The sequence below is a fragment of the Thalia democratica genome, chromosome 1, assembly GCF_965202585.1.
Source record: "Thalia democratica chromosome 1, ktThaDemo2.hap1.1, whole genome shotgun sequence".
Classification (NCBI taxonomy): domain Eukaryota; kingdom Metazoa; phylum Chordata; class Thaliacea; order Salpida; family Salpidae; genus Thalia; species Thalia democratica.
In genome coordinates, this window is record NC_139165.1 from 71,237,203 (window position 1) to 71,309,291 (window position 72,089).

General features: G+C 25.8%; 2 protein-coding genes and 1 pseudogene across 2 annotated transcripts; all 3 read right to left on the bottom strand.

The window, feature by feature from the left end:
- Nucleotides 1-6,876: 6,876 nt before the first annotated feature.
- Nucleotides 6,877-31,839, bottom strand: LOC145838689 (uncharacterized). The gene is made up of 52 exons (XM_082946320.1): nt 31,673-31,839; nt 31,298-31,369; nt 30,575-30,789; nt 29,744-29,866; nt 29,181-29,295; nt 28,807-28,933; nt 28,253-28,488; nt 27,841-27,980; nt 27,332-27,408; nt 26,914-27,065; nt 26,278-26,391; nt 25,909-26,017; nt 25,209-25,255; nt 25,004-25,136; nt 24,460-24,578; nt 24,093-24,284; nt 23,676-23,939; nt 22,882-23,047; nt 22,515-22,721; nt 21,901-22,005; nt 21,651-21,784; nt 21,291-21,420; nt 20,931-21,115; nt 20,241-20,458; nt 19,556-19,665; nt 19,211-19,383; nt 18,758-18,989; nt 18,094-18,248; nt 17,911-17,989; nt 17,055-17,148; nt 16,886-16,944; nt 16,729-16,770; nt 16,321-16,487; nt 15,834-16,009; nt 15,572-15,639; nt 15,023-15,226; nt 14,472-14,678; nt 14,019-14,232; nt 13,409-13,575; nt 12,687-12,813; nt 12,452-12,603; nt 11,892-12,145; nt 11,534-11,734; nt 11,332-11,472; nt 10,868-11,002; nt 10,587-10,789; nt 9,893-10,037; nt 9,486-9,689; nt 9,115-9,181; nt 8,221-8,351; nt 7,502-7,677; nt 6,877-7,269 (listed from the first exon to the last, which is right to left on the bottom strand). The coding sequence occupies exons 1-52, from the start codon at nt 31,778-31,780 to the stop codon at nt 6,960-6,962; spliced, it is 7,881 nt and encodes a 2,626-aa protein (XP_082802446.1). The 5' UTR covers nt 31,781-31,839; the 3' UTR covers nt 6,877-6,959.
- A 7,262-nt stretch (nt 31,840-39,101) lies between these two features.
- On the bottom strand, nt 39,102-52,573 carry LOC145846036 (choline-phosphate cytidylyltransferase A-like). The gene is made up of 10 exons (XM_082952984.1): nt 52,434-52,573; nt 48,727-48,823; nt 48,343-48,459; nt 45,290-45,441; nt 43,791-43,869; nt 42,246-42,388; nt 40,986-41,165; nt 40,313-40,407; nt 39,972-40,058; nt 39,102-39,789 (listed from the first exon to the last, which is right to left on the bottom strand). Exons 1-10 carry the CDS (start codon nt 52,548-52,550, stop codon nt 39,780-39,782), a joined length of 1,077 nt encoding a protein of 358 aa, XP_082809110.1. The 5' UTR covers nt 52,551-52,573; the 3' UTR covers nt 39,102-39,779.
- Nucleotides 52,574-60,960: 8,387 nt separating this feature from the next.
- LOC145838699 (oxysterol-binding protein-related protein 9 pseudogene) lies at nt 60,961-62,220 on the bottom strand (annotated as a pseudogene).
- Nucleotides 62,221-72,089: the final 9,869 nt, after the last annotated feature.

The following is a 72,089-nucleotide window of genomic DNA, read 5'->3' on the forward strand; positions in this document are numbered from 1 at the left end:
TTTAAGCGTAGTTTAGTAACTAATAAAATTTATTTTAATTTCTGTAGAAACCGCATGTATTTTATATAAACTTTACACAAAGGCTTAAATAATTTGAGAGAAAGCTAAAATATTGTTTTGAAAAATGTGTATAAATTTTAATAGCTTTAACATACCTCCTGACATAAATTACTAGCTTAATGTATAATATCTAAATGATTTTACAACAACCTATGTGCAGGTTACAGCATTTTTATATAAATCTGTACTACTTACAAAACAAACAATCTAACATTAAATTGTTTATCTTATAAATTCAGTGCCTGTAATTCAAAGGTAAAGTTGTTAATTAATCATAAAACTAAATGGTTCTGTTTCTATTTCAGAACAGACAAATTGACATATTTTGAAAAAAAAAGTAATTCATCAAAACTGTACTAAATTTAAAATTATTATTTTGAATAAATATATTATTTAGTGTTTTCAATTTATAGAGAAACAAAATTTTTGTTTATATCAACATTTAGAAATTGATTATGTTTATGAATAATAAAAGCTTAAAAATGGAGTTTGAGTTTTTGTATATGAAATGAACTTTTTGAAAACAGATAAAGACCAAGTATATTTAGTAAAAAATAAAGAAAAATTTTTATAAGAAAACAAATTTGATGATGACAAAATATTTTACCTGTATGATAAATTTTTGGAGTTAAATTGAAATTTTACTAATGAACATATTGATGCTGAAAATTCCATGTTTTTTTAGTTTTTTTGATCTAAATTCCAGGTTTTTTCAAAATTTCTCACATTCCAGATTTTCCAGGTAAAGTAGCAGCCTGTTAATAGGCTGTAAAAAACAGAAGGAGGCGTGCACCAGAACGAAAAAAGTAAATTATTTAGTGATGTGCATAATTAAAAAAAACTGTCCTGTTTTTTAAAAAGTTTTATAATTTATCTAAAACAGATTTCTCTAATTTTGTAAGAAAAACTTTTTATATACATGACATGGACCCTTAAAATATTAGTTTTTAGCACCTGGTGCAGAAAGAACCTTTTAGTTGAGTCCCAAACCTTTTAACGTCTCGTAATTATAATTTTATCTTATACTTAAAATGCTAAATATTGCATATAAGTATTAGTTATTAATATTTTTGCTATAATATAGTACTAAACTAACTTGACAAGAACTACCCTCATAATTTGGCTACTAAGTTAGCTTAACGTTTTAAAACCTTCATGCTTTGTGAATGGATCATGAATTTTCACATAAAAAGTTCAAAACAGTTTGGCTTTTAAAATGCATGCTATTATAAGTTTCAAAAAATATCTAAATAAAAAAAGTTTTTGAAAAATATTTGAAATAACAATCTTATAAGCAGTTCTAACAACTACATTAGAGAAATTTACTAAAACAATTTAAAGCTAAAAAATAACAATATTAAACTTACTCAATTTTTTTTTTGTTTAGGTTTAGTTCTTGATAAATACCCTCATTTAATTTTAACAGTAGCACTAACAACTACAAATAAATAGGTAATTTTCTTAGAATTATAGCCACTTTGACTATGCCACAACGTAATTTGTTTTTACAGCAGGACCTTTGTAAGTAAGACTATCATAAATTAGGAAATATTAACGTTTTTTAGTATTTTTTAGAATAAGGTTGTTTTAGTTATTAAATTCCAGATTTTTTGGCTAAATTGTAAAATCCCAGGTTTACAGGTTTTTTAGCAAAATTAAGGTCTCTAGCTAAAAAAAGAAAGAAAAGGTAAATTTTAGCCAACTTTTGAGATTTCTGATTAAGTTACCATGATAAATTTTTCATTCCATACACTTGTTTCAGAATTACATTATTCTATCATTAGAAAGTTACAATATCTCAAAAGCTAAATGTTCACTTCTAGAACAAACACTTATAGCTCGTTTTTATTTGTCTTCTTAATTAATAGAAGGAGGTTGCATGTGTATTATTTTGTATTAGATATTCACTTAACTGATGAGAATATTTTGAATATTGTTTACAAAGATTAGACAACACTAGTCTATGCTTATTTCTTAGTCTTTTTTACTGAAAATAAGTATATATAAACTAAATGTAAAGAAAGATGTTTACATGATTTAATCTACAACTTTATTGCTAATAACCATACTTTTTCGTTAATATTTTATTTTTTAGGAAAGTAACAAAACTAACCTGATTTTGCAAAAACCTTTAAACAAGCTTGAGGTATCAACCTCAAACTATTTCAAACTAGCCTGAGCTGAGTAAAGCATTTATAAAATTTTTAACTACTTCTGTAGCATAAGTGCACAGCAAGCCTGCAATTGAACTAATCTATTTTTATTTCTTGTATATCAAGAGTCAAATTAAGCAAAAAGCAAAGTCATATAAACTTGTAAAAGACACGAGAATCAACTATTGTCTTAAAATTAACACAAAAAGAACTTTAAAAATAAGCAATAATTACTATCTTTAGAATGAATAAGTAATATTTTTCCAGGTTAGCTGAGGTTTTATTTAAGTTGTTACTTAATAGTATACTTTATAAGATTTATACTTGTAACAATTTTGAGATATTATTTATGTAATTTTTAATCTTATTTACAATACAGATAGGTTCATTGCAAACAGCATGTTGTAAAAGTTTTCATTCTGTAAAAAAATTTCTGGATCAATAAAAAAAGGTTTATAATTTGTGACCTGAAAACAATTTTGATAAAATTTATTTGATTTTTAATTGTTAACATATATTTATTTATCAATTATTGCAACACTAATCTTTATAGTCCAAGTTTTAGTTAAAAATTCTGAATAATAGTTATTATTATTGTTTAGGATAAAAAAGTTAAGACAAATATAGCAGGTTTTTAATTTTTCTAACAAAAATGCTTAGTAAACTTTTCAATATTACTAACAATATAGATTTTGAGCAAAATTGGTTACTAAGTATATAACAAATTCAACTACAACAAATAAATCTAATCCAAGATTTAGCAAAAATTGGACTGAGATATAAAATATCTTGAAATTTTCTCAACTTTTTGATAAAATAAACAAAATAGACTGAGTCATCCTGATGGTTTTAAATGTTACAAATGGTACAACTTAAACTAAGTATACTGACCATCCTAAGTGTGAAGCATCTCTGTAACAAGTTTTCCTGACTAGTAGCATACTACATACCTTTAAAGGGTTTACTTGACTTATGCCCTTGATTTTCTAATTCAAAAAGTTAATATAGACCTGTAAAGTATCATACTTGTAAAACAATTAAGTTTAATGATTCAAAGTTATGGTATAGAATAAACATTTAATATGCTGTTAACAACCATTGTATGTTTGTAAGAATTTAATATTTTTATAATCATAACTTGATTAATTAATTGATGCTAGCTTGAAGCATATATATACAATTCATGACTTCAATTAGCAACTACTTGTATAGTGCTTATTAATTAATTAAAACTCTAACTAAATTTCAACTTGATTAATACTTTACTCTTTAAACAAAACGGACTTTTTATAACCTACCACAGAATTAAACACTTAGCATTAGTTTATTGAAAGATAAAAAATACACTTGACATATTTGGTCCTAGGACCTGGCTGGTGCACGAACAACCTATCGGTTATTGAGTCGTACACCACGAATACCTTTTAACGTCTTATCCAAGATTAGCAACAGTATAAGTATTTTAGTAAATATACGTAAGGAACCGCAAACACCCATATATAAATAAATTCATTGTTAATTTTTTTTTAATATTTATTAATATTATAGAATATTAAGTTAGTTTCCTTTATAGGTAAATACTCTGAAATTTAGTTAATTTTAAAACTAAATGCTGTAATATTAGAAAGTTTTTGAATTTAATAGCTGCTAATTATATACTTTTTTAAATAACCTATCATTTAATAAGATTCTAAATTTAATTTTAAGTGTTTTTCGTACTACAAAAATTCAAAAAAAATCTGTAGTTTAAACTGAAGTAAATAAATAAAAATGCACATAATAAAATGTTTACATTACAGCATCTTACTATATCCAATCCGAACTTTGGAAGATAGCAAGTTACAGCTTGTCGAATAACAGTTTAAATTTTAACAGGTTTAATTTATATAAAAAATATTTATTGGTTTATTTTACAATATAATTTTTAAAAATAAAAAAAGCGCACGTTTGTCTAACTAATAAGATTATGATGATAAAACATAACTACCAAAAATAAAGAAACTTCTATAATTAAAGTTGTCATAAAACCGCATCACACTTTTTAATCTTAAGATAATTAAGTCGACTCGAATAAAATATTAAATTGCATTATAAACAAAGCAATATTCTAAAGCATAATTCAAAGTTATTTTCTATATCCTCAGAAAAAAGCTTTGTTATTCTATACATTTTTTTTAAAATTTTAATTAGTGTACAATATTTTATATTAAGTTTTTTAAACAAACTCACTTGTTTAGTAAATCAGTAGTAATGATAAAAAACGGTTTGTAGCAGTTTTAAAAAGGTTTACAAAACTTGGAACACATACATACTGTCTAAGATGCACGAATTAGGTGTATAAGAATAAAAGTGAATAGAGTACGGAATAGGGATTACTTTTGTAAGCTTTACAGTGCACAATGTTCTTACTTTGTAATAATAGATAGCTTCTAAAATTACTAAAAATGTTAACTGTAGGTATTTTGTAGATTTAATCACATATACTTTTTTTTTTATTTTGCACAAGTAAAAATTGACGTATAAAGTTATGTGTCACTATTTTTTGAACTCAAAAACACCCAGCCAAACAAAAGCGTAAGGAAACAAAATATATTAAGCTAAATATTGTATATTACCCACAGATTTTGACTGTAATTTTATCCCTAAGTTTGTTTTACTATAATTTATCGATCTTTATTTTGCTTTTTTAACTAAAACAAACCATTTCCTAGCCAAATGTAATTACATTTTCTAAATCTTACGCTTTTAACAAAATGCTGTTTATTTTTTTTATTTATCTGGTCGCATAAAATTCCAATAGCAGGCAACCACAGCGTAACAATAACTGTTTAGAAAATTGAATCTCACTACCCGATTACATCGACGAGCAAACCCTTATAATAAATAACAGTTGTCCGAATTACAACTCCAAAAGGTCTACCACCTTCTACTAGTATTCACTGTAGTTTCGGCCGGACCTAATTCTTCTTAATAATTTTGAAAAGGAGTTAGAAACGACGTGGTAAAAAATATTTCAGGTAAACTTCTCATTATACTATTTAGTTTTATCTAAAATTTTAAAGTTGGTATTCATGATAGTATACGAGCTAATTGTTTTAATTGAATATGGTTTTATTGGATTGTTGGCTAATGACAAATCACAGACAATTGAAAAATTGATTTTTTTGTGAACAAAGTTTTGTTTCGGATATTTTCCAATTAACTGCTTTTGCTTGCAATACCATTTTTACTGGTACTAAGACTAGTTAGCTTATGCTTAATTAATTTTTTTGATCGATGACTGTTTTCTAAAAAAAGACTTTAAAAAATTTTTAATTCATATATTTTAGTTTAAAGAAGCTTAGTTTCTAAAAAAGAATATTATTTTTTTAATGAAAATACGAGTTGGTTGTATTATTTTGTATTTTAAATATAAATTAATTTAACATATAAATAAATATATATTTTTTTTTGTATAATATAAGTTACTTTTTAATAAGTTGATTAATGAAAGCACTTTAAAATTTTCAAAATGAAACGAGAGCTAGTTTAACATTATTATTGTTTTAGATGGCAAAGTAACATAAAAATTAAAATATTACACGTGATAGCAAAAAAAAAGGAAACAAAAATAATGTATTGATTCTAGCATAAACCAAAAATAAATGTATTGACCAAGGTAAGCAAGCATAGGTAAATAAGAAACAATAATCTACGTTCTTAATTTTTAATAATTTTTAATCTGTATTTACAGACTATGTATTCCTTTTTTCAAACTTAAGTAATTTTTTTTCTGTCTTTCATTTAAAATGCATTTTAAGAGCTATTATTATCAGTTTCTTGGCTTTTAATGTTCTAGTTCGATAAAAGAAGTTTGTTATTTAAGATTTTTAGAACACTTAAGGTTGAGTTTAATTAAATACATCTTTTGTTTATGATTCACAAGTAAAATCGGTTTTCTAAATTAAGTTATTATTATAAGTTCAGTTGCCGGTTAGAATTGCTATATTACGAGCTACAGTTTTTTCTAAGAATTTCGTACTTCGTAAAGCGTTTTACATTCCTATAGTTTGTTGAACAACTAAAAACGCGCACATAATATTTTATCCTAGGACTTTGAGTACAAAAAAAACCTTTCGGTTGTCGAAGGAATATCGAATATTATAGAAGAAAAAGTACTAGAAGCTAACAAGTTGAAAATTGTTTACACTTAAACGTTTGTAATATAAACTTAGGAATTATTTAGATAATTAGAAACATTATGTTATTATTTTTTTATTAAAAATGAATACTTATAAGATACATATTAAAACAAATGTTTTAAATCAGTGTTATTTGAATATATTTTTTTTTATATACAGTTTTGATAATTTAATTTAAAAACAAAAAAAAATGTTTGAAATCTATGTAACTGTTGTTAAAAAGTTGTCTCAACATAACAAAATTGTTAAAGTCAAAAGGTTAAATTTTGCATCAAAAATAATGTAAACAAAATTGGTCTAAAATTAATAAACGTTCTTAAAACTATTTTTCCAAATTAGCTAAGTAATACTTTAAAAATAAAACCAAAAAAATATTTAAAATAAACTTACGAAAACTGAATTTGTTTAAACTGAACTGTATTAAAAAAAAAAAAAAACATTTTAACTGATATATCATAAAACTTTGTCCTACAGAAAACATTCTGTGAATCGTTTCAGCTTAATTACCATAGTAATTAGTTGAAAAGATATTTTAAACAAATTTGTCTCTGATTACATTGAATTATTAAGGCTTTTTCTTTTTAGATTTTTTCATAAAAGATGACCATTTTCTATTAGACCTAGAACTTTTACTGATTAAACTATTGTTTTTTGTGTTGTCAGAATAATCCAACTTTTTATCTTCTGCTTTAACTTTTGTCTGCTGGGTATCTGTAACAGCAGGTGAGTTCTTTAACTGTTTTACACCTGAACTCGCCACTTCGCTATTATTTGGTGTGTTTTTTACTTTTTTATTTGAAGTTTCAACTTCTGAATTTTTCAAAAGGTTAAGGATAACTTGAACCTCATCTTCATTCGGAGGTACATTTACACTTCTGTATGAAATTAGATTACTAAATTGATAATAAAAAGTCAAAGGTCTTTTTTTAGTGTTTGCTTTATTATCAAAAACCAAATAAAAACAAATATAATTTAAGGTGTATATTTTAAGTTATTTAAATTAAAACTTTTTTTATTTATGTTTCTATCTAAATAAATTTAAATATCGTAGAAATGTTTTAGGATAAAACTAGAAGGCCTTAGCATAATTATTTCACTGTAACATACTTATGACAAAAAACGTAGCTGTTGTTTTTTTCAGTAGACACAACTTTAATAGAATTAAAAGAGACTATAAGTAACTCATTAATGTCGGTATTGTTAGATCTTTTTACAGTCATCTCAATTAATTCAAGAACATTCAAATCAACAGCTTCGATAATCCATTTGTCAAAACCTTTGTCCTTTATACAAATAGTTAGTTTCTTAAACATCTTATGAAAAATGATTGTTGTGAATAATGTACTAAGTTAGTTTTTTTTTTTTTTAATAAAAGATTGAAAAATTAGTTTAGTTGTAAGTGTCTAGCTTTTGAGATAAGTACTTGTAAAAAAGTTTTGAAATATGTTGTTAAAAACTAAACAGCGGTCTGTGAAAGACTTATAATTTTAAAATCAGGCCTAATACATATAACAAATTTTTGACTCTTACTTTTACATATGTTTTTATCAAAACAACTTTAAGATAAAACGAAAACATAAACACTTTCTTAGATGTAGAAACAAAGTGTTTGCACTAATTTTGAAAACTTAAAGTTTATCCATAAATTTTATAAATGAAAAAGATAAAAACAAATAGTTTAAAAAAGTAATAATTTGTCATATAATAGTTGATTTTTAATTTTAAGAACACATAATTACACTCAAAAAAAAAAAGAAGACTGTTCAACTTATGTTAAATAAGTAACTATGTTTACTCTATTTATCTAGATATTGTTTGCAGCTTACTTCAAAGTAACACCTTGGTAGTAATCTACGTCCAGTAGAACGTCCTGATTTATTGAAAATATCTATAAACACTAAAAATTGTTCAAAATTTTGTTCTGTTGATGCATTGATACAAACTTCGTAGCTTATCACTGATAACAATTCATTTGTTAATAATTTAATAGTGGTTAATTTAAAAACTTAATTTTTTTAATTGTTTATTATAATAGTTCTACAGCTTATCAAAATTTGTATACTTGGTTGCTTTAAAGTAAATGCATAGTCTTCTATAATGTACAACATGGGAAAACTTAAAATAATAAAATACTGTTCAGATTTTTTTCTAATGTAAAATACTTTTAGTTACTGTTGTACTTTGCAAAAAAACACCTCTATTATATTTTTTATGTTACGTGATAAAACCGTAATGAAAATAAATATCTAGAAAATAAAGTAGAAGTTTTTTTGATAATCAATTACAAAAAAGTAAAAAAAATGCTTCCATAAAACACTAGCTACATTTTTATAAATAAATAAAAAAGAATTTGTAAATAAGAAATACTTAATAAAACAACTGATATATAAAACATTTTTATGAAAAAGAGCTAACGTTTGAAAATTGTTCGTGGAAAAAATAAATTCTAGAAAATATTTAAAAATAAAAACAAACAACTAATTTGAAAAAAAACGATTTTGTTTTTAAGCGTTTTTGTAATGAAACACCTTTTTACTTTTTTTCAAAAACTGTTTTGTTTTATACCAGTTAGCGTGTGTGAAACGGCAAAAATTCTTGAAACTAAAAACAGATATTGCTAAAATTTTTTTTTACAAAAACTTTATCTTATATTAATTTAAAAAACACTTTAAAGCGCACAAATATTTAGCAACATAACTTTAAAATCTTTTTAAGTTAACCTTGTGAAGGTGGTCCAGCTAAATTGTACAACGGAAATTCTCTAATGTAATCAAATTTTTCGTACCACTGTATGTCGAAATTTTTTGTTTTCATATAATACTTGTTTTTCGTTTTTTTATCAGTGATGTTTAACTATAAAACTTTAAAGGTTTAGTTTATAATTTTTATTAGAACTATTCTGCTTTAAAAATAACTTTTCATTAAAAATTTAAAGTTTTTAGGTTTTATTTGTGCTTGTAATTTATTAAGTGTTATGTTAACAAAAGTATTATATTTATGTAATAAACAAGTAAATGAATAAACATGATAATTTAAACAGTTATAGTAAATGTAGACTTTATCAAAATTGTTTAAAATAATTACAGCTGACCTTTTCAAAAGGCCACATTTTTTCTGTGTAGTTAATTAAACGAATTTTAACTTTGTAAAATTTAGAAAAGTCAATGCTTCTTAGTTTATCTTTCATCAAAACAAAGTAGTTTTTTGTTTTAGTTAGCTCCAAATTTTCTACAATGTTCTTTTCTTCGCTTTCTATTGAGCATAAGGCAAACTCAACATTTGTCAACCTAGAGGACTGAAAAGTATACTTTTTTTAATATTTTAATTTATTTATTGTAATAATTTACTTTTAAAGTTAAAAACTTAATATAGTTTGTTAACTTGTTTTCATAGTAAGTTATTTTATTATACAACTTCATTAACTTTGCGTTTTATCCACAAAGTTAATTAAGATTTTAAAACAAAACTTAATTACACAAGAAAAATATACCGACTAACTTTTAGAACTAGCTTTATAAGTATGTTTTGACACGTGTTCTTAACATTTTCTTCATTATCTTTGTGAAAATTAAATGCTAATGTGTTTCTTCTTCGCATTGATAAAAAGTTTAATACTTTTTTGCCATCAACGTTTTCATTGCAGCTTGTTTTAAAAAGTTATACAAATTAAAAATCAATAGTAACACTTTTACATGTAGTACAGTTATAGAGCTTTAAACTAAAGAAAAGTATAATAAAGTAAAATTAATGATTAACGAACTATATCGTTGCTACTTAAAGTTAAATTTTTTGACCCTTAAATTCATCTTTAGTTTTTCTCAATTTTGTTAGTCAAGTGACGAATTAAGACTTTTTCCTATATGACACGTTGATGATATATAGGATATCGAGTTTATGCGTTTTTTAGATTAATTTTACTAAAATCTACAACATAAGCATGCAAAATTTATATTTAAAAAAAATGTACTCGGTCAATTTGATCTGGTAATATTTTTGATGTTTTTAAATGCTTAAAATTCGCGGAAAAGTATTGTATAACAATTACTAAAAGCTTTCTATTTAAAAAACCTATAACAAGTGTTCTTTGGTATAAACATTCGAAAACAAAAAATATCTTTTATAAATAAAAGTTCATATACAATATATATTTTCTAAATATCAACAAGAAAAAGAATTTAAAGTAAACATTTACTTTTGCAAAGTGTAGGCGATATCAAAAATTTCATTGTTTTTGCGGAAAGTAAGCACAAAATTCATTAAAGATCGTTCATAACAAGAATCAGAAACTTTTATAACTGTTAATTTTGACAACAACTCGTCAGTTTTAGCTTTTGAAACATTTACCAGCTTGTTGTTTATTTTCGAATTCAACAGGTCATAAGTTTGAGTTTTAAACTGTTAAAAGCATAATCTATGTAAAAAGTACAAAGTTTATTTACATTAAAAATTCATAAAAACCAAATGCAAACCAACATTGTTTTCTTGAAGCTTGTTGAAAATAGTTTTTTTATTCAAAATAATATTATATTTGCTATTTGTGTCACCAAATTGAAAAGTAAATTCAGTATCTTCATAAGTGGCATCATCATTCGTAAAATACATTTTTGCCTAAAAGTTAAGCTTTAAAAATTTTTTTAAAGGATTGTAAAATTGAAACTAAAAGTAGTGCTAAAGTACAAAATGGTTTATTTCGGGCTTCAATGTTACTGTTGGTAAAAAAAACAAAAAAAAAACATTTAAGCCCTCCTAAATATACTATTCAGACTAAAAGAACTATTTATTATATTAAATATTTAAAAAGTGTAGGCATAAGTTTGAATACTGTTTTTAGTAAAAATTAAATTAAAAAATAAGTACATTCTTTTAATAAATATTGAGTTTTCACAAATAACTTCCACAAATAAATTCCTAAATATATTAAACATAAGATTAATAACCTCAATAAGGTAAACAAAAGAACCAAACTGATCTGGCTTGTTTAAAATTAAATCAAGTGTTTCGTCTTGTAATTTATAACTATGAGTATCGTCTGCTTTGATATAAAAATGCTGTTTAGTATCTAAGTTACTAATCTGTACCTGAATAAAAATGTTATTTATGTAGAAATTCTCAAGTTGTGTTTTTGATTAAAATTCTAACTTTAGTAAAAGTTTTTATGGGTACTTTAAAGACTGTTTTTAGTCTTGAATATGTATATTTCATTCCTTCCTCGATATTAAAGAATAAACTTTTGTCAGATATATCATCTAATTGCGATGTCGAGTGTTCATTTGATTGGACTAGATTTAAACCTTCACATCCAATAAATTCGATTGTTGCTTCTGAAACTTCTGAAATCTGCTTGAATTTGTGAAAACATTTTATAGACAACATATTCTATAAGCACAAAATTACAACCTATAAGCACAAGATTACCAACTTTTTTATTATCGGAAAAAGTAAACATATTAAATATTAAATAGTAATCGTCTACTTAAAAAATAGCATGCTTATTAACTTCTTTATTCTTGGAAAATATCGTGAGCTTTAATTTTCCATTAGTCTTGGGTTCAGCCAATAGGGGGCGAGCAAATTTTTCTAAACAGTCTGGGGTGTCGGTTGTAAACACTAGAGGCGCTGACGAGTAATCAGAAACTGAGACGTCGTCGGGTGTGAAATAGCATGAAGATGCCAGGTACTTGTTTGCAGTTGAGTTTGAAACGCAACGAGTGAGGACTTTCAAGTTTTTTATGACTAAATTAGTTTTTGTTTCTGAAATAAAAATTTTTATGTACTTTGATACTTTTCGAAAGTTTATTAAAAAAGTATATATTAATTATTTTGTGTTATTAAAAATATAAGCATGTTAATTTTTAATTTTTGTCGGAACTTTTTACTCATAGTTATTGTCGATTGTAAACTACGAAAAACTACTTATTTTAAATCATTTTACACACTTAAGAAATTTTTAAATTGTTATAACGATTCTCATCATCAAGTATTTTTAAGTGTCCCGAAAATTAATATCAAGTATTCAGTTTTGTTTTTGTTATTTTTTATAATTAGCACGAAACTAACTTTTTTGATCAATAGAATACTTGTATCGAGGTATAATAAATTTAATTTCCTCTAATATACCAAAGTCAACCGATTCTAATTTGAAAACAAGTTTTTTTAAATTACATTGTTTCTCGTTTTCAATTTCAGTTGCAACATTGACAATGTCCGTCCTAAAAGAGCATTTTTATATTTATCATAATGCATTCAGTCATTTTAAACAATAAAAAATTTTATAAAAAAGTTAAATAAATACCTTTGGATAATTGCGTTCCAGCCAGAGTCGCCTTCGGTGCCGATAATATTTAGCAAAAGTATGTCATTGTTACGTAGTTTCATTACATCTTTGACGTCGATTTCTAAATAGACGAAAATTTCGACTCCTGTAAAAAGTTCTAGAATTTAACAACTGAGCTTAAATTATAAAAAATAGGAAGACGATTAGAATTTTGAATTCAGTTTTAACTTTATGTTGTTGTACATCAGGTACAGTGTATTTCAAAAATTTGGTGTATTTATGAACAAAATTGGTTTGATGAGTTTTAATACAGTAACTAATAGTAAAACATCACGTAAGAAGTATTAAAACAAATCTTGTATTAAAGTATTTCAAATGATTTACAATCCTAAGTTTTTATAAAATATGAAAAAATTGTCAAAATCGTTTTCTTTAAAATGGTACGGAAAATTTTAACCAAATATTTCAGTTGCTTAGAGAAATAAAAATTACAATGAAACTTTTATTTAAAAAAATTTAAATCGAATATTAATTCAAACATTGTATTTGAACAATTTTTGCTGCCAGATGAGTTTAACCTAGGTTTTATAACTTTTTTCAGAATAAAGGGCAGCTAAATAAAAGTATGTTGTCTTATTAAAACGATATTAGATTGGTTTAAAAAAGTTTCAAACTTTAAATAAAAACTGAAAAGAAAAATTAAATTCTTAATATGTGTCACTACATAAAAAAGAACAAACTTTTGTGGTAGTTGTAAATATTCGGCACTTCTTTTATATAGTTTCCAGAATTCGAGTTAAATGCATACCGAAAGTTGAAGTCGTATTTTTTGTTAGAAGTTTGATTGACTAAATGTATGTTATTCAAAACTAAATTTACGTCGTACAAAACTGGGTCTATCCATACTCTGTTTAAGTAATTAAAATGACTGAATTTGAATTTTGAAAAAGTTTTATTTTAAACTAGTTAAAACTTAAAAATGATGTTTTGTGTTTATATTTTGAAAAAAAAAGCCAAACGTTGTGTCAGTAAATACTCCAAATTAAGTTCAAGTTGGAATTAGAACTTTTTTCAGGTATATTTTTATAATTTTAATCCTTGTTAAACATTTTTGCAAGGAAAAACCAAAAAATTCATGTAAGCATATTAAATACATGCAAGTCTTTCAGAGAACTACACTAAATTCAAACTTTAATATCATACTGCTTATGTTAAGTAAAGTGTCATACTTATTTATTAATTAATAAAACACAGCCGCTACACCTTACAAAAACAGTGTTTAATAAAATTTAAGAGTAATACTAATATCAAAACAAAACACAGTTTTCAATGAATACATCCTGTAGAAACCTTATTTTCATCACATCGTCTCTCCGAACGCCTTGCACGCTGATAGGAAACCAAAAGTGCTTGGTCCTTCCAGGCTGCCACTCTCCCAGGTAGACCACGCTGCTCGACTCGCCCTTCGGAAAGAACAGCTTGCCGTACAGCTGCACCGAAGCGTTGCACTCCGCGGTCAGCTCTTCTATGCGAACGCACGCCTGGTAGACGAGAGTTGAGTAATCTGTTGAAGGCGTTTTATTTAATTTGTTTTGAGGGTTTAGTGGAAAAATATTTTTTTCTTAGAAAATAACGTCTTTGATGACGATGAAACTAAAATTAAAATACTTTTTACAAAATGTAACAATACTGAAAGTATGATATTTCGTTAGTTGGTCTTTTTTCGTAGTATTACTAACATAAAAGAATTGAATTTTATATATCATTTTGTTTAACAAAACAATTAGTTTATTGTTAAGTCACCTTTCGAAATTGCTTCTCTTTCCTCGTCGATGTTACAAACTTCGATAAAGTCGCTGAACCCTAGAGACTTGAAACGGCGATCAACTTTACCGTCACCAATGTTCGAATCAAGCCACAAGTGCGACTCGAAAACTTGTTGTTTTGTGTCAGCTTCGATGTCACTACCTATTGTTCTGATTGTCAGCTCTTTCACAAAGAATCCACAGCCTTAAGCAAAATTTGTTTTACCATTTTAACACTGGAAAAACTACATTATATATAGTTAGTAATACTTTGTTACTCTTAGATAGCACTAACTTACTAAAAAAAATTAAAATTAGTAATAGTAATAATTAGTAATAATAACTGTTAAGCCAAAACTAGGTTTTAAAACATACAATAAAAAAGATCTATAATTAGACATAAAAAAAATATCTAAAGGTTATACTTAAAAAATTAGACTTAAATTCTTAAAAGTATTTCAGTAATTGTTAATTTTTTTTGTAGCTTTACATTTTATATTTTTCAACCGGTTAAGAACATTACAATGCAAGTTTTCAGAAACTACTCACCGTATCCATAGTTTTCATGGCGCAAACCAACTTCATTAATACATTCCAAGTCTACGCAGTCGATGAGAGTATCTAAACAGATTTGATCTTCTCTCAACAAACACTCACGTTCCCCACTGTCTTCAGTACTTCCGAACAATGTCACGTACAGCTTTGTTGATTTGTTGACGTTTTCTAGCTTAATGCTCACAGCATAGGTAAGAACTGCATATTAATTGTTATTGTGTAAATTATCTACATAGCATTATGTTGTTATTTAAGCTTATGTGTATAAGTATATATATATATGTAGAAAATAATGTGTTTAATTAAACTTAAAAACTTTCCACAGTGCTCAATTGAAGGGCTTTTAAATAATTTATTAAGAAAAGTAGATTAAAAAAAAAACAGAACAAACGTTTCATAAAGCTAAATGCTTTATGAAACGTTTGTTCTGTTTTTTTTTAATCTACTTTTCTTAATAAATTATATATATATATATATGTATGTTTAGATGTCAAGTTAGGCATTTGAGCAGATTTCTTAAAAAATATTTTTTTAAATTTTAACCTGATACTGATGAGTTTTCTTTTACCACCGGCAACTCTACTACTTTGTCATTTTCAGGTGAAATCCAGCTGTTAAAAAGCTTTTTAATTATACATTTCACAGTTTTTAAAGTTAAAATTATACAAAAAAAAGCATGTTTGTTGTAAAAAAATTTAATAATAATCTTTTTTAGATTTATTTAACTCTCGTTTAGTTAAGTCAGACAACTCTTTATTTTTTATACTAAAAAAAAGCTGTAAGTTAGACAATAGAAATTCTTCACTGATTGCAAGAGAATTTTATTCCGGAAGCTAACTGATGACTCTTAGTTTCGGTAAAAACTCTCTTTAATAAAACGCAATCTAAAAAGACTCTATCCATATCATTCATATCGTCTTTTTCTTCTTTGAAAAAACTCAATCTGATCTTAGTTGCGTGCCTAACTTCTGGCATGTATATCTAATTATAAAGTTATTAAAACCAATAAATCAGATAAGTAACACAAGGGCTTTAAAATGAAAACTTTTAAATGAATGATTATAATTTGTAAACTTAAAACTAAAGGTTGCTCTAATTTTTTTGAGCTTATACAGTTTTATATACAAAATCTTGTTCAAAAATTAACAAATACAATTGAAAACTTTTCTAATTTTTTAAAAATCTTTATAATTTTTTTGTGTTTTAAACTTTTAAACATTAGTACTGATAACTTTAATAACTATCAAAACTAGTAAAGTATGTTCCCTATATTTTACAAAGAAGTTACTTGCCTTAGGACAAATTACGTTTTCAAAGTCTAAGTAGCAACTTGTAGAACGTCCCTCACTTCCGTATAAAACAAAATAAGTTTTGATATTATTTTTCAACAGTTGATTTTGAAAACTTCCATTGCCTTGTTGCTGTTTTGTTGCGAAAAAGTGAACTTCGTAAAACCCTCCTAAAAAGTTGTGAATTAGCTTGTGGCGTTTTTGATGGTTACTAAGTTTAAAGCTAAAACCTTTCTCCTTACAAAACTTTTGATAACTTTTTTAAATTTATAATTGTTTGAGCAATTACAACATAATTGAAGTAAGTAATTTATTTTATAAACAAGAAACAGTACTACCATAAATTAACTAGTCTCTCATTGTTTAGTGTTAGTAATTGAGCTAAAAAATAAATAGATAATTTCAACAAACCCAGAATTTCAATTTCTTTGGCTATTGCTGGTGTGTTTTGATCTAGAAAAAAAACACTATATGTTATACTTTTAATTAAAAGCAAAAATTAAGTTTAACAATTATATATACAAAATTTATCAAACTTTAATTTAAAAAATAAAAGAAGTTAACAAACATTTGTCAATGGGAATCGTTCTCACAATCAAACCGTCACCTTGTCCGTCGTCTAACCACCTTAAACACAAAATAATTAATAAAAAAGGTGTCTAAATCAGCTTATTTTTGTAATAACAAAATATTAAAGAAAAAACTTTTATTAAAGTGAAAACATCGCATATACAAACTTGTTGCAGAAGAAAACTTGCGTGTTGCTGATAACTGTCATTAGTTTTGGATCTAGTGCAGTGATGTCTACTTTGTGTAAGAACCACCCGTTACCTGTAGTAGACTATATTGTGTACGTGACTCATATAGTAGATTATATTGTGTATATACTTTGAGTAAAAAATAAATTAAACTTAAGGTTTTTTGTTGTATTAGTCAGGTCTTCTCAAACATTAGATGTTCAATATAACTTTTAGTTTATGATAATATGAATTTTATAAATGCAAAATAAAGTTACTAAGAAGTAAGTTTTCTTTTTGTTTAAAGATTCAAACTTTTATCCATTGAAACTTTTACAAAAAAAAAAATAAGTGTTTTAAAAGTATAATTTATTTCAAAATAAACTTAATCTTCTAACATTTAAGTTTTTAAATTAACTAAGTATATACTTTAATGAAAAATTAAATATACCATCTAAAGACTCATTTTTGTAAAAATATGTAGATGAAAAAAAAAAAAGTGTTAAACAACTTAAATGTGAAAAAATTAAGAAGTTGGTTTATATTCATAAATTTATGAAAATGTTTTACTTATTTTTTATAACAAATACTTTATTTTTTGTGTTTTTTTAACTAAAATAAATTATAGTTGAAATAGACATATCTTTTTGTCGTAGAATTTTAGCCAAAAAACAATTTTATAAATTCTATATTGAGCAGCAGCTATAAACAACTGTCGTTGAAAAATATAAAGCTGATAATTAAAAACAGTTATCCAATTTTAGTAGAATAAATATAAAATTGTAAAATTTCTGCTAAGTTTTTTAATACTTTAATTAACTTTTAAGAGATTTTAAAGCACTTTGCTAACTCATACCTGGTCCAAAACCATCGTGTCCGATCTCAATTTCTACAAGCTCTCCTACGTCAGCTGCTTCCACAATGAATATATCCATCTGTTAAAACAAAAATTATGTTTAAATAAAAACAGCAGTAGAATAGAGAACAGAAACTTTTAATATTCGATTGAAAAAACGTTGAAAAAGCTGCTTTAAAAAACCTGGCCCTCAAGAAATTTTTCTTCGTTGTTTAAAGATTTGTACAAAATTCTTCGACCGCAGTCTCCCGAAGTGCCGAAGATGTTTATAAAAACATTTGCTTCCGTGTCTGATCCTAACAAGTCGCCAGTGTAAACTGCCACTTGATATTGCACAACTACAGCATAAATTAATAATAATTGTTGATAGATTATCCATAACAATCACTTATGTACAACTATGACTGTAGTCTACTTTATTTCGTTAGGAGTACAAAAAATGAACTTTAGCGCTAAAAATATTTAGTCTTTATCTTATTTAGTCTATGTACATAATTTATCAATTTCAGTTTTAAAAAAGAATTAAGTTTTACAAATCACTACTTAAAATGTTCAATTTCTATGTATATTCTATTTTATGGTTAAATGTAGTTTAAATGAAAATTATAGACCCATTAAAAGCAGAATTTTTTTAAAGTTATTAATTTTTAAAGGTCCAGCGTTTAATAAAACAATTAATCATTTCAAGATAAAAAAGCAGCTTTACAAATAAAATTTTCCTCAGAACTTTTTTTGCTGATTTAGTACTATTTTCAGAAAAATTTAATTATTTAGTATTATATAATTAGTTTAAATAGTATCTAGTTATCCCTGATTATGAAAAATCGCCTTACTCAACTAAACTAACTCTTTATACTGTCATCAATGCAAATATCTACAGCAGTCTGGTAAGGAGCTTTGCTGATTGGCGACACCCATTTTTCAACTTCAAGCTCCTTTTCACAACCCACAACAAACCCCGAAGATTTACCTTCTAAAAGTTTCAAACTGAATGATTGCACGAACCACTGCGGAAAGTCGCCCGAACAGCCGTGCCACAGTCTCACTTTTTGAATTTTTTCCAAATTGCTTATTTGAACCTGTACGCAACTTTTGTATGAGCAGGTTGATACCGCTTTTTGCATTAAAATTTGTTATAATTATTGTTTTTCAAAAGTCAAGTATCCATTAATAAGCACAAATTTAATAATTTTTGGTAGTAATAGTAAACTGTTGCTTAAAAGTAGTTAAAATTCAAATCGTTTTAGGTTTTTAATACTAAGTCACTTATAAACAATAAAGCTAATTATTAGTGTCAAACCCTAAATATCTCCGTCGCAAATCTTTGAAATAAGCCTTCTGATCCATTGCCAAGTGTCAACGGGCCAAACATGCTGTTGTTTACGTCATAGAAGCACACTATAACTTTAGATGACGTACCTGCATCAACTTGGTCTCCCGTGGTAATAGTAATACACCAATCGCATACATTTTCTGGTAAAAATTTGGATTAAAATAAAATTAACAAACTTAATGGTATTTTGAAAGTTAGTTGACTAAAATTATGACCTTGACATCTCATAGCTCTGTATAAGTTAACTAATGTAGAACACCATACATTTAAAGTTTTAGATCTCGTAAATGAAATACAAAATTTGCTTTAAACCTTCGACTGGTGAACTTTTGTTGTGACTGTCTAAGACTTTTGACACTTTTGGGTTTACAAAAAAGAGTCTGTTTTCAGAGGGTTTAGTATCAGAATTTATGCCAATCCATCTTGGAAAAAATAATATTATATAGTTTTTTTTTTAGTTTTTAATATTTAAAGTTTTTGTAGTTGCTTGTGATTAACAACTAATCAGACATTTAACCTAAATTAGTTTTTGTTTTACTTGATATAACTAAATTTCAATACGACTATTTAGTTTAATTTTGCATAAATTTTTAAGGTTTAAAAGTGTAAAACTTTGCTCAAAGAATTCTAAACTTTTTTGAGTTTTTTTATGAAAAAAATGACATCTATAAATAAACAGTAAACTTTTCTTAACTTAAAAAGATTTTGATCAGAAACTAAGTTTTAAAAATAGTATAAATTATGAAAATTTTTTATAGTTGTAGAAAATACTTTTATTCGAAAATGTTCTCCATAAAACATTTGTAGAACTTATGTACCAAATTAAGTTATCTGTGGTAAAAGAATTAAGGTAAACATCATATCTAAACTGTTAATAACCGTGAAAGGTTACACTTTATTAATTCCTTACTAGTTACAGTATTTTTTTTAAGTTTAATAAGTACTAAATGAAATTTATTCATAAAAAGTTGTACTATTTGTTACCAAAAGAAAGTACTTGTTACAACTGAAGCGATACTCTTTTAGAACTTTTTGACTATTATCTAATTCTTTTTTGTAACTTTCTAGAACTAGTTTCTTTTCAACCAAAACTATTTCTTTTATCAGAACATCACAAGAAAACTGTTTTGCGTTAATTATCTTTTTTAAACTAGAAGAAACTTCTATTTTTTGCATCTTTTTGAAGCCGAGTAAATCAATTGAAAAACTAGTTGTCTGTCGATGTTTAATTGTTTAGATATAAACTTAGTTAAGCCACAGTTTATTTAAAGTTTTTATTTTGAAAAGGTTAAAAAAAATATTTTCTACATCAATATGTCGAACCTATAAGCAATAAATTGAAAGTTTTGTTTAAACTAAAAAGTATGAAAACTGTTATGTGTAAGCTGTAGTTACTACTTTGCTTCGTTCAAAACAATTGAAATAATAGATATTTTGGTAAACTATTAAATAAAAAGAACTAAAAAATCGATATTTAACAGATTAGAGTTATTTAGTTATTAAAAACCCTACTTAGTTTTAATATAATTAAAAAATCTTTGTTAACTAGCAAGTAGCTTTTATTAATTGATCTCAAAGAAAACAGTAACACTTTTCCGGCTTTTTTTTTTTAAGTAGTACGTTTAAAAAACTGTAAATTGACAAATTAAAAAAAGTATTAATAGTATAAGTAAATATCAAATGTTACTTTTCCAGGAAGATATGGAAACTTATTGCCCTGATCTATAGGAACTAGCACTAGTCTACCAGATTCTTTTTTATCAGAGTCGAAAACACGAATAAACAGTTTGTCATCGACAAAATTTTTTGTTAGTCGTTTTCGAGGATTCTTTGATTCATTGCTTATACTTATTAATACTTCAAACGTCTGAGCTGTTTTTTATTAAGAAGTTTTAATAGATTTTTATCGAAATGATAATATCGAAGGTGTAAACAATAACAGTTTTAAGTATGTTGAGTATTAAAATGAGTCTTTTAAGTAGTGCTTAAAACTTAATTTTTCAGAAGTAAGTTATATATTGTACAGTACATTACAGTGCACACTTGCCTTCAAACAAAAAACTTCCGTCGTTTTTTCTAGCTGAAAATTCTCTTAAAGTTTTCCCTTCTTTAGAAGACAGAATGCACTTACAATCGAACATAACGATTTCATTAGTTTTCATGTTTTTAATTTTTATCTAGAATAATAAATTACTTTAGTTTTTATAAAGTATTTATTAACTAAACTTATTCAATTATAAAAAAGTTTTGTAAAAACAAAGTTTTCCATATGTATATAATAATTTATAACTTGTATGTTAATAAACTTAAGACTTAAAAAGAAAACTTATAAATACTTTTAATACTTGATAAATGGAACTAGCACTCAATTGCTCTAAAATCGAATGATGTATAGTAAACTACTCACTTTTTCAATAGACCACTCAAAATTGTCCTCAGCTTCTTCAATACCGATCCTTATCTTTTCAATTTTACCGATCGAATTTAAAATGACTATAAACTCTTCACAGCTTCCACTATCAAAAGTCATGTTTCCCCTACCTTTACACATTACTTGATTTACTTACCATCTTATCATTTTAGTTAAAGTTTTTCAAAGCGATAAAGCTTTTCTTTATCAAAATTTCAGCTGCAATTTTATTCTGTAAAACAATTACCAAGAATAATCGGACCACAAGCTCCATCAGCTCCGAAAACGTGCAGAACAACCTCGTAGCTGGTTGGTGTCTTTCCAGTTGTTATAAAAACCCGGTGTTCCCCGTCTAAAACGTTGTAACTTTTATAAGCTTTTTAAATTTTTCTGTTTAATCAGTGACAAATAAGACACGTGATAGAATGCATCAAAAAAGTGAACACTAAAGTATATTGTTTTTTAATTATTCAACATTCTATTTTAAAAGATTATTAAAAGTTTTTAGTCATATGCATTGTTAAAACGAATTTTTTAGTTTATCAAAAATATTTTGATTCAAAGTAAAACTTAAAAAAATACTATTTAACTTTTTTATGATGAAATTCTCGATAATGTATATATTTTTATTTAAAACAAACCAATGTAGTTACCGTTAGTGACTTTAGAATTATTCTATACCAAAAAATAAATATCAACATAACTAATATTTTTTATTTACACTTTACTTTACACCTAATTAAGAAAAAAAATGCATAAATTCTACTTATAACAAAAACTTGCAAATCTTGTTTAATATAAGTTTACTGCTCTGAACACAGATACATTTTTTATTTGTACATATTTTAAACCATGTTTAACCTCGTATCTCATTACTTGTGTCATCATTTTTGCATTTTATCACATTTATAGTTGTTTCAATATCGTTTTCGTCTACAGGTTGCATTTGTTCAGAACATTTTTGAGTTTCTACTGAGCCAACTATCAAGTTTGCTTCATTTTGAAAACTATTATCTTCGTGCCTATCATCTAAATTCATCGGCCTAACTGATTCTTCTGACTTTCCAACTGTAGATAGGCAACGTGTTTAGTTTTGGATTTCAAACTATTCTAAAGATAAAACAAACTTTCGATAATGATTCTTTATAGCTCCTTGCCATATAATTTGTATGAATAAATATAAAATGTTAGTGTAAAAAGTTACAAGAGTTTAAAAAAAGTTTCTAACAGTTAAAAACTTTTGGGTAAAGTTTAGATGGCTTAGCGACGGCCTTAGCAGCACCAACTAGGTTGAAGCCTAAAAACAGTTTCGAATCAAAGATAGATTGCAGCACTACACATCCTCCTACGAAATCCTTTGTAATGCGAAATTGACTGAACTCGTCACCAATTCCCTGTTATATCAGTTTGAGTTAAACAAAGCACTCAGAAATCAAAAGGACTTGATGTAAATATTTTCTATATAGTATGTTAATCATCATTAACTTAGCAATCTGTTTAAACTAACAAGGTACTTATGTATAAGTTTGTTGACTAATGAAAAGTTTAAAAAAATTATGACTAAAATATAAATCGTTAAACTTAAATATTAATTCACAAAAGAATTAATAAATAGTAGTACCTTTTTTGTTTTATGTCTAAACTCATAACAAAAAAACTTCAAGCGCTTTAACTTTATAAAACACGTAATAACTAAGTTTACTAGAAAATAAATCTATATAAAAGGGATTGAAAGATATTTGTACAACTATTTTGAACAACTTACAAAGCTACTTTCTTTAAATATTGTTACGCTTAGGAAAAGAATAACAATTTAGAATACAAGGCTTTAAAAATAATAGTAAAAGCTTGTAATTTTTTGCATAATTAATATAGTTAACTTAATAAAATAAAATGGTTGTTATTTAAAAACTTTCTAAACTTTCTATCTAAACAAAACTAGTAAGGTTTCTGTTAAAAACCTTTTAAATAAAAAAAAAAATTTTATAAAAAGTATGCTATTCAAACAAAACTTAAGCTTACCCATCCGTCGCATACACCATTCCTCATTTGCAGAAATTTTTGAGGATTGTTGTAAAGTTGAAACATCCTGACACCGTTGCAAACCTTCACAACGTAAAACATGTGGCAATTTTCAATTGCAGAAACAGCTTTTTTGTTAGCGTTGTTGGACTTGACCGGAGGTATTTTCGGTCCAGTGCCGAACACGCGTCCTTGACTGTCCACGGTCAAAGTTTGCACTCGACTGGTGTTGAGCTGGATCAAGTTATTGCTTCTAAAGCAGCCCTGATTAAAAAAAGTTTAATAAGGTAAGAAAAAGTTTAACCAAGTTTGTGTTTAACAATTTTATAATGTTAATTAAAATAAATACTATGACTTAATTAATTTCACGATTTAAATCGTGAAAAACTTCCTAAAAATAAATATATAACAACGAACTTTAACGTGTACTGTAAATCTTCTGCTAGCCAGCTTAACGTTTCCCCCTCTTGTGTCAGACGCCATTTTTCCGCTTTTGTCGACTGTGACAAGCTCGCCAGGGTACTTTCCCGACTCTAAAACAACTTGCGGCGGGTTTCTTTGAAGCACAGAAATTAAAAACTCGCTGTACACTCCACCGCAAGTCTTAGACTGAAAAAGCAACAATTATAACTTTCACTTTACAAACTAAAAGCCATACAATAGCTAAATCATAAAACAAATAAAAAAATATATTTCAAAAAGGAAAATAATAGATTTTTAAGCATTCTAGGATCACTTTTTTCATAATCTTGGAGGATTTCAAAAAAAATAAACTTCCACTCACATTTTCGGCGAAAGCACGGTGCTGGTCAATAGCAAGATGAAGCTGGGGCTGAAGATAGTTTGTCAGAATTCTTTTTCTTCCCAGTTTTCCTCCCTTTTTAAACTTTATTTGAAAGATACCTAAAACAGTTTGTAGTTTGATTTGAAGAAAAAAATAGTTAATTGAAAATAATAGTTCTGTTAAAACTGTCAGCTTTGAGTTTTAAAACTGTTTTAAAGAATCTCGGCATAAAAACCCAAAAAGTAAAAATTGTATTGTTCTTACGAATAAAACTTTGTAATGAGTTAAATATTTTTTTTACTATACAATTTTTTAATTTAAAAATAGTTGTACTTCACTTCTTTTATACCAAAAAAGTAAGAACTTTAATTTTTTTTTTTTCTAATTCACAATTTTCTATTAAACTTGCTTTTTAAAAGATACTTATATTAAGTACATACAGACAAATAGTTATAATAGTTTATGTAAGTACTAAAATTTTTCCAATTATTTTTTTCCTTGCTCCATAATCGCTAACAAAAAAAACTCTAATCAAGCCATCTACTTTCAGGTTTGCGGGGGTCACCAAGCCCGTCCACACAGTCGTCCTGCTTCCTGATTCTCAGCGCTTTTCCAGTTGCCTGGTTCACAAACACCAGCTGCATTCCGCGATTGAACTTCCACCTTTCCTGCTCCCACTGGATTGAAATTACTTACATGAGTGGTACATGAAATAAAAAAGTTTACAAAATGCGTAGCTATGAACTTACTAGTTTTATTTCTTGTTCGTTTGAACTCCTGGTAATACTTTCTTTGCCTGAGATAGTTATATGACGTTTTAAATGCTTGTCTGAGTGACTCTAGGTAGTTTGCAGTTTTTAAAAGAACATCCAAAATAGTAAACTTTAATAAAATTCTCATGAAATTTATTAAGAAAACAAACTAGAATTATAGTTACGAAGAATTAGTAATACTCAAAAAAAAAATTATATATTTGCTTTGAGCGGATTTTTTTAAGTTCAGCAAAAAATTAAAACATTAAAAGTGTCCGGACTTGTTTTTGCAAATATAAACTTTAAGTGAAGAACAATTGACTTTGTTATTTATAAATAAATTTCTACTGTTCTACAAAATACACACAGTTGAATTTCGTCTCTTGCTTAAAATTGGTTTTACTTTTGTGAAGTAAACGTTTAGTAAGGCCAAGCAGATTTAATAATCATTAAAGTATTATTAAGAAACTGTAATTGGTTGTTATTTTAAGTTATGTATGTAAAGCCTTCTTTACATTTTTTACGAATAAATTATTTTAAACAAATAAAGTTTTACAAAGTTTAGAACGAAATTCTTTATAAGTTGTAAGTACAACTTTAAATTTAACTATTCGATATTACTTGAGATGTTTCAATACAACTTTTTTTCAAATTATAAATTGTTATGATGCATAAATTCTACTTATATTCAAAAAACCTATAGATTGTAGGGGAAGTAACGTTCTGACAATATTACCATCGTCATGGAAACTGTCTAACCATCTTCCGCATTCAAATATCCAGCTTCGTTTTTTCGACCCTTGTTCCTAAGGGTAAATAATTGCAGTTGTATTTAAACCATAGCTTACTTAAATGGTGTAGTAAAATATACTTTGTGTATCTAGATATTCTATTTAAATACTAATATATCTTTAAAAACAAAAGTACTTCTAACAACTGTAAAAAAATGCTTTGTTAAAGTTTTGTATATAGGTTAGTCTGTAAAGCACTGTAGGTTATTAGTTTAACAAAATTTTGTTAATTTTATTAAGTGAAAATTTTGATTGATAATAACAAATAATATTACTTTTATAAGAACACAATCAAGAAACCACCCTTGCCCTTGACCAGTGCATTCATGACCAATAACTATTTGTTTTATTTCACCCAAATTTACAACTTCCAGTTTGTACTTGAAACTCTGTTAAAGTTAAACTTTATAAAAGTTAATGTTTTTCAATTTTAACAACTATCACTCTTTGAAATTAAACTGTTTTACGATACTTAAAGCTTTAAATTAGTTATCATTATTAAGTAAATAATACTAAAAATGAAACTTAAATGTATGCATAACTTTTATTAAAGTACATATTACAAATGTATAGGTGTCGAAAACGCACAGAGCGACTCTTTTGCACAAACTGATCAAAGCTTATCAGAAAAGTCCTATTTAAAATTAATTTTTTAACGGTTTTTCGGAAAACAGCGTTTAAAATGAATGTTTTAAATTGTTAGAGTTTTTAATTAAAGCAGTTAAATCTCGTTCAAAAGTGACGCTTCGGGCATTTGTGACTTATTCCAAATACTCAAAAATTTAAAACTATACTATAAAAGTCAACTTAAGTAATTTTTTTTTTATTCATTTTAGTTTAAAAAACTGTTTTCAACAAATTTAGTTTAGTATTTTATTAGGTATATGTTAAAACAGTTCTTAACTGGTTACCGTGCCTTTGATGAAATGTGGGTGTTTTCCCTTGTCGTGTACCAACCGGGGTCCAGTATCGCCATGGCTACCAACTATTGTTATGTGAACTGGTTGATGAAATCCCGCGTTCCATAAGTCGCCAGTTGTTATGACAACGATGTACGTTGTGCCTAAAAAACAAGCGATAGATGAAGAATATAAATACTTTAGCCTAAACTAAAAACTATTGAATTTTTTAGGTAAAAATAGCAAAAAACTAGACTCATTGTTTTAACTTGTTAAAATTTTTAAAACTTTTTAATAGGTTGAAAAAAGTAGCTACCTGAAAGTACTAATTATAAGAGTTGTTAACTTTTAGAAAACATACAGTATATCATAAAAAATAAAGCATTTCAAGTAAAAAAATACGAAAAACATATTGAAAAAAAATTAAAACTTTTAAGCGTTAGCTGATCGTTATCAACTGAAAATTCTCTTGAAATTTCACAATCATCTTCATCTCTCGCGAGCCATCTAAAGTAAGGTAATAATTTAACTATAGAAAAATGATTATTTTAGAAAACTGATGTTTTTACTTTAAATATTTATATCTTAAAACTATAATAAATAAATAAAAAATTTAATTATTAAAACACACCAAATTAAGCTACTGTTTTGTAAATTTAAAATCTACGGTAAGAAATGACCGAAAAGTTTAAAATGATTACTTTAAGTTGAAACCTTTTATGCTATACTTTCCTTATAAAATACTTAAGTTCTTAAACCTAAACATAACAAAAAGTTCAAACTCAATTAATTTCTATTAACATAACCAATGTACAAACGTAACAGTGAATTGTAAAATCATATTTTTGTATGACTGTTAAATCTGGTTGCATGATTTATCAGATATTTTAGTAAATATTAAACTTACTAAAACTTAAAAACATTTTATTTGGTTATTACCTGTTACAAGGGAAACGAAGACTTGTTTTACTATTTCTTTCTTTAAGAATTATGTATTCGCAAAGCCAACTCGGAGACGCTCCAGAATTGTCATGGTCTAATCTCAATTTTGTCCAGTCGCCTATTTCTCCAGGTCTAATCTTTAAAATACTATATAATTTAATTCTTTTTTGTTGTTTTTATAAACACTAATGTAAAAGTCACTTCATAAGATACTTTTAATTGATTTAAATCGGATAAAGTGATATTTCCTACTAATTGTCTTTTAAGTTTCTTTACCATTCATATAAACAAAAACTTATTAACTGTGTATATTTTTAACTTAATCTTTTTTAAAGATTTTATAAGTTTTAGCATAAAATAAGTTATACACCAACTCAACTAAAAGTTTAAATAAGACAAAAATACAAACAAGAAATCTGTCTTCGTTACCGCTGGAAAACAACTTTTCTTTCGACGGTCTGCCCAGCTTGAAGTTGAGGTTTTTGTTCAGCTGAATCAGTCCAGAGTTGCCGTTGGTGCCGTAGATTGTCACCGAAACATTAGCGGAAGTGCTGGCTGCCGGCAAAGAGCTTGTTGCGATTCGAAGTTCCCAAAACTCCTTTTCAGATTCTGAGAGTTGCTCAACAGATGTGCTTGACTTTGAAGCTAGTTTTAAAGTTTATTAATTAATTCAAAGAAACGACTTTTATTTATTAACAAAGCTTCATAAAAAGTTTATGTCAATTTTTTGATATGATATGAGTGATAAAAATAAACATATTTTTTATTATAGAAGCTTTTGTTATAATAAAAATACTATTCACTACTTATTTTTATGAATAAAATGCTATTTCTTATTTCAGTTTTAAATAACGTATTGAACAATAAGAGAAAATAAAAATAAACGCTTATTACAATTTTTAAGTTAGTGCAATCTATTTTGTTAAATAAAACTTTGTATAATTTGTCTCAAATTCAGCTAACTTAGCATAGCATCATTGTTTAAGACTTTTCTTATTCTGTACTCCATTGGTTGGAAAATTTCTTGATCCAGAGCGGCAACAAACACGTTGGATGTTCCAGGCATCAATAAAAACTCCAAAGTTTCTATCTGTTAAGAATATATCAATTTTTACATACTTTTTTACACAACTTTTGATAAGAAATTATTTAACTAATATATTATTGTTTAAATAAATAGCTAGTTACAGGTTTTTAAAATAACATGACACTAGCTTTAATTTTGTAGAGAGTTTTTTTTTTCCTAAAATATTTAGACTCACAAAAAAAAAAAAAATTCAAATTTTTAGTCAATTTTACTGATTTTATATAAAACAGACTTATTCTTATAAACTTACTTTTACCCCTTGTAAAGTGTATATTTTTTGAATATTTGCTCCAAAAAGTTGCCTTACTTCCATTAGAAAGCTTTTAAAAGTATAAAAAATTCTCCGACTTACTAATATGACAGTTCTGAAAAAAAACTGTGAAGTTTTTGTAGACACGTATAACTATTAAATAACTGCTTATTTTAATGTAATTTAAATTGTTCTTCAGGAAAAACTAAACTCAAAGTTTACATTTCAGTAAAAAAAAAATTTTAAGTTTCTATTAAGCTGTATGTACACCAAAATTAGTTTTATCACAAATAATACGATAAATAATGTGAATTTTCTTAATAATTCATACAAATCTAAGAATTAAATAAAGTTTTAATTTATTTGCATTAATCTCTTTAAAACATCTTTTTGTATAAAATTGTTATTTTCTTCATAAAAAACCTTAAAACTTACCATTCTAAAATTCCTTTTTTATATCTTTTTAAATCTTTAAAAGCACTAAACACAGATTCATTTAAAAGCATAAAATTTTAAATTAATAATTTAAGTTTAACTCCTAAAAACATTACAAAGCAGTTTACCTAATGGTTGAATCTCCATTTCGAACTATAACAACTTTTCGTTGTACAATTTTTTCATTGTAATTTATCTTAGGCAAAGGATGATAGCTTTGCTTGTTTCTTTGGTGCTTAAATAAAACGGCTCTGTAAAGAATGTTACAATTTTATCAGTTGTTTTTGTATACTCAAGTTCAGAAAAAAATGATAATAAAATATTTCTACTTTACAATGTGAATTAGCTTAGAATAGGGTTTTGATAGGCGATGTACTAGTAAGTAATCAGTAAATGTCTTGTACTGACTGTCCTGGACAATGACGTTAAACTGTATCCAAGTAGTGTGCGACTCGAGAACCTAAATGTTTTTGTACACCAGGTCCTAGCACCTAACATTTTGAGCGCTTTTTTGGTTGTTCTTTAAAGAGTAATACTAGCTTTGAATTTACTTTCTTAAACACAAAAATGCGTTTCTAAAATTAGCTAAAACTACTTAATTAATAACTGCATAAAAATACGACTACAATTAATAGCTTTTAACTAATGTTAAAATCACTGACTTTAGAGCTTAAAAAAACCAGTAAATTTCTGATCATTTAAAAAATATGAACGGAGCGTTCTTTAAGCTGCATGTTTAATTGTTATTGAGAATGTTGTTTTCATATTTTTTACTTAACTTATAATGCATTTAACTCGATTTTAAAAATTCGGTGTTGCTATGTATTTTTATTATTTACTTTCCTTGCTGTTAAGCGATACATTGTACAACTGGTTATTTTAAAAATTTGCCAAAAAAAAATCAAAAAACTGCTTGCATTCTTTTGTTTTAGTGAAAAAAATATACCATATTTACAAACTCAATTTTAGAATCGTTCGGTTTCCACTTTGCAGCAATTTTCGTCGAGTTGAAATTCTTTATCGACTTGATTCGACGCTGTTTGCCGGATATGACGTCATCGCTTCTCAGCTGGGAGCAGATGTAAGATTTTCCTTCTTCTAATTGGTCGACATTTCTGATGACGTTACCTCCACCCGAAGTATAAATCGATCGAACTCCAAAAGGAAGTTGAACCTAAAGTTTTATTTTCCTAAATACTTACTTTAATTATTATACTGAAAGTTTTGTATCAACATATTCATAGAACATAACATTGTGTTGTACCTTATTTTCGAAATATTCTCTTTAAAAAAGTAACATAGTATAAGATTAGTACTACTAATCACTTAAAGTTTTCTGGGTAGTTGTGTAAAACAATAGAAAGATAGCATAGTTGTGGTTCAAATCAGGAAAGTAAAACTCTAACCTTTGAGGTTTTTATATTTAACTCTTTAGATTTTATTTAGTTTTTATTTAAAAACTTTAAGTTAAGTATGTTTTTAAATAAATTTTATAATTGAGTACTTAACTTTTACTTTGTATACTGTTTTCTAAAACCTCAAATTTTATATAAATCAAAATATTTGTTTACAAGACTATACTAAACAAACAATTTGCCTTAAATACTGCCGATTCTGTCGTCTATGATAATTACATACATACACTGTGTACCAAATAGTTTAAAATATATACTAAAACGTACTCTTTCTGATAAAGATTGTAGTAACGAGTCAATATTTCTAAATTTCTTCTTTGTTACTGCAACTTTGTATGGCTAAAAGTATTTATAGTTTGGTCAAGAGTATAGAAAAAATAACACTGAAGATAAAAAATTGGTACTTTTTTACAAAAAAATCAGTACTTTTAAGTTTTTTTGTGTAGTCTAATAAAAGTAAATGTTTATTTTTTTCTAAATCAATTATCATTATTTTATCTTATATCTATTTAACTTAGGTTAAAATATTTTTTTGTTTTGTATACATTACTTTTTTTTAAATAGTATTCTTTAGTGGAACAGATAAGTACTCATAGAGTTTTTATTATAAAGTAAGCAGACTTAAGCTGTAAATTTATAAACCTGTAGCTGAGAGTCTCCACTTTTATAAAACCAAACAGTTTTTGCCGCCTGCTTGTTTGACTTGTCTTTTAAAGACAAATTAAAACTTTTTTCTGGTTTCATTCTCATCTTTCAAAACGTTTAATGAGAAAAAACTCGCTTGTTTGTTTTAATGGCTCATTTTAAACAATTGCGTCTAAGAGTTATAAATAACATTTTGAAATTTGAAAAGTTCTTTTAATAACTTACGTTTTAAATCTATGATAAGGCTTGAAATATTACTGTTTCTAAAGGTTTGCAGTATTAAATACGATGTAACTATTGTCTATAGCAAAATAGCTAACGTTAAAAAAAACTCCTAACTTATGTGTTTTAAAGTTTTTTATACTATTAATATAGATAGAGTATTGTAAAATCATTTATCAAGTTTTATTTTATTTAAGATATTTAATGTTTTTGTTTAGCTTACAACTGATTCAGTTGTATAAAAAAATTCTATAATGATAAAACATAAACAGCAGTTAATTTTCACTTGGTATACATACGAATGTTAACAACTCTTAAAATTTGGTTTAAATTACTAACAAAAGGTAAGTGATGTAAAACACTGTTTCTATCTTAAGCAACTTTTAAACAGCAAAGTCAAAAGTGCATTTTATTACTGCTAATAAAAACTGTAAACATAAAATGAGCTTTTGTTTGAATCACTTAACAATTTAAAATCAATAATTACATTTTTTACACATCAATGCTTTATGTTTATATTATTCTTTTGTTTTTTTTTTTCAAATCCAGAATCCTGGTAAAAAAATTTGTATTAGTATACCAGCAATTAAAAATCAAAAATTTTGTGAGAAATAAAGAAAGCTTATTTAAGGTTTGGAAATAAAATTTTAACTTTATGACTTACTTTTATAACTAGTAGTACTTATTTTTGAAATGTAAGTAGAACTAAACTATTTTACAACTTCAGTATACTTTTATATAACTACATGTGATAGTCATTAAAAAAATAAATACTGAAGTGTGGAAACACAAAATTTTAAAACTATTTACATTTTTCAAATAGGAGCAATTCTCTAAATAATTAATACAAACGCAACATAAGTTAAAAACTTTATCTTAATTGATTTTCATAATTTTTAATACTTTTTGTTCTGCAGAATGGTTGTTAATTACAAATAACTAACCTTTTTCGACAACAATAAATGGTTTAAATTCAAACTGTTTTACTTTATAAAATTTTTATTAAAAATATTTCTAGTACAGTTTTAACGTTAGTATTATCAAAAAACCTAATCGCTTTTAGGTTATAAAAATTTAAATTAAAGGAAAATCAAACGGTTTTTAGAATTTTTTTTTGTAATTAAATGTTTTAAAAGTTGTTATAAGATTCCGACGTTTATTAACAGTAATGAATTTTAGTATCAATATATAAGACAATCGAAAACTTTGATAATATATGTCCTTTGCTCATTATTATTTCTACTATTCCTTACTAAAAATGTAAAATAGTTATAAAGTACTTGCTTTACAATAAATAATAATTACTTTTAAATTCGACAATACTAAGTGATAGACTAGAGACATAGGTTTTCTAATCGGTAAAATTAAAGTTTTTTTAAACATATTTTAATGATCCACTTAAAATATAATTTAAATCAAAAGGAAATTGAATAATACTGTTGTAAATATATGTAATTATTAGCTTAATTACACATGAATGTTTACAAATAAATCAATGGTTTTGAACGCGTCTTTATTTACTTATAAACTTTTATTACTTAACAACCAATAAAATTTCTGTCTTCTGCAAATATAAGGCGCTTTTAATTGGCTTTTTTTTTACTTATTTTTATTTTAAGTTTTAATTAACGAAACTATTTTTTGATTTATTTTTTACATATTTGGTGAAGGTGGGTTAGGCATAAGGGTAAAGATTTTCAAAAGTTAGTAAAAATATTTAGGGATAGGGGTTTAGATGTTAACCATAAGCAATAACTGAACTTCAAATGAATATTAAAGCTTACACAAAATTAATTAATTTAACAATCATCATTTGTGAAAATTGACTGAAGAAAAACAAATGAACATATTTAGGTTTTTAGTTCTATATATAAACTCACATAAGCTTGGATACTTATCTAGTTAAAATAACTATATCATCGTATAAAATTTTTTTTAAATTTACTTTTTCGAAATAGTAAACTAAATGATAACTAAGGTTTTGATTTAATAACATTAAGTAAAATAAATTCATAAATTTTCTACTAACTATAAAGCATTTAGTAATAGTTTAAAACTTATTTTTGTTAATTTGATTATTGAAACAAAATAATATTTGTGAAAAAAAAAAAAAAACTTTTTACAGCACATCTTTTTTTTTTATCGATAGCCTTTGCTTATCAACACATAACAAAACAATAAACACATTTTTCTTTTTATATTTGTCCATTGTTACTGTTTTAACAACCTCTTTAAACACTCGAGTCTTAAAAAGTTTGAAAGTAAACACTTTTCTCTTTAGCTTGTACCGCTTAAGTTTTACCATAAACTTGTTCAAGCGGTTAAAAAATTTTGAGTTTAAAGTAAATTTTAAAAACATTATACTTCTATACATTTTCCAGTATGTTAAACTTAATTAGCAAAAAAGGGTTTATCTTATATATAAAGATTTTAATTTTTGCAAAATTCAAAAAAAAGTAATTAATAAAAACTTTTTTACAGATAGTATAAAACTTTTAAAAATTATTTTTCCTTTTAAATCACAGATAGCTGAAAAATCTTAAATTTATCGTTAAAGTACATTCAATTTGCTTACATTTTCTAGTATAACTACTCAAATTCTTTATAACAGTCAAAATTCAATTTTTATAACTAAAACAACATAAGCTTTGTTACTCATAAAATAAAAGTATCTAAACTAGTTCAATACTATAAGATCCAACTTAGCAAGCTTTTAAAGATTCATTATTTAAAAAACTACCTAATTGAACTTTTAAAAATAACAATTATTTTTAATTGCAATAGTTTTATTAAGATTCAACAACTTAAAACTATGGTGTATAACTTGAGCGTTCGTAACGCAATCTCACATCACAACTGCATTGTTCACGGGACCTTCGTAAGCAGTGTCTTCTTCAACGATACAGCTTGTGTCTCCTTGGACTTCCGACACGTCTTCATTGCTGAAGAGCAGCTCTTCATCACTCACGTCCGTTTCCAGTTCTTCTTCTTTGTCTAAAACTGGTAAATCTTGCTCCAGCTCGCTCAAATCGTCCATGCTCGGCTTGTCTAGGCAGCTGAGCGTCTCTATGTCGACTTCTGGGTACTTGGCCAAGTAGGTTTCCAGGCTTTCGAAAATGTCGCTGTCTTTTTTCAGCATCAGACTTGAAAAATCGGAAAACTTTTGGCTGTAGTTGGATAAAATTTCAGTTCTGTCTTTGAGCTTCATCGTAATTTTGCTCTTCTCTGAAAATTCATATGTTAATTTTAACATACGTGCTATTCTTTATTAATTCGTCATTAAATTAAAAACTTAACCTCATAAAAACCTGAAGAGTTGCTTGATATTTAACTGGGGTAGAAAATGTACAGCTTTAAAATGTTAAGTTAATTTTAACACAAAAAGCTTTTAACAATCAACAACATTGATCAGTTTATTTCGTTTAATGCTACTTAAGTCATTTATTACGGGAAAGATTAAGTTATACTGTATCTAAACTAAATGAAAATAAAAAGTTTAGTCATATTGGTTTTTAATTAGCTTCAACTGTTATAACTTTAACCACTTATAGTTTACTTCAGCCATTTTTTGTGTAGCACTTATACACCATTTTTGATACCCGACTAACATGCTAATAAATAAATTAACTTATCTATTTTTTTGTCTATCAAAAATTAAAAAAAAAAATACCAAAATTTCTCATTCTTAAACAACACTACAACTAATACTGATACGTTTAAAATAGCTTATTCTGAATTTATGTATAGCTATGGTTTTATCAATGATTGTTGTAAGTGTAATATTATTGACCACAGCTATTAAGTAAATGTATTTTTTGATTAAGTAGAACTTTTCACATTTTATTTTAACTTGCTTAGTAATTGAAGTTTTACAAAAAAAGCTTATTTCACAAAAATCTTTGAAAGTTTAGTTTTTAAAATAAGTAAACAGATTGATTTTGACAAACTAAATTGTATAAAAACCTTTAAAAAGTCAGAATCTAAACTTAATTCCTTATATTTTATTTTATTTTGCATAAAGACACATAACGATACCTTTTAAAGGGTTGTCTTTTTCCAAGTAATTTTTTGTGTCGTTGGCAGTTAAACTTTTGAGAAAGTTGTAAACGTTTTTACCTTGAAAGTATCTCAAAGCAAACAACGATGTGCATAGAATTGTAAGCCAAGTTAAAAGAAGGTTCAGTGAGGAACTGTTTTCATAAATTGCACTCATTTCATTGATTAAATCGTTTAAAAAATAGTTCATGTTTTCAGCTGTTTCCACTTTGGTGTCTTGAAGCGTGTAAGTAACGGTAACTGGCTCAATATACTCGTTTAGAGGTACACTTTCTTCTATAACTTCAACACTGTCTATCTCAACAGAACTACCAACTAACTTATTGTAAGCACTGTACAAATTTTCCAAAGGATTAATGTAGTCGTAATAAAGCAAAGGCCCAGCTGATATAACAGCCCACCTTTTAAATGCCGTGTAAACTCTTTTTGGTATCATATTTGTAACTCGCTTTCCATTTATTAATGCTTTCGAGAATTGTTTAACCTGTCCTACTGGAATCGAAATTCTTTAATAAAATAAATATTTAGAAGTTAAGACAAAAGTTCTGACGTAACAATCAAGTTTTGTGCTTTATAAATAAATTATTCTGTTATTTTACAAGTTTTAAAGAAAAAATAACTGAAAAATTTAGCTAATAAGTAGCATCAATAGCAAATTTACCTAGGGATAGGCAACGTTCGGCCCGCTGGCCGGATCCGGCCCGTCAACAAAAATATCTACCCTGATACTCATAATTAAGCTGAAAAACATATTTTTTTGATCAAATTTAACTTTATATATCAAATAATTTGAAAAGTAATTTTAATTTGATTTGCAGTACACAGTAGTGCTTATCAAACGATTATTAATTGGCAACTTTATTATTGAAGTTTAATAAATTACCCAACTCATTAGAGCATCTTCAAGTAAGTCCGGCCCGAAAAATAAAAAAAGCTACCAATTTATACAATAACCCGTATAACTTCAGAAATGTAGAAAATGCAAGCAATCCTTAAATTCAAAAAAACTATCTAACTCTGGTTTTTGAAGCACAAGAGATGCAAGCAACTTTTTAATACTTCTTTTTAGCTGATTATTTTTTTACGAGTAATTAGAACTTTTAAACAAACATATATTGACTTTTAAATCTAACTTGCATCAATCTAATTGACTTTAAAATATAAATTAAAAAGAATGCAAAATATTTATTTTTTTTGGTCAATATTGGCTAGTGTGTATTTACTATGAATAAAAAAAGTTCTTTGGAATTTATCTCTACATTTTCAGTCATATTTTTAAGTATGAATGCCAAATTTTAAATAAAAGAACTAAACTAAGTTCAGTTTATTATTTTTTAACTGAAAGCCTGTTTAAGAAAAGTAATAGATTACTTGAAGTTTACAGAAATTATTTGACATTTAATAAACCAATAAAGTGATCTGTTATAAGAAATTAAAAAAGTTATATATGACTTGTACTAAATTTGAGTCAAATACAGGGTTGCCAAATGTTTTGTCAAGTTTTCAAAGTTACAGGTTTTAAGGTCAATTTTTAGTTTTAAATTTAAGGTAAAAAACTGTGTTAAACAGTATAACGACATTGAAAAGATATCTTACAGCTTCTTTAAATGTTTTTTTTAGTAAATTTTTCTTTTGATGACAAAATTGTTTGTATATACGATTGATTTTTTGTGTAAAAATTAAATTTAACTACTTATCATGTAAACTTTGTTTAAAACTACATGTTTTTTTTGGTGATTTTTGTTCAAAATTATAGGTTCTTTAGTGACTTTTGTTCAAAATTCCAGGCTTTTTAGTTATTTTTCTCAAAAATTTCAAGATTTTTAGCCTTAATTGTCAAATTTCAGGCTTTTTGACAAGCTTGGAAATAACTTCTATAAAAAATTAATATATTACCGGTGAGTACGGAATTAATAGTTTTTTTCCAGTGATTTTATAACTATACAAATAAAAACAACAAGTATAAAATTCAATTTATTGTAAACTCATGTTTCAGGAAACGTCTTATTTCAGAAAGAAGTCATTTGAATTTCATTTTTTGATAAAACAAAAAATATGTTTTAAATTATATAAATTTCGTGCTTAAATTAAAATATCTTAAGCTAATTACAGAATTATGAAGTTTTTATTTACAGTTTTTGAATCCTCTTTCTTTTTTTAATAAATATTAAGTTGTCTTTTTTTAAAGTATAACATGTATGTTTTTATTTAATTATTGCTTTTATTTCAAGTTAACAAAAATAATTTTAGAAAAATTGAATTTTATTTAACTTGACTAAAGAATTCCACAGACTCGGTTGAGTCAATTTATAATTTGTTTATGTACTTTACTTTTTTTTAATGCATAACTAAATTCAATAAGTAAACAGAACTTTAACTTGCTCTAAATGTTACCTAATTAAAAAGTCTTATTTTTTCTTAAAAAATATATAAATAATAAGCTTACTGTAAAATTTTGATTGAATAATATTCATTCTTGATATGCTACTTTTAACAGGTGGAAAACAACAATTATTATTTAAACATAACTACTATGCAATTGTGTTTAAGAACTTAATCTAATCTCTAGGCGTTTTATAACTTAAACATTTAATTATTGATTTCTTCAAGTCTTCTACGTTTAAACTTAGAACATGGTTGATGAACTGTATATTTTTCACAAAATTAAACTATATGCTTTATAATAAGATGATAAAATTAAACTGTGTAAATGTTCATTTTTTATCAATTTAGTAAATAATAATATTTCACATTATTTTTTTATCGCATTTTGTGTTGTCTAAAAGGAGTTAAATTTTAATTACGCACATAAACAATTTTAGATATTTATCTTACAAATCATTTAATTGCTTGATTAAAACTAGAATTTTTTAAGATTTTTTTTGATAACTTTTTCAAATCTATGTAGCAAAAAATCTTTTTTAAAGCTAAAAATATTTTGAGCAATAAAGTATTGTATTAATTCAATCTAACTTAAAATGTTAAAGTCAATTAAAACTATAACATATAGGTATACAATTTGAAAGCAACTTTAGTATTTTAAGACAAATAAATAATAACTTTATTATTTAGTCGCCCACTCTTAAACTTCTCATTTGTTATGTTCGTAATTTACCAATAAAAAATTAATAAAAAAACACTGTTTGAAGCTAAAAAATTTATTGCTGCAGATTGTAAATCTGGTACTACCTTGAAACTAAAGAAGTAATAAAAAATGTTTAGTTTGGTATAGTGAACATAAAAAAAGATTTAACAAAAATAAGTTTAAATCGATAAAAAATTTTTTTTATAAAAGTAGAATACAAAAATTTATCAAAAAAACTTGACTGGAATGGCTTTCATATGGGTGAATTACAACGAAACGCCAGGTTCATATCATAGAAAAGAAGCAAGACAGTTTATATAAAAAAATAGATCGGCATAACTACTTTGTTTGGATACAAGAAATAAACAAGCTGTTTAGTCATGAAAGGTAAACATATCTAAATTACGTATTAAAAACAAAAAGCCAAAAAAACACTCGGGCAGAAAACTACACAATCGGTTAGCTGCAACTTTTTTGATGATAAACAATAACAAAAGGTTAGTGTTTGAGTTTAAGGTCCAAGTTGGTTTTATTTTAATCAAATATTTATCTAGTTTAAAGAGCACCTGCTAATCAAACGCAAACAACATTGGAAACCGTGTAATTGAACTATGACTTATACTTATAGTTTGCAATAAAAACCGACAAATATGTTTACTTTATCAAATTAGTATAATAATATTATTAATCACTTCTATTGTTTTCAATGGCAGATTTGGCAGTTTCCACGACTTGAATGAATCAGTGTTTCCTGTGAAAATATGTTTGATCAATTAGAAAATTCAATATATAGATATAACGTTTATAGTTTTGACATAAAACACAGTTTATTCTGTTTTAGGTTTAAAATACAAAATATAGTAGACAACGGAGATATATCTATAACACTTAATAAACATAAAATAAATATACATAATTTTTTTATTTACTTACATTTCTTCTTCCATATCGCTGTCTGCATCTCCATTTTCCATCATCTGCCTGGCAGCCTCCTTCACCACAAAGCTGGGCGACTGCGGCCTATTGTGACGTAATAATGACTAGTGAATGCACAGTGGTTGCAGTATTATGATTAAAATTCGAAGTTCACATATATTTGTTTTTATAAAAATAAAAATGTTTATAAACAATGTAAGCAACGTTAAGTATTAGTATATTAATGTAATACAAATTACATAACTCTGATAATTCTTTTAAGTATTTTAAACAAATTTATATAAAATCTTGGAATCAGTTATGATTTATTAATAATACTTATTTTAGTTATTTTTTACCTGATAATTTCGTTTTCTGGAGTGGGCTCAGGGCTCGAAGGTGGGCTCAATCTTGTGGGAGAAATTGCTTCCATGAATTGTTCAGTGTATTGCCCCTGAATATTTGTTAAAAATTTATAAACATACTTTGATTTCATAATAAACAATTTATAAAACAGTTTAACTAACATAAGAAAACAGTTTTGTCACAAAAACCAAGTAAAAGTTTTAATGAAAAACAACTTTACTTCAACTAAAACGTTTTTGTGATGATGTAACAAAACACAATTTTTATTTGTCACAAAAACGTTATTACACTTCTTACTAAACAAAGCTCGAACATACTTTGTTTATGTAAAATATTACCATAAAGTTGCATGTGATTTAAGTGATTAACTGATTAATTAGATTGATAATTTTTTTTTATAAAGCTAGCACCAAATAAAATCAACTTAAAACTTCTCACCATATAACAGTACTTATAGTTTGAAAAAGAAAAAAATCGACCAACTTCGAATAATGATTACAAAACTTTACGACAGCTCTTTCAAATTAAAAGTGGTCTTAATTAATTTGTTGTAGTTTTCAGTTTGAAAATGTAAAATAGCAATCAATCTTGTTTAGTTTAGTTACATTCTTGATATTTTCATACAACTTCAATAGTTTTGAACTTATCAAAAACAAAAAATCTCACCATAGTGCCGTACATGTTGATGAAGTTCCTCACGAACTCCTCGCTCTTGTGCCTCCAGTTTTCCAGCATCTCGTGGCTCCTGTCCTCCAGCTTTCCCACCAGATCCCTCACCCCCTCCGACATCTTCTCGATCCGGTCCTTCACCTGGTCCACCTTGTTCTGCACCACTATCTTCTTCTCCTGCGACGTGATTTCTTTGTTACAATATTTATATTATTGCTGTTGATATTATTTTGCTTGTTTATGTTACAATTGGTGGAATATAAAAAGGAATGGCGAAATCTGAGTTGCATTGTTTGATAATGTTTCAATGCTAGGTGGGCGAATCGCATAGGCTGTGTATAATTTGAATAAAATATTTTTGGAAACTTTTAAGCAAGTGGCTCCCGAACTTTTAAAACTGTAAACAGCATACAAGACTATTTAAACATGTTTCACTTTATAGACAGAACATTGTTTCTATATAAAAACCTAAACACGTCTTCAAATATGAAAGTTACCTTTTACTATTAACACTATACACTGTTATTAAAAGTTAAAATAACTAATTTCGTTGCAAAATACTGAACACAGTTGTACATTTGGTAAACAATCCTTTAAATGATTTTAAGACAAATAGCTTAGACTAGGGCTTTTAAGTTTAAATAAAAAATTTATATACATGAAAGAATATAATCATTAATACACCTTAAAAAATATTATCTATAAGATAATTCTGCTGAAATAAAGTAATAGTAAAATAATAAAACCATAGCGATTTCAACTATTTATTCTACTAAAATAATCAAACTTTGATCTCAAAGATTAAAAACAATAGGAATGTTTTTATAACACTTTCTCAAATAAACTTGCGAGCTTGTAATCTAATATCACATTATATCAAACCACAAGGTTATTTAAAACTCAAAGTATAAGCAAACAAATATTTGCAAACTTTAATTATTTGCTCGTAGCACAAAAACAAACTGAAGTGTGAATGCGGATGAAATGCAAGTGTGAATTTTTAATGAGTAGTCTGACGATTGTTTTCTTTACAAAAATATAACTCAAATGTGACAGACACAGAATTAATAATTTAGTAATACCTATGATTTTTGAAAACAAGTAAATATTAATTTAAAAAGTACGTTAAAACTTTTTTGTGAGCACTTAACGATATGTTTTATCAATGAAAAATTTTTAAACAACAATTTCACCAGAAAAAATTTTAGAAAAAAAAAATTAATAATATACTTTTTTTAATGAAAAATTGCTACCAACTCTGTAGAAGCTGATGTTGAGGTCTTTCGCAGAATAACCCCGAGCGAGATTTCTCCTGATGTACACGTCATAATCCTTCACTATGCGAGTGATGACGTCACTTGTTGAAATTCCCTCGGTTCTCTGAGTAGCACAGAACATACCTGAAAAAAAAACAAGTTTTTATTTTGAACTTAAATAAGATAAATTTTAAAAGTTCTAGTTTAATATACATTAATCTGTAGTAGTAAGCAGCTATTGCTGGTTTACTATGTATATTTTGTATTGTTGTTTTTACAGCTAGAACTTTTTTAAATAAAAAAAGTATATTAAAAAATATATTTTTTTTAGATATTAAATAAACATTTTCAAAAATTCATATTTTAACAAACGTTAATCACAGAAAAACTTTAACAACTAAAAATACTATTGTCTTTTTTTTTCATTTATATCTAAATGCGAAATATATAGCGTTGAAATAAAAAAACTTTATGTTAAATATTAAAGTTTTATCTCAAGGTTATCATGATACACTTAATTTTATAACTTTTATAAACACGTATTTAATATTATCGTTATGATCAATTAACGATTCTCAAAAGAACTATTGTTAAACAAATGTAAGTAACTTGTTTACAGCGAAATAGTAGTTCCTGTAGAAGGAAATAATTTAAAACTGTGTAGTTTAAATAAACACCTTTATTCTTTACATGCTCATTATGACTAGTATTTATATCATATACAAGCTTATAGGTACTTTAAATTTTAACAAAAAGTTATAACTTTGAAAAATACAAAAACATTAAGTGAATCAATTAACGTACCAGATTAACCAGCAAATATAACACAACACGAAACTTATAACTATATTCTCTACTAATGTTAGAATAATTGATAAAGTTGTGACCGAAAATGCTAAATTGAGTTCAGTACATCACTTTGAAAATATCTACAACCAAGAAAAGTATTCACGTGTAAATAATAATAAGCATTTTTCACTAATTTAAAGTATTCAAAACATTTTTAAAGGTTAATAAATTATTTTAATCCTGTACTAATTAACATCGACTTTATAAATAGAAAAAATGCACAGCAAAACAAACTAGATGTTTTCAGAGGTCAGTGTGTTTTCTTGTATCGTATTGCAAAAAATAGTTTGGACTTTAGAGCGTATGGCAAATAATTTCTCCTTTTAATTATATTTCGAATGTATAATTTTCGCATTATCTCAGTAAACAAGTTTCGCAAGTTTTTTTGTATTATAAAACAACGTACAATGAAGATAACGCACTCGATAAGTTGAAGGGACTTCAAATTTACTATTTTCAGTTATTATTAAGGTTACAGCATGTGAAGTAGTAGCTTAGATTTAAAACTAAAATGATCTATTGAGATATAAAATAAGATCAGGTGGTTGTAATAACTATCACTCCAGGCAATAAATCAAAAACGAATTACCTATTTATAATACAATTCATTGAAAAATAAAATCGAATAAGTAGAGGTGAAACAGAACTAACTATTTTCACTTTAAGCAGTAGATCAAACAAACAATTGAAAACAAACCAGCTTCTTTAATGTGTTTGTAAACATCTTCAGCATCGTTTGAAGCATAAGGCAGATCATCGTGAGCAACAAAATCTATCTGTTAAATAATACAACATTATTAGAATATACTTTCAAGTAAGTAAGTAGTTTTAGTAAGCTTTTCAGACTAAATGCTACAAAAGAGTAAAAATGATACTTTTAAAGCCAGGCTTTTATAGAAAATTTTAAAAGAAAACTGACTTATGTGCATTTAATTATCAAATTCAAAAAAAAGTTACAAAATAACATTGAGCTAGGTTGTTTTTTAGGAAAATAGACTGATTATTGTTGCACGAAATATTTGAAGTTCCGCTCTTGACAATTATTCATAAAAATTTGGCTGAATTTAGAAAAGTCTTTAAAGTTGTATATTTATTAGTTAATCATGAGACTATTTATGGTCTATTACGTCTAAAAGTTTCATGGTTATAATAGATAGAAATTGTATAAACTTATCTATAAATAAACATTATCAATTTAATTACTCATAAAACTTAGTTTTTTATTTAAATTAACAAAAACATAACTGTTTTTTTTATTTTATACGTAAAAGATAAAACTTTATATAAAATAAATTTTCCAGAAAATAAAATTCTTTCAATTACCGATTGCATCAACTTGTATCTAATTATCTTCACAAATTGATAATATATTTATCATAAAAATGGGAAAAACAGTTAAATAAATTTTTGGTTACAAATGCTTGTTTTTTAATATCTATTTGGCGAAAATATTTTTTTAAATTGAAATTCCAATTGTATCTTTTACAACAAGTTTAAAAATATTAAATACTATTAGCTTTACAGTTGTTGAAAATTGTTTTTAGTAACATTTGTATTTATTTTTTAACTTTTAAAAGTGCAGGTATTTTAGATTTTATAATAGTGTATATTATATTTTCCATATCAAAAATTTAAATTAATTGTAAATCTTATCGCGCCCCTAAAATTAAATAGAATAAAATATGCAGACATTATTTTGAAAACAAATTTTATAATTATAATCAGTACTTTATTATTACTAACTCTAGAAATAAAATATAGACTTTCTCTTTTTTAATGCATAATAAAAACAAATATATTAAAAAAATTAAGAGAAAATTTTTACATAATAAAAAACTGAAAGTAACTCGTTTAGCCCTCAGGTTTTTAACAATGTTTAATTTTTTTTTTATAAATGTAACATTACATAAATACATTATACATTATATTTAGATAGAATTTTTTGAGTAACTGATTAATGTTGTTCGATTTTGATGTATAAGTAAATAATAATACAAGTGCAAATTAACTGTTTTGTTTATTACTAGGTTTTAGTGGGAAAAATTCCGACATTAACAAATATTAATAAAATAGTAAACTGCACTAATCAATGTTGTTTATGTTTTGAAATTTAAAGTAACAAAATAGTTAGTGTTTTAACGAAAAGAACCTTAAAACAAACTCAATTGTTAAAATTTTCAACACCATCAAACCAACCCTGTGTTTTTCGAGAAACTCAGGTTCGAGGGTCCATGGCGCATCGGTGATGACCTCATCGACGTACCTGCAGTGACGCAACGCCTCGTACCTTTCACTCTCACTCATCACTGTCCTTCCCTTCAGCGAGTGGGTAAGCTTGTCGTTGCAAACTGGTTATTTCGAAAAGTTGCGTGAGAATTAAGTTTGAGTGAATCGGGTTTGGTCTTGTAGGTTTAAACGTAGTTTTACAAAATTAGAAATGTTGATAAAAAATCATTTAGCAGTTTCAAAAAGTCAATTATGATTGAATTAAAATTATTGTGCCAGGTCTACTATTTCGTAAGGATTCTTTCTAGTATAAGAGCTCTAAGTTAATAGCATAAGATTGTGACAAAAGTTTCTTTTTGTGTTTATATACAACTTTTAATGAGCTTTAAAGATACACTTTTAGATATTTCGAGTTTTTTAAATGTTTTTGACATTTAAATATTGCAGCTTGTTTGGCCTAAATGTTTTATTTTTTCAATACTTTTGCAGAGGTTGCTAATAGTAATACAAAAAAAAAAGATTCAGGAAATAGTCTTCAACAACTTAAAATAATTAAAACAAAAAAAAAAACACGATAACGTTGAATTAAAAATAAATAGTAGTTTTAGTATATTTTTAAAGGGTAGCTGTCAAATTTTCACGAGCGTACAAAATTGCACAAGGGGACAAAATTGCACAAATGCTCAAAATTGCACCAAGATACTTTTGCACGAAGAGTCACTTTTAAACGAGCAGACAATTTTGCACGTGTTAATTTTATATATACTTTATTTTATTAATTTTGATTTTTTGTTTAATTTAGTTTTTTTTAACTATCACTGTTACCCATAATAAGTCAGTAGTTTTTTTTTTATTATCATTCTTTTATAATAATCTTATTAGTTATTTTTTTTATCTTTATTTCTACTATCACTGTTACCCCTAACCCTTACCCTCGGTCAGTAACTTTATTTTTATTCCTTTTGTTATTAAATTATCTTTTATTTTATTTTTTTAATGTTTTTTTTTATGTATTTTTTTACTCTCGTGCAAAAATGACCCTTGGTGCAAAATCGTCTTCTTGCAATTTAGTAACCTCGTGCAATTTAGACCCGTTCCCATTTTAAAATGATGCTTAATTAGGTATGAACCATTTTTTAAACTTGAAAAAGTATTTAAAAATTAACTAAAATATATTTCATGAAAGAGTGACCAAATGTAAATATTGGTATTTGGAACTTAAACCTCTACACTTTAGAAACTTATTTTAAATTTATTAGCACTAAAAAATATGATAACTAAATCTTTAAATTAATAAAATAATATAGATAAACAACATTTATTTGTTAAGGCGAGTATCCTGAGGATCATAGTACAACTAAAATATATTAAAAACAAATAGAAGTTTGAAACTTGAAATCAAGTTCCGAAAATTTAGTGAAGTCAATAAGGAAAATTTATGATTGACTAAAGTAATTAGTAATACTTTTTAAATGGTTTTTCATAATTCTATCTTGCATTTGAGATATTTATATATTTATTAATTAATATTTGTATATAAATTATTTGGAATCTAGTATGTAAAACACCTTGTACTGTGAAAGAACTAGGTGTTTTTTATTTTTCATAGTTGCATTGTAGTGTTTAAAGTTAGTTTTATTAGTTATGCTTTATAAATATAAAACTTTTAGTTTTCGAACTTTAGCATATATTAAAACTTTTATTTTGTTTTATTAAACTACTTCAGTCTAGATTTCTTTTAAGGCTGGTCGGAAATCGAAGTAATTTTATTGAATTATTGCAAAAGTTAATACTTTAAGGGCATAGGGGGGGGTCCGACATTTTTTTTTACTAAATTAACATTGTATCTTATATGAAATCTTAAAATACAAACTACAAGCCAGTTTATATAGAACTAAAAAATCTATTTTTACTTTTGAGATATTGTAATTTTTATAAAAAGTTTCTGAAACAAACGTATGGACCGCAAATTTTTCAACGTCAATCTTCTCAAAATTTAAAAAATCACTAAAATCCTATCTTCTCCTTCATTTTTTGAGCTAGAGACCTCAAACTTTCAGGAAACGTTCATTTTATGATTTAGAAGACTTTCAATGTTGGAATTTTGAAAATATTTGAAAATAAAAATTTTAGATTAAAAAAAATAGGTGGATTTTTTTATAAAAAAATTATTTTTCAAAAATAAAAAAATTCCTGCATTCAACACTTTCTGTGAAAATTTGAAGAAGATTGCTTAAAAAATGAAGAAGGAGATAGATTTTTAGTGAAATGCTCTTTTTTCGCATTTTTAGTTTGCGCCTTCCATTAGGAACCTATTGAGGTCACCGACTTTGATTGCTCATATCTCAGAAAATACTTTGAATTTTTTCAAGCAGTTAAAAATGTCTGATAGCTCAGATAAAACTGTATAAAATAAGATCAACTTGTAAAAATCAAGGTCTATTTTCAATTTATTTTCAACAGTTTTATGTTACTTAAAACTTATTGAATTTAAGAATTAATCAATCTTGTCATTAGAAATTGTAAAACTCAAGTATCTTGTAAAATTAATTAAAAACATATATGACTAAGCTTGTTCCAGATTAATAATTAAGTAAAAAAAATTGTTAGTATCAACTAATTTCTTTTAATTATTTTTAGTTTATAAAATTGTTCAACTCATTTTTACAGATTATTTTAATTTCTTATCCAGGACAACTTAACTACTAGACTCTTATTTAATAATTTGGGCTTTGATTTGAAAATATAATAAAAGAAGGTAACTAAAATGCAGAAAGAGTCATTTTTAAAGTTTTTTTTTTAATGTATTTTTCTTGCAAGCAACCTTTTATTACAATCAATTTTTTAAACCCAGTAGACAACATAAATTCCCTAAAAACTAAAATATTTATTTAGAAAAATATTTAGACACTTAAAAGATTATACGTAAAATATTTGAATCAATACAAACTATAAAGAATGTTTATTAAAACTAAACTAAAACTTATTATTCAATAAATTTTAAAACAATTTCAAACAGTTACCTCCAACAATAAGATGAGTGTTTGGAAAGATGTTTTTAGCTTGCATAAGAGCTCTAGCATGTCCAGAATGGAACATATCATAAATTCCATCAGCATAAACTCTTGCTGGTCTACTACCTAATGAATAACAATAACTTTAGTATAACAATAAAAAAAATATTTTATTAAACTTATCTCACAGTATTCTAATTTTCTTCTTTTTTTTAAGTTTTGGCTTATAAATTAGTAATAATTACAAGTGTGTATTTCTAACAAACTAATGAATACTTGATTGATAACAAAGATACACTGATTTTAAATTAATACTTAACCTTATCTTACAAAGCTCACTTAACGTTTTAGTTTGTTAAAACAAATGTAATTTAATTGTTTATAAATTTCAACCTGGTTTCATTGCTTCTTCTTTAGTAAGTCTAACATAATCTGAAGATTCATTTCTCTCGTCATTGTCTGAACAAAGAAATGCTGGAGCATACAATGCCTGAATAAAATGTTGGGATACTAAGATTAACACTATACAAAATAATATTAAAATAATAAGTATGTTTAAATATATGTGTTTTAAGCCTAATCCAACTAGACAATACATTTTATTTTTTAGTTATTTCATAGTTTGTTATAAACTTTTAAGTTTTTACTTTTTAAAGAAATTGATATTTAAACAAAACTATACTTTGCTGTGTCAAAAATAACCTATATCATTACAGTAAAAAAAAATTCAAAAACTCTGTGAGTTTTTAAATATGTGAGAAAACATACTATTACTAAGTTGTAATAAGTATAAATATACAAACAATATATTTCTATATAATACAGTAAAATGGCAATCAGACTTTGACCTTTTTGGTGACTTAAATATAAATCAAGAAGCATTGATAGGTAAAACTGACTTTCTAGTATTGAAAAGTATTTTTGCTCAGAGTATTTCAATATTTAGGTAAGTTTAAATTAGGCCAATTTTTGCTTTTATTCAAGTTAAAAACTTTTTAAAAACAATACATAGTTTTACTTCATAATCAATACCTGACTAACATACACATATGGCTATTTATTTACCATTTCTCTAGAATACAGTAAAGAATTATTGAAAAACAATTTTGTTTTTCTGAATATGTTAAATTTTTCTCTATCATAAACTAATGGGTAAAGAAGCCAATTAGGGGTATAGAGGGTTTAATAACTCTAAAAGTTTTAAGAAAAACCTAACCTGAAATTTTTAAACGTTAGAGCACATAAAATAAAAAGGCTAAAAATATATTTACAAAAAATTATTTTTCTAGATACATTACTTTTTGTAGTCTATGTAAGCAATATTTAAAAACGTATGTACTTTTTGTTGAAAAATTGTATTAAAAAAAAAAGAGTTATCATACAACTTATCTTATATTTAAATAATCATCATACTACACTAAAAAAAAGTTGTAAAAAGTATGACAAGTATTTTTGTACAGTTTTTACAAGACATTAATTGACAAAAAAAAAAGAATTTTAAGTATTATGAATTAAAAAATAACAAAAAGTTGTAGCATTTAAATTTGCATGACTTATGAAATACTTTAAGTAGATAAAATAACAGTTTTTTCTGTAGAAAAAACTGAGTAAAATTAATTAAAATACTACAGAAAAACTTAAACATAATATTGTTATAAAGTTTTTAGAGTTTTTATAACTAAAACAATCTTGTTTGCTTTTACATAATTCAGTATAAACTATCATTTTAAATAAAATAACTTTTATTTTTAGAACATAAAGTAGTAGATATAAGATAATAAAAGTATAAAAAATTGATTATCAGAATAAAAACCATCATGCCAAAAAATGTACAAAAAAAAAACAATAAATGATCCTTTTAACTAAAATAGAAAATTTATTTAAAGAACATTAAATTTTAAATATCACATAAGTAATATAAATTTCAAGTATCAGAATGAAAGTCATTAGCCAAAAAAAACTGTTAAAGCAGATTCCTGCCCATTTTCAACATTATACGTTTCTTAAAACTTTAAACTATTTAGATTTTAATCTGTTTCCACATCTCATTTTGATTTCTACTAGTAAACTGATGATATTCTTGCAAACAAAAATTTATAATAGGGCGGTAGAGCAGTTTTTTTAACATTTTGAACTTATTTTGAAGACCTTTAACTCAGCTATGTGTTGCTTTATATCATTTTGTAAAATTCAAACTGTTTTTGAGTTATAAGGGTACAAAGTTAGTAAGTTCAATAGGTTCCTTATGGACTATTTCATTAAAAATCTATATTCTCCTACAGTTTCATTCAACCATTCATTTATTCTTAGTTTAATCTCAACTTGGTTATAAACAATTCTAGGTAACTACCTAGCAAGATGTCACACCAATATTGAGCTGAAATACATACTTAGCCTTATATTCATATTTATATTTGGTGTCTTTTTAAACCATAATCAACTTTAAATTTTAATTTAAAACAATAACCAATATTTTTAGCCTAATATCTTTATTATAAAAATATACTTTGTTTTAAACAAGCTTTTTAAATATATAAACAGAACTAAAACTAGTTATCATAAAATAATAAAGTTTAAATACTTATTAGCATTTTTTTTACAATTTAAATTTGAGTTGTCTAAATTTAAATTGTCATGTAACCAGCGCAACTATATCGCTTTAAGTTTTATGTATTAAGCTTCTTCCAGGGTTGTCACTCATTTTTTCAAATTTTTTTCCAGGTTTTCCAAATTTCTTTCAGGTTTTAAAAAGTACACATTTTTGGGTCTAGTTTTAGTTTTAAGTTAATTTCTATTTAAGAAACTGTGTTAAATAGTATAAAAATATTGAAAAGATACTGTAAAATTATTTTAAATGTGCTTTTTAATAAAAAAAATTTTGATGATCTTAATTATATGATAGATCTTTTGTGTCAAATCAAAACTTTACAACTGAAAATGTTAAAATTATTAAAAATTCCAGGTTTTTCCATATTTTTTACTCAAAATTTCAGGTTTTTTTTTTTCTCAAATTCCAGATTTTTCTAGGTTATTTTAGCCTAAATTGTCAAATTCCAGGTTTCCAGGTAAAGTGGCAATTCTGTTGTTCTTATTACATTTAAACATAGAGTAAAAATATGATTTTGAGCCTAAAATAATGGTTAAAAAGACATAACTATAAATAATAATATAAGTTTAACTATATAATTTCAGCTCAATATTGGTGCAACATCATGCTAGGTATCATGCTAGGTATCATGCTACTTAATCCAATTGTAGAATTTTTTGAACTTGGTATAATTGTGGAATACATTTTTATAATTCTTAAATTTTTATTTATTTTTCAATTTTGTTATTTTATATCACAACAATTGGATTTTACCTATTATTAATGCAACATTTCCTGAAATACAAGTTAAATTGTTTAATAAATAAAGGAAAAGATAGATTTTATTAAACATTTCAAAATTTTCTGAATTTCTTCCTCAATAAATTTGTATTGGATTTTTTAAAAAAAACTTACTATATCTCAAAAGTTTTTTTTTTTTTGTAACTAATTTATAGCATACTATGTAGCTTTCTTAATGTTAATTTTTATAAACAAATGTTGGACCTTAACATTGTATCAAATACAAAACTGCTATTGTAACACTTAAAATTTTGCTTATATGTTTTCATTTTAACTAAAATTCACTGTTGTTAAATTTTTAAAATAATTATGGTAGTATTTCATTGTCTTTTTTTAAAAATGAACATAAATTTTTATTTTGTATGACAACTTTACAGAAAAAAGTGTTACTTTGATTGTTGTGGTCAATAAACATTATAGTTGAAAAATCATCACCAGGTTATTTAAATTATAATTATAAATATCAGTATTGTATATATTTTTTTTTTTTCAATTATCAGTAATGTATATTATAATCAAAGTGAAATATTCAGCAACTTGCTTTATTAAACTCTTTTCTTTGTTAACAATTTAAGAACCGTTAATAGCTGGCATATTAATAGCTCAAATGTCTATATATAACTTTATTGATTTTGTTATACTAATACAGTTAAATAATTTAAAGTTTTAAGTATTAAATACCTGTATTACAATAAAGAAAAATGAAACTTACAGCTTGTACTTCTTTCCCAGCTGTCATTTTGTTGACCTTTTCCATAATAGCATCTTGTTTTTTGGTGGTAACATCCATCTTAATTCTTTTACACAAAGATCCTGAAAACTCAGACATGTTTAATTATATTTTTAGTTGTCTATTTACAATATGTTTATTAACTAAATAAAACAGTATACATAGTTTTTGTTTTGGTGATAAAATGGTCCAATTTTTTTATCAACATGATTTACTTTTAAGAGATTACAACATTTTATTGGTTAAGTAAGTAACTTTGCTGAAAATTTTTAGCAATACAATTTTCTAACTGCGTTTAACAGAGAAGTATATTTTTGTTATATAAACATGTTTTTGCTTTATTCTTTGACTCTTTTACTCCACCTAATCGAAAACAAAAAGTCTTTGTTATGTAATCTTTTTCTTTAAGTGCCCTTAAAATGTAGAGTAACTTTATTAATTTGAAAACATATACTTTTAAATAGATTTACTTTTGTTTATTTACAAATCGTATTACTATTTTTTCTTTAATCCTACGTTAATAAATCTTTTATATTTACTAAATTATAAATTAAAATTTTTAGAAAAGAAGCACATCTATTTTAATTTTTTTTTAAGTTACCACAACTAACAGGTTTTGATTTTAATTTTTTTTTTTTGTAAAAGAAAGAAATATTTTATTTGCACAACTTAATTACAAACGGAAAACACTTTCTTGCAATTTTAATAGGTTTTAGAAAGAAAATTGTCAATATACGGGTGGGTGTCAGAATGACACAGCGACAAAACGACACGGTGCGTCACTTTGGCACGGTGCGTCACTTCGACACGGTGCGTCACTTCGACACGGTGCGTCACTTTGGCACAGCGACAAAATGACACGGTGCGTCACTTTGGCACGGTGCGTCACTCTGGCACGGTGCGTCACTTTGGCACAGAGGGTCACTTTGGCACGGCGACAAAATGACACGGTGCGTCACCTTGGCACGGTGCGCCACTTTGGCACGGAGACTAAATGACATGGTGCGTCAGAATGGCACAGCGACAAAATGACACTGTGCGTCACTTTGGCACAGCGACAAAATGACACGATGCGTCACTTAGGCACGGATGGTCACTTTGACACAGCGACATAATGACACGGTGCGTCACTTTGGCACAGCGACAAAATGACACGATACGTCTATTTGACACAGCGACTAAATGACACGGAGCGTCACTATAGCATGGATTAACAAACTTATAAGCAAAACTAAACTTCTTCAGTAATATAACTTTTAATTGTAAAACTTTGATAGTAATTAGTTAAACAAAAGATTTATTATATTTTTTCCAAACTATAGTAGCTTGATACATTTGAAACTATATATGATACATTGCTTTAAAATTTAATTCATAGTATAAAAACAAAAACATTCTTAAGTTTTTTTTTTTACGTTTCACGACTTTTCATATTTATGTAATGAATAAAATTTAGTATTTTTTGTTAATTGTTTAATTAATTATTATCAGGAATTGTTATAAAAAATAACTTTGATTTAATTTAATACAGAGTTATTTCGTAGTAAGAATAAGTCATGCGTGTTTTAACTCTAGTTTTTAAAAATACAGAGTTAAGCTGCTTTTGTAGTAACTAGCCATTAATATTTAAATATGAGATATATATTTATATTCAACAAAAGTTAATAAGTTAGGATGTTTACTTAAAACTCTGTATTGAAAATGTATAATAAACTTGTCTAAAAGCAAATAATTAAAATAAACTGTCCTGGATCCTAAATTTATGAAAAAGTTAAAAATAGTATTATGAATAGTTAAGAGAAAATTAAGCTCTGATGTAACCATTCATGCGCATTTATATATTTATCACTTTAAAAAAAATTAACTACTAGAGATTATACATACAACATTGCTGCTGCAGCCTTCTAATTAAAGCTGCAGCCATTCTATTAAAGTTAATACTATAAGTCATTTTTATTTTTACAAAATTTTTTAGTCTAAAATATAAAAAATTAAACTTAGAGTATGACAGATATAATAGTATTTTATTGCATATAAGGATTTAATTGCATTTATATTAAATACAAAGTCAGTAAATAAATTTCATAATAATACAGTAAAAGCAGATTTTAATTTGCTTGTAAAACATTTCTGCTACTTTATATTCTTGAGTTTTATTACAAAGTTTTTAAAAACTCGGTTTTGTCTTAACTCTGTTATGAAAATAATATTTAATTTTCTATTTTCAATCTTGCGAATAAAAAAAGGAGTTTTTTGTAAAAATAAAAACATTTTCTAAGATTTCTAAAAACTTTTTTCAAAAATTTTAAAACAATAATGTTTATTAATTAGGAATTAATTTCTTTCTGATGAAAAAGTAAAAAACAAAAATTTAGTTACTTTTGATATAAAATAGACAACATTTTGAAAGTATGGGGCAATCGGCAGTAATTAGTGAAAGCGATGTTCTATTTACCTAATTATGATGGGCAACCCGTGGTCTCCAATATCTGTATTGAGACATTGGAGACCACGAGTTGCCTGAGCTTTAATATTCTAATAGGAATATTCTACTAGGAATCAGACGCCTAATCCATTAAAAAACGCAGCGAGAAAATAATTTAGATAATTACTAATCAATATTTGAACGAGTTTAAAATCTTGACAATATCAATTGGGATAATGTTTTATTTTGCGAAGTTTTACTATTATAATAGTAAGAAAAATTGTATTTTGTTAAAGCAAGTCTACAATTGTATTACAAGTGTGTATTAGTGGTTTATTGAGTTTTGTTTAAAGAGATGCTTGATGTAGGGAACGTTTTGCTAAAAAAACTAATTTATTTGCGGTTATTTGTACTTATACTTATCTTTGCATTTTTAGTGCTTAGGTGCACAATTTTATTTGCGAATAAGCATTATATTTCTACTTCTAAGTGCACGATATATGTTGCAACTAACATAAGTTGCATAGAGGCGCAAAATTTCGATCTTTTAAGTGAAGTGCACAATGATTTTTTGAAGATGTTGCTACTAACGTAGGTCGTCAGGGAACTCAGTATTTTAGTTCAAAATTGCAACCTATTAAGTCGCCAAAAGAGCGCAAGTATTAATTTTTTAAGCATAAAAACGTAAAATAAGAACCGAATTAGAATTTAGAATTACAACAGCAGAAAAGTTGCCTTCGATAACGTCTGAGTTTTAGTTTATAAAACAAATTTTCCTCTGTATTTACATCAACTAGTTTATTGTTTTGCTGAGTGATTGATCTAAAATGAAGATTGTATTTTTTAAATCAGAATGTTGCTGAAGTTTAAAAAATATGTTTATATGAGTTTTTATCTTTCTAGTCGTAAACTGGCAAGTCATTTTCTAATTTTTATTAGTCGTTTCAAGTTCTATTACTAAACTGTGTTTAAGTTTTTCCACTCGAAAGAAATCAAAAATAAATTCCTTTTAATTTTGGCAGTCGTATTTTGTTAAAAAAGTTGCTGCTTTTGCATCTTTGTGAACGTTGTTTGATACAAACAACTATTTGTCGTTTATTAAGCTTTTAAGCACACCTAACACCTTGCTACTGCTTAAAAATGAGTATGTTGTTTATAAGTACGACGATGGACAATAGAAGGTATAAAAATTACGTGTTTCACTTTATTTTATGAAGTCACAATCAAAAATTCCTGCGGTCTTTGTTTTTAAAGTTAATCAATGTGATTGTTGCTGATTCTACAAAACCGGTTAGAAGAGAGGAAACCGAAAAGTTTCCTAGAAAAATAAGATCCTTGACCATACCAATGAAGATTTAAGTTTCACAACAAATCGTTCCCTCCCTTATTAACCACCGTGTCATTTTGTCGCTGTGCTAAAGTGACCCTCCGTGTCATTTTGTCGCTGCGCCAAAGTGACCCTCCGTGCTAAAGTGACGCACCGAGTCATTTTGTCGCTGTGCCAAAGTGACGCACCGTGTCGTTTTGTCGCTGTGCCAAAGTGACCCTCCGTGCCAAAAAACGCACCGTGTCATTTTGTCGTTGTGCCAAAGTGACGCACCGTGTCGTTTTGTCGCCGTGCCAAAGTGACCCTCCGTGCCAAAGTGACGCACCGTGTCATTTTGTCGCTGTGCCAAAGTGACGCATCGTGTCATTTTGTCGCTGTGCCAAAGTGACGCACCGTGTCGAAGTGACGCACCGTGCCAGAGTGACCCACCGTGTCATTTTGTCGCTGTGCCAAAGTGACGCACCGTGTCATTTTGTCGCCGTACCAAAGTGACCCTCTGTGCCAAACTGACGCACCGTGTCATTTTGTCGCTGTGCCAAAGTGACGCACCGTGTCTATTTGATGACCGTGTCATTTTGTCGCTGTGTCATTCTGACCCGCTCCTTTAAAATAGATAGTTTATGATGAGCTTAATTTAGTGTTTAACTTAAATACAGTATGGCTAAGAAGTTAGTAAATGTAAGTTATAGTTTGTCTACTTAGTTTAAACGTTGTACAATTGAAATTTGTATATACTTTGTTTTAATATCCTTTAATTATCTCAAGTTTCTAATTAATAGTTTTGCTTAAAAAGTCTTGTTTACTTAACTTTATTAGCTTCTTAACTTAGCCATACTGTATTTTCGTTATGTGTCTTTTATCGAACTTTTAACACTATTATACTTTATGATAAATTGTAAATTGTCTGTATCTGTACTACTATTTAAACACTAGTAGTACCTATAGACATTGACAAGTATGTACTGTAAAACTTCATACTAACCTTTAATAAAAATGCAAAAACTATTTGTTGTTATTTTTTATATCATTCTAATTTTTCTCCTAACTTTATTTTAAAGCTGAGTTGCTTAAATGAAGCAACTTTGTAAATCTAGCTATGACAAACTTTACACTATTTTACACTTTAGTTCCTAAAGTTAAACGTATAAACTTTTAATTTTCAGAAGACAAACAGTTTACGGTTGCTTACTTTACAAACTTTAATAACTCAACAATTATAGTTTAATCAGCTTAATTCAATTATATCTAATACAGCTCATAAATTCCAGCAAAATTCCAATTAGAATAAAACAAATAATTTTTATTTGAAAGTCAGCTTTTGTTATAACTTACTTAATATATTAAGAAAATATCTGAAATAGTTTAATGAGCATTGAACTCTAAAGAACTTAATTTTAATATCTAAAACTTTAAACCTTTTCAAAATAATAGCAACTTTTATTAAATACTTTTAACTGGATGAAAAGAAACCAGACAACTTTTACTAATCATCTTACTCTATGTTATTTTTGCTTACTAAATAAAAAGCATAGTTAGTAAAACAATTCTCACTGTTAAAAAGTGATAAAGTTTACTATACTAAATTAAATTAATAATAAAGTTTTCTTCACAAAATTTTATTATCAATACTTTAGTATTATAAACTTTTGTTCTTTTATTTTGTTGTTAGTAATAAAAAATAAAGTATACATTAATAAATTATGTAAGCTTCTAAAATTGATTATGTTTCTTGGTCTCGTTTAAAAAAAAAATTAGATAAAAATGTACAATGTTTTAACTACTCTGAATACTTCTACTTCTAGTAATCTTTAAATTTTTTGAGGTAAAATTAAGCAGGTTTTTATGTGAAGATAAAACGAACAAACTCAGTCAGCTATTTTGTATCCAATATAGCATAAATATTTCAACTGTATTTTCTATGGCGCTAATAAACTTTGGAAGCCTTATTTGGTCACCTTTTTTGGTACAATTACTTTCTCAGATATTGCTTAAAAACGTTTACAATGCATCGTCAGTAATTCATAGTTTTTACTTGAAACACTGTAAAAGAATCAAACCCCATAAAAAAGAGACAAAATAAATGGTTTAAGAAAGATAACTTAAAGTAGCGGATTTGTATCCGCACAAATCAAAATAACCAGATAATGGAAAAATTCATAAATTTAATCTGTATCAATATGATCTAAATTTTTTTTGAGTATTAGCTCATAGTCGCACACAGTTGCTTTTTTTGTTCTTTTGTTTGTTTTTTAATAATATTCTGTCAGCTGCAAGTTTTAGGCGATTCTTTGAGAACATGTTGCATGCCTCGGCTGATGTTTTCAGATAAAGAATTCTACTCCAGAACAGAATATCAAATCAAGAATAAATATTTTAAATTTGTTCTTGGTTTCCTTTGTTATAACTTCAATTTCTGTTTTGTAATCGATTTTCACTAGTCCGATGACTTTTTTCTAGCCATATACTTCGAAAATAAATAAAAGTTTGCTACACATAAATTTGAAATCTACAAGTAAATATATGCAATTAAATATCAGTAAAACAGAAATGTGAATTTTCAAAGTTTTTAGTTGAAAAATAGTGCATTATTTTAAGTTGCTTACCTACCCTAGAACTTTCAGATAGAAATTTTATGTAAACTAGCGCAGGGTTTCTTTTTTCAGAAATGTTTTTCTTAGCTTCAAACATGTTATGACATTAAAATGGTAAAACAACTTAAAAGTAGATAGAGCTATCTTACCTAACTGTTTATAAATTTAACATTTGAAAATAAGTAAGTAAAAACAAGCAAACTTATTAACTAAGTTTAAGTTTTTTATTTAAAAACGTTTTCGGTTTTTTTTTCAGAGACTCCAGGAGCGACTCTAGAGCCGCCCCTGTTTTTATTATACCTACCCTATCTTTGAACAACTAATTTCAAACACTGCAGACCGACTCCGATAGTACATTTAACAGTTTTATACTATTATGAAAAGACTTAAATCTTTGCTAATAAATGTGTTCAAATTCTTTGGTCCGAAATAGGCTGTTTTTTTGAAATATACTAAAAGATATGTGTTTGTGTTTACAATTTATCAGCTGTTTATTAAATAACTAAACTAAAAGTTAAATCAAGTTAACCAAATCCTTACCCAGGGTTTCTACTAAAATTTCAAAAAAAATATAGGGAAATCCATAAAGTTTAGCATATTTACAGGGAAATCGTCATAAAAAAAAGAATTTTGAACGTTACGAACATACTTTTAAGCTACATAAAGTAAAATATGTCATTAACCGTTTATAAACCTTGATAGAAAATTAACGAAAGTTCGAAGGTGTTTTTGAGCCCTAATTTTAATTGAAAAAGCAAACTTTAGATATATTGTATTTAATATATATATACATATATAAAAATATAATATAAATATATATATTTATATATATACATATATATATATATATATTGATATATATATACATATATATGTATAATGAAAAAAATTCCGCTATGTGGCACAATAGAGTCACATTTTGTGCTGAGACTGAAAAGATTCTGATTTATAAAAGAGAAATAAATTTTTTAATGTTTTTTTCACTAGGTTGTTATTTTGGCTTTTAAATTTCAATCACCAAGCAAAAAACGTAATTTACATAAAAAATTTTTCAGAATATTGCAAATTTACAGGAATTTATAGGGAAGACCGAACCCTGCTTACACAGTCTACGAGTCTACCTAGATTATTTCTCTTACAGTTTGTAAATAGAGTCGTGCAAATTAAATATGTTATTCACGACCGGTTTCGGTGGCAAAAAATTGTGACTTCTTCAAGCAAAATAAAATATTAATCTGCTGTACGGTTCTTTTAGTTTGTAGAAGATATGTAACATACAAAATATAAAACTTTGTTATTTTACTCCACCGAATTTAATTTTAAAGCTTATTATCCTTATCTTACATACTGTTGTTGACTATAAAGTGAAAAAGTTCTTTTGTAAAAAAAAAGTTAGAATACAAGGTTTATACGACTTAGCTAAGACTTTTACTAAAACTGTGTAAAGCAAAACTTAACTAAAGTTGTATAACACCTAATTTTTTATAAGCTGAAATTCCTGCTTAAAAAAACTCTCAATTTTGTTATTGCTAGTTAAAACAGTATTGAAAAAAGCAAACAGTTATTATAATAGAATTAAATAGTTTAACAAAATAACTTGATAACTTTATTAAAATTAGTCTTACTTAGCTAATTCTGTTTCAATTTGTAATTTTCCCGTTAGCCCTAATGATATAAGTTCATACTACGATAAACAATATTAAGTAATTGAAACTTTTTTATTTCTAGAAGTTTTATTAAAACATTATTAAATCAGTAAGAAATTATATTAAACACTTAAAACTTTTCAATTGAAGAACATGTTTAAAAAATAAGTTCATAAATCATTTAATTGTCTTACTTTTAAAAAACATTATTGAATTGCATCTAAAACTTTAAAAACAGAAGTTTTTATAATATTATTTAGAGACAAGACAAATTTAAAAAAAAGAAAAAATTTAAGAACTTTTATATAATAAGAAAATTAAATTTTATTAAAAAGCTTAAAGTACTTTCTCAATTAGTTAAGACTCAGAAGAAATTTAATACTGGTATCTACAAAAGCAAAATAAAATCAATCACATTTAAAAAAAGAAAAATAGCAAATAATAAAAGTTTTGAGCTGCAGTTTACAACCCATACTAAGTTTTTCTAGGGACAAAAAATTTGCTACATCACCACACCAGTTTATTCCTTTTCTCGATAAACATACACCCAGTTGGACTTCTCGTTCTTTTTGAAGTACGTCGGTTTGTACTGCACCTGCTTCAACTTCCTCTCCTTGGCATCTTCCCTCTGCTTGACTTCCAGCTTTCCTTTAAACCTGGAAGCTTCCTCCAGCCTTGAGTCCGACAAGCTCTCCGTGACTTCGTACCAGAGCCGGCGAGACTCGACTTTGCTTTGTTTGGGCAGTCTGCGGACTCTTTTCAGAGTACTTTGCATTGAGGACTTTTTGAAGAAGATCTCTTTCTGGTTTTTATGCGGGTACTTGACGAACACGGTTCCGTCCCAGTTACCTTCCAACGCGCACACGACTTGCTTGGTGGTTTCGTTAGTTACTTCCGCTGTTATCCTGTTCAAACTTCCCTTGTAAAAAGGCTTCGGGTGAAACTTTATCTTGGCTTTCAAGTTGGTCTTGGCGCAAAGTATGGACGTCTCGCCTATCATTTCGACCCAAGGGTAGGTCAGTATCGACCTCACTGCGACACTGGGGTAAGTGAACTCGTAGTCTTCTTTCTTATCCGACAGCCTGATTACTCCTGGTCCGACCATGTCTATGCTAACAGACAAGCCGTTGAATTTGGACTTGGTCCAAGCGTGGCCTTCATAGACAATGTTGTGATCGTGGTTAACAGCGTAACAAGCTGAAACTGGAGGATGATGTGAAACTTGCTCTGCTATAAATTTTAAGGTGTTGTCATCACTTACCCAGTGCAAAGGGTCTTTGTTTGAGTCGTCTTCATCAAGGTTCAACTTTGAGCTTGATTTTTCAGCGCCTGTGTTGTAAAAACATCTGAAATACTCTCCAAGAATAGGATTGTAAGGTTTTTTACAACTGTTGTTTTTTCTGGCAGCGGAAAATGTACTTACATAAAAACGCAAACAAGCTATCATTCGTTGTTCAGGGTCTTCTTGTTTTGCTATATCTAAAAAAAGCTCAGGAAATGAAAAGATGTCTGCATAGAACTCCAGCAAAGAACGATTTTCTAAAACATGTGCAGGTAAAGTTATTTTTGTTAAATCCATACCAATTTTAACTTGTGAAAGAAGATGGCCTATAACACTTTTCTGCTTAGAATTATTTTGATTTTCTGATGCAGCTTGTATAACTTTTTCAAGCATAAGCTCTGGGTTAGTTGGGTCTGTTGGAACATCTTTTATTTGGACTATTTCCTTCGATTGCTTTATTGCATTTTTAATTTTTGTGTCCTTTTTAAATAGATTCATATTATATTTTGCTAGAACTAAGATATAACTGTTATCAAGTTTTGTATAATTATTGTGGTAAAAAACTTCAAGTACATTGAACTATGACATCATTTAAGAACAATTTCTACTTAATATCGAATATGCTTATTTTAAAATGATTTAATTGTGCATAGCTCACACAACAGTTTTATTATATGTTGAAAGAATTTTTGAAAACAATATATAGAGATTTCTTCTACTGAAGGAGAATTAGTATATAGTTTATTCTTTCAAAACTTTAAATAGCAAACTAAGTTTCGGTCAAAGACCTTGTCAGTAGTTGCAATAAAATTTTATTCAAATACAACTGATTCAATTGTAACTACTGATAAGGTCTTTGACCAAAACTTAGTTTACAACAATAAAGCATAATCTAATGTTGTAATAGCAATGCTGAGTTTATACATTAACACTTTTTTAATCTGTTTAGTATGTATTTCTACACAACGGTAAGTGTTAATTTTAAATATTAGTTATATTGATTAAAAAATAGTTTTTGTAACAGAAACTTTAATTGTTTATACTAACTGATAAGTATAAACTATAATATTTGTTTAAATAAAAACAACTATTTACATATGCATAACACATGGTATATAACATGTTTCTTAAAGTTAAATTATGAACCTTGAATTGGGTTTCATAAAGAATTAAAAGTTTTTGCATTTAATACTCGTTATGAAGCTCTTTTAGACTTTATTACTCTTTCTGGTAATTTTTTATTTCAACTACCAACATATACAGTGTTTTATTTCGTTTGTAGTTGCTTAAAGATCAAATCGAAGTCAGTGAGTCCAAAATAGAAACAAAATAACTACTTTTGTACTTGAAAACAAAATAGATTACCAAATACATAAAACTAAGATAAAGTTAAGTTGTTAATAAAAAATACAGCTTAAAATATAGTTTACAGTCTGGTTGACTTTGTCTAACTTTTTCGTTCTAGTTATAGAGAATCAAAGATTGAATTGTTTTTAGAAGAATATAAACAAAACCAAATTCAATTTTTATAAACATATAGGAATGAAATTGCTGTACTTGGTAAATTTTAAGTAGAAAAAAAAGACTTATTTGATGTTTAACTAAACAATGTTAGGTTTGTAATAAATATTTAACGTTATTAACAATAAAATTAAGAGTTAAAAAAGAATGATTAACTTATTAACGCTATGTTTAACTTAACAAAAATACATTTTAAACTGTTTATACCAACACTATATTTTCTATAAACATGGTTATAACTTAAATTTGTTTATCTTACAATACTAATACACAGTTTAAAAACTGCTTTCAAATTTCAAAAGCTGTAGACAAGTAGTTTCAAACTTAATTCTAATCGCCCACTTGACTTGGTTTTAAAAATTTATTGCGCCAAGAATTGATTCCATGGCTAATTCAAATACTAAAATTAACTTTGTTAAAACAAAATTGAATTTTCAAAAAGTACTTTTAAATTTTTTTTTATGAAAAACTATTACACAGTGTTTTGTTTCATACACTTGTAAAAACAAATAGTATAGTTCTGAAAGCGATTAATACAATCATTTAGATACAACAGTTTAAAAAACTTGACTTTATGTTTTATAAACCCCTGATATAATTTACAAGGTTGCAAAATGTTTTGGCAAATTTTCTCCAGGTCTTGAAATTTTCTTTTAAGTTTTTAAAATTACACATTTTATATGGTCTATTTTAGTTTAAAATTTAGTTTAAGGTAAAAAAACAGTGTTAAATAGTGTAACAACATTGAAAAAATATCTTAAAGATTCTTTAATCGTGTTTAAAAATAAAAAATTGAAGATGAAAAAAAAACGTTATATATAAAATAAATTTTTTCTGTCAAATTAAAACTTAACTACTTTACATTTTAAAGTTGCTTAAAATTCCAGGTTTTTTAGTAATTTTTGTTCAAAAATCCAGGTTTTTTTCAAAATTTCTCAAATTCCAGGTTTTTCTAGCTTCAATTGTCAAATTCCAGGATTTCAGGTTTTTTTTTGGCAACCCTGAATTAACCTAATTATAATAGCTTATCCACTTTAAAACATAGAAGTAAGAAATAACCACCCGAAAGTGATCTTAGTTTATCGATACTTTAATTGGAAGTTTTTTCCAGTAATAATCTATTTGTAAATACACATTAGTTAAGGGATTTTTAAAATACTTTTGAACTGCAATATTTTTGGTATTATTGGTTATACTTAATGGTAACGTGACAATAATAACTATAAAAGTAAAAAAACTTAACAAAAAAACTTTTGAGGCCATATTTAAATAAAAAACTACTTAAAATCGAAAAATAAAAGTTTTAAAGTCTTACTAGTTAAAGTATGATAGTAATAAAAAATAAATAAAATTAAATAGATAATTCACAATAACTTAGAATTTGAAAGGTCAGAAAGTTTAATTGTGGTGTAGCTACTTTATAAAGTGCTTCAAAATATCTAAAATATGAAAAAAAAGGAAATATTTCAATAATAGAACAAACTTTTTTTGTTAGCAAAAAATGTTTAAATTAGAGTTTTTTAAGCAAGCTTCAAGAAGCGATATCCTTGAAAGTTTTCAAACTATAGGAACCAAAAAACTTTAAAAGTTAGATTTCAAATCTAAACTTGTACAAAATGTTCTTTCTTTGGGAAAACATATAGTGAAAAAAAAGAGATTTGCTACAGACTAGGTTATCAACTTTTTTACGGAAAGCACGGATTCATGAGTGAAACTAATAAGCTTGCGAAAATGTGGTCTGTAAATAATATAAGAATTATCTATAACTGGAAAAAGTTGTTATGAGCAAAGTTAAGATTAATTTAATTTTAAGATTAACTAAGAGTTTAAGGTAGTAATTAAGTATCAAAGCATAAAGACAGAAAAAAAACTATTAAGTATTGCTAACAAGCTTGTATTTTAATACAGATATACAAAAACATAGAAATTAAAACTTAAATAAATAATATACTCTTAAATTACTTTTTTAAAGAAGAGAGCCACAGACTGCAGAAAAATATTTAATTTAAAGCAATTAAGTTTAACCATTTTTATAATAGAAGTTTACAAAAAAGTTCTTTTTTATATGGGAATAAACTGTACTGCTTATTTTATGTAAATTAAATCACACATTTGCTTTCGTATATACTTAATTTTTTTTTTCAAGATTTCAATTAAAAACACAGTAGCCTGCAGAAGACTTTTTTCTTAAAGTGTAGCTGGTGAACAACTTAGTTTTAGTTAATCTCGACTATCTTAATAAAAAGCTGCCGACCCCAGCATTAAAGACAAGCAACAATTTCTATAAAATTTAAACAAAAATCAAACAACTGCAATAACATTATTTAGAAAATAACTTACAACATCAAATTACTGACCATGGGTTGCCACATTTGAAAATGAAAAACCTTGTAGTCTTGTGTTGATAAAACGTAAAATGTGCTGTTTATAAATAAGCTGCGTTTTTACTTGTTAACTGAACACAAAAAAATGGCTCTAAATCAAGATTAGGAAGCTATTTATAATTGACTGGCCAAAATTCCAAAAAAAAATTGCTCGCGGCCGGCAGATATCTAAAACAGTTTTAGTAACTAATAAAACATATCAAGTTTAAATGAACAACAAAAAATAAGCTCAAAATATTTAGTCGTAGGACCTGGTGCACAAAAAAACTTTTTTTTGTTATTAAGTCGAAGACCTTGGATACGTCTTGTCCAGAACAAAAAAAAGTATTAGTTTAAACAAAAAAACATGACAAATAAACTTTAATATGGATTAGTAACTATTAAACCAAGTGCCTAACTGTAAGTAGTTACCACAAAACTATTTCTTATAGTTTAAAAATAATATGCATTTAGCTGAAAAGTATATTGTGGGCCGCAGGTTTTCGCTTTGTTGACTGCAGTTTGCCGACCCATTCTTTAAATAAAACAAATTTCTATTAGATTATACCATAACAATTAAAAAAATAAATAGAGGACCCTATTTTACTAAATTTTATTTAAAAATTGTTCATAACTCCTGTTTTTTTTCAGGTTTTTAGTGATTTTTGTCCAGATTCTTGTTTGTTTAATTTATCAAATTCCAGTCTTTTTTCCGTTTTTTTTTTGCTTTTATTGTCGAATTCTAGGTTTTTCTAGATTTTTCTGGGTTTCCAGGTTTTTTAGCAACCCTGTATATTATTATCTAACAAAATTAAGTAGAACTTATTGGTTACTAAAACAAAAACTAATTTAAAATCAGTTAAGAAATTTACTTAGGCTTTTAAGATGTTTTACTTGTTGACCAACACAATGTGTGTTTTGTCCTAATTTTGTCCATATTTGAAAAAAAGAATGAAAAATCATAAAAATTTGTTAAAACTTAACTTGACTTATATTCCAACTAGCTTATAGGAGCTGTAGTATGGTTTATATAACATCAATAAAGAATAATTTAAAAATATTGTAATACCTATAAAACTAAATTAAGTTTATAATTACTAAGCATAGAAGTATAAGAAATAGTTAACTCAAAAAAAAATATTATAATTAAATTTAGGGGTTTATAAAACATATACTAGACTTGTATTTTTAGTAAAAAAATATTCGTTTTTGAAAGTATTTAAAAGAAAAAACATGTACATGAAAAAAAATCTTTTTTTTTGCCACCTATATAAAAAGTCAACTGTTAGAAATGTTATGAAAGAAAATAAAACACTATATATTATTTTTCTAAAACACCAAAAAAAAAGCATATAAATGATTAGACTATTTTGTATAAGTTTTCTAGATCACTCAACAAGTACATAAAACTTTTACAAAATAATTAAATCGTTTATATGCTTTTTTTTTGGTGTTTTAGAAAAATAGTTTACAGTGTTTTAATTTTATTCATAAAATTTTTAATAGTTGACTTTTTATACAAGTGGCGATAAAAAAAAGATTTTTTTTTCCGTGTTAAGGTTTTTTCTATTAAATACTTAAAAAATGAACAATTTTTCACTAAGAGAAAAGTACAAGCTTAGTATATGTTTTATAAACCCCTGAATATAATTGAAATAATTTTTTTTATTGAGTTAACTATTTCTAATACATTTATGAGTATTTTGTTTCACTATACATTTATGCTTAACAATTATTAACTTAGTTTACTTCCATAAAGTATTATTTTTTTTTTGTATTATTAATTAACTGTTCTTTATTGTAGTAAGATCTAATTAAATTTAACTTTATTGTGATATTTGTTGTTAATATTTAAAATATATTGACTTCAAATATAAAAATAATACAACTTAAGTTAGTTTTAAACTGTGTAGTTAACAATAAAAGTGTTTTAATACTTTACCACAGTTATAATAAAGTATATTTCTGCAAGTTTTCCTGCTTTACATTCAATTGAGATAATATTTTTTTAAACATTTTCTTAATTCTAATTTTTAAACTTTCACTAAAAACTGATAATTTCATTTAAACGTTTTACATAAATATGCTCTCTATATATATATTTATTTTTAACAAAGACATTAATTTTTTTCTATTTTAAAAGATTTTAAAAAATTCCACAAAAATTTTTAAACATGAAACAATAGTATTTTTTAGTAAAATCAAAGTAGAAAAAGTTGAATTGTCACTAAAGGGATATTGTGGTTGATAAATGTTAAAAGATGAAATGGCATATTATCAGCTTTAAAACTTATTAAATAAAATCATAAAAATAAACAAACACATATCAAACTATTAAAACTTGGGAGCCTTAAACGTGATGATTATGCTTTAATCATAACAAGTTATAAGTGACACATTTGTTTTCTTGTTTTTGTTATAGAATGAAAATATCAAAACTTTATTTACAACAAAAAAAAAATTACTAAATTGAAGTTTTTCCAAAACAAAACATCATTAATTATTTCTTAAAAATTATAAAAAATCCTTACATAAGTATTGTAACAAAATCTGGTGCATTATATATAAAAACTCTATTTTAACAATTTAAATTAAAAGAAAAATATCTTGTCCCAATAACTTTATTTTCAATTTGTTAACAAGTTAGGACTTGAATAGTAATTTACAATAAACATCTAGTTTATGTATTAAAAATTTTATTAAATAACAACTGTTAATAAAGTATTTCCATAACAGTACTTATTTCTTTGTTTCAGTTGTATTAGTGCTAATTTAGCTGTACAATAAATAACTGCTAAATAACTATTTAAGAATACTAAAAGTATTTAACTAACATAACTTGTACAGAATTGTTTAACAAATGATGAAACATTCAACTGAAATGAGTTATACATCAATGTTTGTCAGTACAAACTAGTTTTAATTCGTCCTTGCATTTTATCTTAACTCTTGTTTCAAAGGAGAACTGTTACTAATTAAGTTTCATTAAATCTAGCTGTTTTAATTTCTTAACGTTATTGACCTTAACTCATCACGATTAGACGCTTAAACATCTAAATTTAAAGATTAGATAATATTTAAAACTGCTATACTTATACTCAAAATCTGGCAAATATGATTATAAAACTTCTTAAAGACATTTTAAAACTTCTATATTTATGTATTCAATTTCAAAATACAATAACACGATTGAAGCTTGATAATTTTTAAAACTTTACAGCTTAACTTTAAGACTTTTTTTTCCAATTTATTTTCGAATAAGGAATGTCAGTTTTTATGATACAAACTTTTGAGAAGAACTTTCAGTGTTTAGTCAAGCAAATCAAAAATGTTTTAGTTAGTTGACGTTTTGTTATAAAAGTTTCTTTTTCAAAATAATCAAATGGAAATCTCTCAAGTAAAGCAGTGCTAGTCTTTAAGCGAAACTTCAATTAAATAAAACAGACCTAATTCAAAACATTATTCACGAAAATTAGAAATAAAACTAAATCCAGAATTCCCGCTCTTTAAATTAAATACTCAGTCTTAGTCACTTAAAATAATTTTAAGTTTATAGGTGAATAAGTCAAGCTTGAACTAATTTTTTTTCTATGTGGAAACAGTTTAGCTAATCACTTATAGTGTTATCAGCAACATGAAAAAATAAAAAAACTATCTTGATAATTAGCATTCACTAAAACATTTAAAGTAATCAAATATTAAAATAACTATATATTATTTTATACTGATAATAAAACACTGCGGTTTTTCTGACAGAACTGTTTCCATATCCTGTTAAACAGGATACTTTATTAGTCGGTGTATTGAATAGATAATAAAGTATATAATTAGTATTAGGTGTATAGTGTTTTATATATAGATTAGACAGAGTCATTAAAAAAACTAGTCAGTTTAAATTAGAAAAGTTTCAAAATTTTTCGATTTAGCATAACAAAAAGTATAACGCAATCAATCTTTTCTAAAAGCTTTAATAAGTTTAGACTTTATAGGCTAAATTAAAGTTTTTTACTACGGCTTTTAACTCGAATTTTAGAAGACAAGAATAAAAATTTTATAAAAATTGTTACTTTCTACAATAGTTTTTGTTATAAACTAGATATAAAATTTTAACCACAAAATAAATAGTTTGTCGCAATGTCTTTTCAAAGTTATATTCCACGTCTACAACACATTAGTTTTTTACATCTTTTATGCAAATAAAAAATTCAATAATACTAATTATGTTGTTCAGTCTTCTTTTTTTAAGTAAAATAAGGAATGGAGATTCGAAGCTTAAAATAAAAATTATTGACTGAAATGCTTTAGTAATTTAATTAATTAAAATATGTATATTAATGTTTTGCATAAGTTAATTTAAAGCTAGAAATATAGTTTGGCTATTTTTAACCTTTTATTTATCGTACATACAACTAAAATAACTATATTAATTGTTATTAAATTAACATAAAACAACAGTTGGATCTATGTAATTCGTCGTTACAAGTTCTATTAACTGTGTTACCATTTTGATAGTTTTACTTAATTTTTAAATTCATTGCTTTAGTACTTTAATTACTTTTTTTTATTTAAAATGTTTTCTCAAAAAAAAAAGCCAGGTGTCGGTAGCTTAGTATAAGTAACTGACTAGATTTAATAAAAAAAATATTTGGTTGGCCGCAGTAGTTTTGAAAATTTTTAATAAAAGTATAAAAACCTTTAAAGTTAAAGTTGTATATAGTTAAGCAATATATAAGTACATCTGTATGCTGATAACTAAGTTCAAGCTTATTTGTAGATGCTTCCTTTAAAAAAGCTTAATTTAAGGTGTTTTGCATAAGTAAGTTTAAAGCTAAAAATATAGTTTGGCTATCCTTAACCTTTAATTAATAGTACATACAACTAAAATAACTATATTAATTGTTATTAAATTAACATAACACTTCAGTTGGATTTATGGAGTTCTTCGTTACAAGTTTTAATAACTCTTTACCATTTTACTAGTTTTACTTTATTTTTAAAATTATTGCGTTTAAAATAATTAAAGTTATAAAATCTAGTTGAAAATTTCGATAATATTTGTGTCTTGTTTATTTTTAAGTATGTTTTTAATCTTAACTTAATATTTAATTCAAGATAAAGCGCAAAATACCTGTATATTTATGCTGTTTTTTTTTCAAGAATCTATTTGCTAAACAGTGTTTTGTCCTATGTTCAAAAGAACTAAAAAAAAATCATTAAATTAGTCTTAAAAAAAGAAATGAATTTTTGTTACTGAAGAGTTTATAGACTAAACATCGTTTAAAAAAATATATATCTGATGAAAAGTTTGGATACTTTAAAAAAAAATATTCAAACCTGTTTTTATTTTACTTGACATTGAGTTAGTAAAAAATAAATTAATTAGTTAGTTTATCCTATGTTACTGATAAAAAAAAAAAGAATAAATAAAATTCAAACCAAGGTATTTCGAATTCAAAAAACGACTTATCAATTTTTGAATATTACTATAAGAAAAATAATGTTTTTGACTAAATATGTTTTGAAAAAAGAAGATAAACGTAAGTTTTATTTTTTGAAAAATTTTTTTCCTAAAGTGATAGCATTTAAAAAAATTTAGAGTACAACTTTATGTTGTACGTTAAGAATCATAGTTGTTAGAATTAGATTATAGCGTTTGTCTAGCGGTTTTTAAAGCTATAGTTTCCAAACATTTCCTCAAGTCTATGTTGTTGTCGACCTAGTGTCAATAAAGTAGAAGAATTAAAGTGTTAAGGAATAAAAAAAAACTGCCAAAAATAACTTATACACATATCTTTTATTTATTGTATTAGCTATTATAAAAAAAAAACTTGTTTTATTTTTAATCTTAAGGTTGTACTTTTGCACATTAACTAATCAGCCGCTAATACTATTTTAACTGCTTTTTTGGAGCAAAAGAAAAAAAAAACTGTAAAAACATAGTGTAAAAAAGCATTACATTTGACTCTTACTCTTTAAATCATGTTTTTTATACAAAAGTAAATTATAAAGTTTCTGTCTTTCTAAATAAAACCTGTTTTACCATTTTCTTAATAACACTGTTGTTCAGTAATGTAAAAACTAAAAGTAAATATACATGAAAGAAATTAACTGAATTAAATGAAAAAAATTGCGATAGTTTCAATCAAAAAGTGCAAACAAACAAAAAATCAAAGAAATTTAAAAGAAAGCGTTTAAATATCGTTTTGTAATGTACGACTACTTTAAAAAATTCTTGCTTAAAAAATATGTTTCAATAGAAACTAAACTAAACTAAGACTTGAATATAAAATACAAAACAGTTTTAACTATGAAATCGTTGACGTAAGTCGTTGTCATAATGTGACAAATTATAAAAAAGATAAGGTAAAATTTAAAGTGTAGAATGTTCAGCTCTTTTATGCTTTGTACAAGCATTTTATTAAACTATAGTGTTCAATTATTAATAGTTTAGGATAAAGGTATTGGTTTGTTTAAAGTTTCTGA

Coding starts and splice junctions, on each gene's coding strand:
- LOC145838689 (XM_082946320.1), bottom strand. CDS start 31,780: ATGAGAATGAAACCAGAAAAAAGTTTTAATTTGTCTTTAAAAGACAAG. Junction 22,722..22,881: donor TTACCCAAAAGTTTTTAACT/GTTAGAAACTTT, acceptor GCCTATCTACAG/TTGGAAAGTCAGAAGAATCA. Junction 13,576..14,018: donor GACGATGTGATGAAAATAAG/GTTTCTACAGGA, acceptor TTACTTAAACAG/AGTATGGATAGACCCAGTTT.
- LOC145846036 (XM_082952984.1), bottom strand. CDS start 52,550: ATGTCTGAGTTTTCAGGATCTTTGTGTAAAAGAATTAAGATGGATGTT. Junction 45,442..48,342: donor CACTCATCTTATTGTTGGAG/GTAACTGTTTGA, acceptor CGAAATAACCAG/TTTGCAACGACAAGCTTACC. Junction 43,870..45,289: donor AGTTTCTCGAAAAACACAGG/GTTGGTTTGATG, acceptor ATTATTTAACAG/ATAGATTTTGTTGCTCACGA.